The sequence below is a fragment of the Zonotrichia leucophrys genome, chromosome 5 (assembly GCF_028769735.1).
Source record: "Zonotrichia leucophrys gambelii isolate GWCS_2022_RI chromosome 5, RI_Zleu_2.0, whole genome shotgun sequence".
In the NCBI taxonomy this organism is placed as follows: domain Eukaryota; kingdom Metazoa; phylum Chordata; class Aves; order Passeriformes; family Passerellidae; genus Zonotrichia; species Zonotrichia leucophrys.
Genome location: NC_088175.1, coordinates 34,719,620 through 34,791,708, shown reverse-complemented (window position 1 = coordinate 34,791,708; position 72,089 = coordinate 34,719,620). Strand labels below are relative to the sequence as shown.

General features: G+C 38.8%; 1 long non-coding RNA gene across 1 annotated transcript; it reads left to right on the top strand.

The window, feature by feature from the left end:
* The first annotated feature begins 46,373 nt into the window (after nucleotides 1–46,373).
* On the top strand, nucleotides 46,374–58,165 carry LOC135449114 (uncharacterized). Its single transcript, XR_010440647.1, has 5 exons — nucleotides 46,374–46,447; nucleotides 46,575–46,630; nucleotides 47,975–48,075; nucleotides 57,593–57,704; nucleotides 57,928–58,165. It is a non-coding gene; the product is annotated as an uncharacterized LOC135449114 (long non-coding RNA).
* The last annotated feature ends 13,924 nt before the right edge of the window (nucleotides 58,166–72,089 follow it).

Sequence of the window (72,089 nt, the reverse complement as noted above, 5' to 3'; positions counted from 1 at the left end):
GGCTCTTGCCTGAACAGTAGGGATGGAGCAGCTGTAAGTTAACAGCCAGAAGCAATTTTCATTGATCTTTCCTGCTCTTTGCAGTATTCCACTGGAAGCATCCCCGGGGCACATTGCTAATTTTTTGCTCTTTACTTTGGGACCTTAGATTAATGGTGTTATATAATTGTCATTCCTTCATCATTATACAATAATGGTGTGATGAATTTTACAGTCAAACAGTCTTTAGTTCTAGTCATGGGATAAAATAAATCCTCCCATTTCAAAATGAAATTGTCTTTTCTTTCCCCAGACCAATCAAACAGGTTTGTTTCTGTGCCTTTGCAGCATGACCCTCTGAGTTAAAATCATTTGGGGAAAAATAGGGAACATAGCAACCCAATAACATGGCAAGCATTTTATTCACTGCTCCTTGAACAACAGAAGTCCCACACAGCCCAACCAGCAGGCAATACTCACTTAGGTCAGATCAGAAAGATCCAGCTTTGATACCTGTGTTACGCTTGTGTTACCACACAGGCTCTCCAGGCACTGCCTTGTTACATCTGAGAACTCAAACTGTTCTCAGGTTAGTATTAAGACTTTGGTATTACTGTCCCACACTGACCAGTGCTTACCCAAATAAGGTATGGATATAGGACCAGAGCTAAAACAGGCAGGGAACATTCCCTATCAGGAGCTGGATAATGCAACCTGGTTTTGGAGCGCAGGGGAACCTAGTCATGTGCAGCTGGACTGAGCCAAGGCACTCTTCTCCAGTTCAGAGCCAGAGTATGGGCCTAGAGTGTTCTGTAAAGATTCTCTAACTTGGCCTTTAGGTTGGTGGCTGTGAGGTGGGACTGACTGTCTGTGTGATATTCTTCTGTCCATGCTCATTTGGAAGAGGAGGACAGAGCTATGCAGGGTACAAGGGACTGGAGTGACTTCTTAGAAACTGTGGAGAAGACACCTCTAAAGAGGCAATTTCCAAACTTGGGCAAAATAAGGCTTCCTGACCTCATCCTAAAGTGTATGGTGCGGTGTGATGAGACAGCAACAATGCCTTTGCTTCCCACACCATGCTGCCATTAACTAGGCAGAACTTCCAGTTACTGTGAGTTTTGAAAGTAGAGCAATCAGAAACATAGATATCAGTAGGTAGTTTCAATGTACACAGCAAGAGATTCCCTATGTGTGTTGATGAGTTTTTGACTCTATTGTTGTTGCTTTCTATTTATATGCTTTTTATATTGTGATGAGACATTCTAGTGATTTGTACAAACATTTGAACTGCAGAAAACTCAGGAGAGCTCACTTCCATGTGCACAATAATTTCATCTGTCCTTGGGGCATACAGAGGCGAACCATCTTATCTTCTCATACTTGTCATGGGATTAAGGGCAGATGGCAAAGTGAAGGTAGTTGTCCAAAATACAGGCAGCTGTCTCAATCAATACACAGCAAATAACTGAGACTTGGGTCTGCTCTAAATAAAAGTTCACACCAAGAGCTTATGACTGAGAATTACCAAGTGGTAGGCTTTAGAGAAAGCCAAGAGAGGGGCACAACTACACCCAGAAAGTATAAGGTGTAGTTGGTGTCTTGGACCGAACTCCAGATGACTCCTAACAAATGGATCTATTTTGTAATTTTCCACACCTCTAACATGTTTGTGGAATGGTAGTGGCCAGCTGGTCTTAATTAAAACAGGAAGTAATGCATAAAAGAAGTTGTTCTCTTGTTTGTCACTGTCTTTTCCTTGCTCAGAATTATTGATCTTACACCTAAGCAAGATGTTTCCTGGTTCCCTTATTTAAAATTACAGTATTACAGGAAATAGATTGACTATTCTACAGAGGTAGCAGGATAATTTGTCAATTAGAAATAATCAGTTCTAGAATGACTTTTATGTCTATGCTATTTCTGAAACCTCTTTAATGAGATCTGAGTTCATCCATGTATCAGCTGAAGCAACAGATATTAGCTGTCCCATGTGTACACCTTGAAATGAGATGAAATTCAGTTTGTCTCAAAGTGCAAGCAGTGGGGAATCCTGAATTTTACACTCAAAACATTTCTGCGACGAGGGTTTATTTTTTATTGTTCTTAATCTTGTATTTGAAAATAAATCTGGTGGTACACTGCCAGGCTTGGATAGAAAAGCTCTCTGTTTATCTCCTGAACGGGAATTACTTGGCTTGACAGTTTGACAGTTTCAGCCCGTGCCACTACGCCTCAGTTTTGTTCAGAGGAGGTCACATCTCCTGAGGAGGATGAAGGACATGTTAAAGGCTGCTCAGTTCCTGGTGTCTGGGTTATATTATCCAGGTTTGGGAGGTCATGTCCTAGTGAAAGATCACTTAAGATGGCCAAAGAACAGAGACTCCTTACCCACTGTCATCGGTTCTAAATGGGCTTTATTCCTGCAAGTGATTAAGAACCTTCACTGTGGACAGCCTATTTTCTAAAATGTAGAAAATCAAGAGCTTTGATGTCTTGCTCTCCAAAAGCAAGACTGAATGGATATTTCTTTAAGTAGAAGTATTAAATATGCCACTTTTCTCTCATCATTTTTTTCCTGATTTAGGGACAGGACTGAGTAACAAAAAATACCTTTTCCTTGCATTTTAAAACCCAAAATATATTAAATATTAAATGCTCATATTTACTAAGAGTTTATATTTAATTTTTGCATGTTTTCTATGAGTTACCATTCATTATTAAATAAGTTTAAATTGTGCAGCAATTAAAATTAGGTAAAATTTAAATCAGGAATATAGGAATTGAAAGGCTTCCTTAGCACATAGGTATTTTCTTGGCTAGTTATTTTCTGGGCTAGGACTTTATTCCTGATCATTCTGTCACTAAAAAAATGTTTGCCATCTCTGTCTTGGAGCTGACTTGTCACGCTTAAAGTTCCCTGAACATCTCACTGTAAGTGAATTTGGCATGTTTATCTACGTGTTGCAGGAAATCCTAAACTGTAAAATAATGTAAATAGAAGGATTTTCCAAAGCAGCCTTCTGAGTGAATAGCCAAGTGAAAATAAGACATTTTAAAAATTCCAAAATATTTCCAACCAAATAATAGAAAGCCTAAAGGTAAATTATGAGTTTACATGTACTGCCACTGTTGTACTCTCACCAAAGGGTATTACTATGAAATTAAGACAAACACATGAAAGTTTTGAAACCTTCCTCATTACCCCTAAGCATGAAATATCAACAGAACACTAGGAATGTAGTAAGTCTTGTATGACATTTTTGAATTTGAATGCTGAACAGTTCTTCAGCTCTGTTTACTGGTTCCCTGGTGCCAAGGGGAAGAAAGCTAGCCTGCCAAGTTATGTTTCTTGATCTCTCTAACTCACTGTAAAGTCTCCACCAGGTTATTAATTTTTTTTCTTAGCCACCTGTGTAATGGAGATAGTCATTATCTACTCCTTATTTGATTTTCTGAGATTATGACATTTGTGGTAATGACTCTTCATAAACCATACCAAATTCATTGTGATGAGGTACTGTAAAAAGGGCAGTGTATATTAAAAATCTCATATATTTACCCTTGTATAAGCTGCCTAAAACTGCCTCAAAGAACTTCATGATGTTCTCACTTAGTTTAGCTTTTTTACTTTGGAAATGCATAATGTCTGGAGGGGAGTAACTACTGATTTCATTAGCATTACATCTACTAGAAACCTTTGGGAGAGAAGGGGGACTAAAGCCACAGTCTTGCACATTCCAGGCTATCTAGGAGCATAACTGTACTTCTGTAGACTGCTGTTCATACAGATAAGGCTTTAAAATATTTAACTTCTGAAATCAAAATTTTGTATCAGTCTCACACACTCAATCTTCTTTCAGTTTCTTTTCTCACCCCTCTCTGTTTCCTCCTTTAATGTGTGTTGAGTTTCTCTTGCTGTTTTTTCCCCTCCAGTAGCATGTGTTTTTTTTTCCACTTGGGACTTAAAACACTGCTTCAGGGTGACCTTATGGCCTTTCCTGGCAAAGGATCTGCAAGCCTGAGGAGTGTTCTGGGGAGGCATTCGTGTCACCAATGAAATTCTGATGAGATTATATAAGATAGTGTGTGAAAACTGCAATAAGGATGTCACAGCCCTGCAGTACAATGGAAACAAAAGAAAAGGGAGTCTGATAGATAGAAATACAATTCAACAGAACTGCAGCAGAACCTAAGAAATACTGATGGAGAGGAGCATGCTTAATTGGGAAAGAGAATTTGGAATAGCAGGTGCTTTTCCCTAACCTATAAGGGTAATGAAATTTGTTCCAGTCTCCTTTTTTTCAGCTCAGCTCCTATTGAACAAATCAGTGGTAGAATTGTCTTAAAATGTTCCACAGACATGAGATCCTGACTACAGTGAAAGATAGGTAGATTTCTAAAATATGATCATTCTCCTAATTGTGGAGAATGGCAGTAGTAGAAGGAAATTTCTTCTTTTCTTACCTCTAATCCAAGCAACATTTTTCCTTAGGCAAAAGAAGCATGTTTCTTCTTTTACAAGCTGGAGAACCTCCAGTGATTTTATTTACCCTCTCTCTGACCTTTTTGGTCATGGTTGGGCTGGGACTAAGAATTCAGAAACCATGGCCTGTTTTGTATCTTGTGTTGCAGCTATACTGATAAAGAATGATGTCCTTTTGTCTTCTCTTGGAATAAGAGATTGTGTACAAAAATTGCTGGGTTTAAATAGCCATATAAATATCAGAATGTGGCCTAGCAGTTTATCCGAACCCATTATTTTATGATACATAAGTTCTCAGAAGGATATCCTAGCAACCTTCTTTACAGTACAAAGGTTTTCTTTTATTCACCTTACACTCATAATTCTTGCATTTGTTAAAGGGGTGGATATATTTCTATGGACTCAGTTTACATACACCACCTTGTTGTATACTTCAACCATCAACAGAGTTTTCCAGCTATCTCAGATCCAAAAAGAAGGATTTTTTGGGTCCTTCATGATCTTTGTAGATTTATTATGGGGATTTTCATTTAGTAGTGTAAGGTTGATTCTTTTTTTCTGCTTCACATGCATCTGAAATTTTATCTAAAGTTAGAGCATCTATTATGCACAGTATGTTTTCAGTTTGAGCTTTTCAAGAACATATACATGAGCCACAGTGTTTTTCTGTTCTGTTGTATTCTACAAAGGAAATCCAGCTCCTTATCTGCAAATCATTACCTACAGTATCTTTTAGAAAAAGTACAAGGATGTGGAGAAAATTGAGTAATTTTGCACATAACATTAAATTTACTGATAGTTGAATCTCTTTTGCAAAAGATACAAGAACATTACTTAGTTGAATAGAATTTCTGAGCTTCCTTTGGTGTAACAGCTTATAATGTTATGTAAAGGGGATGGTAAAAGGAGATGAAACTGTACTTAAACCTGTAATAAAATTATTTTGTAGTGGTCATTTTTGTCCTTTTTAAAGGACCATAAATTCTACTATGATGAATAATTTAGGCTATTGTGTTAATTTTTATGTCCAGGATGCATGATTTATGTAATATTAAAAATTAGTACTGCATGGGAAGTTTGCACAAAGTCTGAGAATTAGCAGGAAATTGAGTTTTTAAAGAATGATAAAATATGATCAATTATGAAAAACATCCTTCTTATTCAGGGTCATAAGGAAGACACAGTAAACCATAGCCTGTAGCAGATCTGGGTACTGGTGTTTGAGAACTATTGAGTTTAGAGCTTTTACTTTGATTGATTACCTCACTCACTCACTCCCACCCCAATATTACTTTCCCTATGGCTTTCCTTCCCTCTCCCAATAATTTAGATTATTATCCATCAACCATAGAGGAGCTTTAGATGCATTTAGATTAAAACTGTTTCCAGATAGAGTGGAACTGTACTTGTAATTTTATTTTTCTTTGTAAACCCAGGCAGAAAAAGTTCTGCATCTGATCTTTAGGAAGTTATCACCATGATATAAAGATAGTAGTGACAGCAGCAGCCAGACAGTTACATCTTTCCTGGCAATGCAAATACACCTTTGGGAGATAATATATAAGGTCAGATCTTGTTTTAATTCATTCAAATGAGATGACTGAAGTGTAAAGTGAGAGAGGGCTGATCTTAGATTAATAGAAAGATGGATTGTGAGCATGAAGTAGAATAAGAAAATTATTATTTGGGATGAAAAGATTAGTGTCAAAGACTAATTTATACCAGCTCTTCATTTGTATAGATACTATTTTAAAAGCAGAAGATGATTAATATAAAGGGAAAGAACTGAAGTGATGAAGGGACTTTTCACAGCACAAAATAAACATTAACAGACAGTCTTTCTGAGAGAGAGGGGTCAGTGAAATAAGCATGGTAGGCAGTCAAAAAGAAATGACATACTGCCCCAGAAAAGTCTTCTAGGAAAAGAACATACTCAAAATAGCAATGTCTTCACATGACTCTGCTTTGCAGAAACCTTAACTATCAAGTGCCCTGGAGAACAGCCAGTGGGATTACCCTTTTTACAACATTGTTAAATGGTGCAGTACAAAAGCCCTGATGATGCCCTAAAATGAAGCTATTCCTGCTTTTGAAGCAGCAGCTTAAAGCAAAATGCACACATAAACACCCCACCCTTTAAATAAGTAGCCGATTTTTTAATCTCTTTTCTTTCTTCTTACGTAATCAGGGATAGATTTCATTAATATTGAGGGATGTTTCCATGTTTGAGGGATGCAAAACTCTCCTATTTCTAATCAGTTTCCCCTAAAATTCACTCCTCTTCATTGTTTTTTCCCTCTCTTCTTCTATTCTTATTCTTAACACAGTTATCTCATTCATTCTTTTAATTTCTAATGTCTGTCTTCCCTTTATATTGGTAACTTCCTATTCCTTTTATCTGCAGATGATTTCCTTATTTTTGCTGTCCTTCACCGAACCCTTTTAGATTCCGTCATCTTTCTTTGTCCATCTTGTGGCTTTCCAGTTTTTCATCCTCATTACTTCCTTCTCTCTAGCCTCTGGCTTGCTCATCACATCTTTTGTCAAAAATACTCCATATTTTTGATAGATCACCACTTACTTCTTTCTTAATCCTGTCCTGTCATTTTATTGCTGACTGAGATTGGCTTTCAGCTCATTTACCATCATCATGAAGTGATTTGCCCTAGGGCCTGAGCTCACAAAAAGTGCCATTCCAGGCAGAAAAAATGGCTGTGTTGAAATGGTCTCTTCTTGCTAGCAAAACTGCTTCCTTCCTCTATCAGTTTCCTGTGTTGATGTTAGCTGTAAGTACATGTTACTTTGCATTATACCTGCAGAGCCATCACCTGTGAGAGTAAGTAGAACCTTCTGCAGTAAACGGTGCTGGAACCACTGGGTCCAGGCTGGTCAGACAGACCTAAGGACTAATTCTGGTGTAATAGGATGATACATGTCTTTCTACTGGCCTATTTTGGCCAGTTTTGCCCTTTGCTGTTAGTAGTAATGCAGGGAATGAAAAAGGACTTTGATCTGACTCTGATTCACATTCGCTTTGGAAAAGAAGCAGGTTAAGAAAGAAAATCTGCTCAGCTGCACACTGGGTACATTTGGAGTCAAGGAAGCACAATAAACAGAGATGCCTACAGCAGCATTTTTTATACTGTCACTTTTCAGCACAGAACTGCAATTTAATTACTGCTACACCCTTTTGACCTAGGATGGCTCTTTCTGCAGTGCTGCTCTTGTGCCAGCTGGAGCTGGAAAGCACAGGCTGTCCTTTGGGCCATTGGAGAGCAGTTGTGATAGAGGGCCTGGGACCTGCAGAGTGCGTCTGTTTTTGAAAAGGGTACACTGGTAAGATACTGCTAGAATCATAGGAGCTCAAATTAATTCCTGTAGCTCTTCCACTGAACCCTCCAAACCATGAAGGAATGCACAGGGAGTTCATGATCAAGATGATTAGCAAAATGAACAGTTTCTGAGAGGGGCATCGTTTATGCAGGGAGACAGAGCTGTTGTGGGATGCATTTTCTGAATTCACCCAAAAGAGGTGAAAATACTTTAGTCTCTGAACCTCAAATAAATTCCTGCAATACCACATCCTGCTTGCAGGCCAGCTCTGGTGAAACCATGTCCTTCCTCATAGTCAGTAGGGCAAACAGAAAGCACGTGTGGGTGCTTTTTAATGAGGACTGCAGTTCCAGGCTCCAGACTCTATTTGAACAGGGCCCTATAGCCATAACACAGCAGATCTAAATCCTAACAATTCAGCCAGGTTTCTTACAGTTGCCACAGCTCTATAGTTATCTGCACATGCATACAACTGAGCATGGATGCATAATGTCTAAGGTTTCCAGCATCCTACACCTGGCCTGCAGAGATGCCTTTGAAAGTACAGGAGAAACTGAAAGATCAAACAGACTGAGCAAGAACCTGGCTGTGCTGTTGCAGATGTCTGCAGTGGCCAGTGCTGACATCAGACTTTAGCTTATCTCCTATATACATAATGTGTGAAATTTTCTGAACTTTTAGGTGGACAGAAAATAGCTCCCAGTTACATTATGCTGCAATTCACTTTCCTTCAGAAATGCACAGCACCAGGAAGGATGCATTAGCATGACACTGAAGTAGCTTCATCTCTCCACATATTCTGCTACACCATAAGAAGCAAAAAGGGTTGAATGAATAGCTCATAGGATTTAATAATTTTGAATTGAGTACCTGTCCTGCTTTAGATTAGGCCAAGTTGGATCTGCTGTGGTTTTGAAGGTTACCTTAGGATACCTGATATTCATCTACTTTGCTTGACAAGCATCTTCCTCAGCTGCAAACCTTCAGGTGTGAAATTACCTCCAAAATGGACTTCATAAATGTCTGTTGCTGGCTCATTTTAGAGTATACCGCAAGTTGCTTCAGGAACAGACAAATTTTACTCATAATTGTTAGGGCTCTTACACTGTGTGTTTATCTGCTCTTAGTTGTACTATGCATTCATTGTTTGTAGTTCATTAGCTGACAGCAAGGGTCTATATTTTTGGCAAGATTTGCACTTATTTTCATATTTAGATATTCCAGCTTGTTGTCTTTGCTTTTAACATCACAAGCTTACTTGTTATTGTTTTGTGCTTAGTATCAATTTTTTTTTATGAATGAGCTAAATAAATTACCTCCCTGTCTCTTATTTGATTTTTGTGGTCAGAAATAACCTTGGCTCAGGATGTTCCAAGGATTATTGATTACTGGAGCTGTGCCTCAGGCCATCAGCTCCTTCAAGCCAGTCATTAATACCCTATGTCAACAAATATTGGAAAAGTGGTGAATGCACCTGCTCTATTCTCTTAACACTTCCAAAAGTGTAAGGTGCAGGGAACAGTGTCTAACTAAATTACAGGATTTAGAGAGAGAGTTCTGGGTGAAAAGTCACCCTCTGGGGCCAGGTGAGGAAAAAAGTGGGTTAGACTTTCACCTGTAAGGTCAAGACAGTGTAAAGTGCAGAGTAGCAATCCTTAAAGACAACATTAAAAAGTGCTCAATTCCTTTTGTGTTCCCTAAACATTCCAACATCCCCTACCTCTTTGTCTGAGAGAGTGGCAGTATCTGTTGCCCACTACAGGACACAGTTTGAGTCTTTCTCCTGTATTCAGTTACACTCAGGCAAATTTGGGCTAAATTAGTGAATTGTGGAAAAAGCAGTTCGGTCAGTTGTGCAGACAGCACAAGCATGTGAAGTACACTTTCTTAGGAAGGCAGGCCGAACAAAAAATATTACAATGCACAATTGTCAGAGGTATTCATTCATCTATAATCCCATCAAAGCCAGCAATAAAACCAATGAAGTTCCTACTTTGTAAATAGCAGAAATCTGCAAATTAACAGCCCGGTGTTGTGAGTGAAGAAAGCAGCAGTGTCTGAAGGCACTTGTGGACATTCTGCAGAACTTTGGCATGGCTGTGCTGTGGGAGGAAAAGCAGCACTAGAGCCCTAGAGATCTTGCACTGTTGCACACACAGATGGTGATTTCACTGCTGGAATTCTCCAGATGCTAAAGCCCAAGCACCAGTAAAGGCTCCCTGGGTCAGAGGTTACAGGTCCCCACAAACTGCTGCTGAAGAGATAAGGGTGTGGACTAAGGAGAATGGAAGTGTGGCTGCAAGACCTCTCCAGGCTTGTTTCCCTGCAGGAGCTCTTGTCTGGATGGTGTGCTTCTAGTGTACAAGTTCTTTGAAAACGAGGATGGCATAAATTATTTAGGCATGGCAGCACTGCCCACAGCCATCCCATGACTTGCATACAAAATCTAAATTTGGGCTTATTCTCTGGGCAGAAGTTGTCTTTGAGGTACCCACAGCCACCAAGATAACTGACTTGGAAATGCAAGTTGGGTTTCAGGCAACCTTTAAAAAATTAATTAATTAGTTAATTAATTTATATTAGCATGGTAGTATGTACTGTGGAGTCTTCACTACTTCTTAAGAGTAAGATCTGAATGTAGTGAAATACACAGAGTCCTTGGCCCTCAATTTAGCCTCTAAATCAATTTAGCCACAGTCCAGCCTTTGTGGCATTTTTTTGGTCCAGTATTTTCTCTATCATATGTGTCAGGATCTAACACTAACTAGCTAAAACTCTATAAAAAGTAAAAACTTTCATATCAGTTTCTGCATTTGCACTGTGATCCAATACGAATTTATTACTATTAATATTGTTAATTGTTAATTACTATTAATATGTGCATTAAAATCTGCAGTGTGCACACGCTTCAGCAAACCCGAGGGTGAAGTTGCAGTATGGGTGCATGTGGCAGATACCTACTGAATAAACAATAGGTACAGCAAAATGGGTGGTCTGGGAGCATCAGTCATTTGTTCTTTGTGACACTGTTTTACCTGACTGGGGACACACAGAGGGTGTGTGAAACGTACAGACAACCTGCCACACGCAGCTTTGGGAAAACACATGCCATTCTCTTTGATCATCTGTGATGCCTTTTGACACGTGGAAATGAATTCTTGTTGCAGTAACCTCAGGGCAAGCTAGCAAATCCAAGGTCCTCCTCAGGGCTTTCCAGCTGTAGGCAGCTGTTGGTTCCTGGATCTCATGCCTGGCCATACCCAGGTGTATAAAGTTGGCAAGGCAAAGGAGTTGTCACACCCCCCTTGTACTTGTTTGTGCAATGACCAGCAAGAATTGCAGTCCCTGCTGGCTTTTGGGCAAATAGCTGCTACTCAGCTCAGATGTAAATAGAGATGAGAAAGCAAGAGCTGGCTATAGTTTCTATATTTTCTACCACAGACAAATTGAGAAGACAGAAAATGCAGAAATAACTGTATTGCACAGGCAGCTACAGTGCAAACAAGATTTAGGCTTTCTGGAAAAGGCAGATTTGCTGTAGATGAATGATCTATTCAGAACTCTTGCTTTTTCTTTGACTAAGCTATTGTTTGTTCATAGACCATGGATGACAATGATCTTTTGTCCTGTAACCAGAATGTCCTTGCACAGGACATTCATGTGTTCAGACAGTGTGTCTCAGGTACAGTGGATCTGATTCACTGGTGCCCTTTGGCTTCCACAAGATTTAGCCATTTAGGAGAAAACTGTAGCACAGGTTTGTAGCTCACTGTTTTGATGCACTGCATGTCGGCACAAACACAATTAACTGGTTTAGAGCTGGTCCTTTTCTATGAACTTCCTTCCTTCTCACTAATTAATGGAAATGCAAATGAGTGACTTATTTACAAGTAAGAGAGTCTGTTCTCACTCTGTGCTTCACAAGTGTCCCAGGGGTAATAAAATAAAAAGACCTGAGCAGAGCACATTCATTCCAAAAGCAGCTTGAAGGTGTATAGCGTAAGCGAAGATAACAGAAGCAGAAGAGGCAGCTGCCTTGAGTCATAAAAAAAATACAAACAGTATTCTTGCCCCAGGGATATTTTCACAGACTGAGGAAATCTGAACTATTTGTTTCTGCAGAATTCTATCATTGTAATCTTAACACTTGTTAGACAGGCACTGTGAATCTCTTTATTCCATCACTATAATGTGCAATCTTTTGGATGTAGTTGATGGTGATTTGCACAAAAAATTGCCTTTCTCCTGGACTGAAATACTTGGTTTTATATACTTGACAGGTGGGGGAGACTTGTGAATCGGTACATACAGGTAACCAACAACCAAACCACAGCTGAAAAGCAAAGAGCAGATTCATTTTATTCCCTCACTAAGAATACTGGGTGGCAGGGACACACATGAGGCTTAGTTCATCCTAGTGAGCACAGAGAAGCTCACTGCCTGCCTCAATACATCAAAGGGCTTCACACATGCGCAGTTTTTCACAAGGCTGTGCTTTTATGATCTCTCTCTCTCTCTCTCAGTAAGAGGCTCAAGAGTTTCTTTGATAGTTGGTAGTCTCTATACAGGAATTTTACTTCTCAAAGTAGGCAGAGGATGAGCAACACTAGGTATAATAAAGGGAATTTTCCCATACCAACAGTCTTATAATTCCCAGCTTCAAGGTCACTTTGAGCAAAAACTATTCCCTCCTCCCCAAATCTTCCAGTTTTAATCCTTTCCTCCTAACTGTATGCAAAGCCTTTATCTTGTCTTCCATGGGCATAAGAGCGATTAGATTCTCTGCAGAACAAAATCATATCTGCTTCTGTGTGTAATGATCATATTTGTTAAAACTGGCAGGAAAAACACCTTGCATACACACAAACCCTGCACCTAGAGTAATACAATGAAAGGCATTTCAACACCCCTATTTCAGCTTATTTTCTAAGTTTTGTATGACTACATTCTACTTGCTATCATTAACCACAGGGAGAAGTGTCCTGAGATGAAAAGTCTGTTTAAGCATTTGAGATTTGAATCTGTGATGGGGTGTTTATGTGCCATGTCAGTCCAAGAGTCAGTAGGCCTCCATGAGGGAAGCAAGACTGCCCAAGAAACCATATTGCTGGCATACACCTGAAAACTCCATTCTTCCACTGAGAGTGTAGTTACCTTGCATTCCGCAAGCACCTTATTTACCCTGGTTTCAAACATTAATTATGCTATTTGCAGCTCTGTAACCTTTCACTCAGGCTGCTGTAGCAGCATTTTTTTCCCAAAAGAGGCTCAGTTTCCCAAGGCCTCTGTGGGAATATATTTCCTTTATTGCTCTGTTCTCTTACTCGCATCCTCCTTTTCTCATGGCGTGGCACCTGCCAGCCCAGTGGTGCTGTTGCAGCAGGTTCTCTCTTGGGAAGGAGCTACCACTGGCATGAGAATCACTCCTGCTTCCCCCTTCTTGTTTTGCAGATTTCAATTCACATTCAAGAAAACATGCATGGTAAAGTAGGTAGCAGTCAATAAATATTATCATAGCAGGAATCTGAGGAAGGAATTGAATACAAGGAGTGGTGTTTCAATCTCAGTGAATTTTGAAGGAAATTGGTCTCTACTGATATGCATTTTCTGGTTTGCAGTTTAAGCCATTAGACTCCAATGGGTTTCAAACAGTTTTCATTCAAATTCATAAATTCAGCAAGAGTCAGCTTCAGATTTATGCAAAAACATGGCCCAGGTTCGCTAAAAATTTGCAAACAGAAGATAAGGAGTCTCTCTAACCACTTCAGGTAGTTTTCATCTTAAAATAACTTTAGGTCTGAGGAAACAAAGTCAGATATCTTCATGTAATTTGAAGCATATTGAAATAGTAAATGAGATTCATTTCAGTTTATTATCCTTTCTCTACTTGATAAACTGATCATCTGTGTGTCTTTAACTGTTTTATTGGATCCTTAACCAAACTTACTTCAAAGACTAAACAACTTATCATCTTAAAAACATCTGGAGTTGTTTCCTTCCCAGCTTAAAAGCAAAATTTCAAAACCTAACTTAGCTTTTACTGAAAGCAGTGATGAAGATTATGATTAGACAAGGTTTTGAGATTTGTGTCAGGGATATTGGAGTACAAGGAATGTGGGTTTAGTGGGAAAAAAAAAAGTGAAAACTATCATGAAGGTGAAAACTGTCATGATTCCAAATTTGCTTTGTGCTACACTGTGGGCACTAAGCAAAGATTTTTCAAACATTAGTTTAGTTTTTCTTTAATGAAGTTAATGAAACTTTACCTGTGGAATGGGATACAACCAATATCCATCCAACTTCTCAGGAAATGAGTCAGATTTTTGAAGTGAGATAGCACCATTATATAAATAGCCTGACTTTCAGCCATAAAATCCTGCTGTTTATTTCCTGAATTAAAAATCTGAAACTTCTTCTTGGAGCTAGTGAATTTCTCTGGGAAATACAATCAAATTGAAGTACAGGAAATGGACACAACCTGAACTGAACCATGTCAGTGCACAGTTGCCATTAAAATTGTGCACTGACAGAGTGAGACTTTATTTCCAGCCAGTCTTTATTCTAGTTTCATTGCCAGTGCCTGAATTTTAGCCATGAAGTGTTTCTCTGTGTGATGAAGAATTTTGCAATGAGTTTTAGTCTTTGGACAGATTTCTTATTAATCTACTCTGGATCACCTTTTTGTTTCTTATAATGATAAGTAAGTCTAAACTCCATAAGTCATTCTCCATAAATAAATTCACCATTCACTGTTTTCTGTCTTCAAATCACTCTTTTTAAGGAAAGTGAGGAATATGAATACTGTTGTATTTCCACAATCCTGACTTTTGTGTCAGTCCTGGGGTTTTCTTAATAGTGCCTTGCTTTATAATAGAATTAATAATTACCTGGAGGAGAAAATTATCTTAAAATATCCACTGAAGAATATTCTGAGTTCAATACATCACTGGTCACTTGTATTGGGTGTCTTGAGGCTTCATGTAGAACTCAATAAGACAATACCACATATACTGAAGTAATATAAGCAAAAAGGAGTACGACTCTTTTCACTGGACTCTTGGCACCTCTGAAAAGAGTCCACTTCATTTTTATAATTTTTAGCAAGTCCACTAGGTAGCTTTCAGAAAACAGGTAGCATTCCAATGAATTTTCAGAAATCAGTGTTTTTGCATTAACTACTAAATGGGAAAAATACAACATAAAATGCAAATGTTGAAAAATCCTTAAGTGTCAAACATATGCCAGTCACTATATTCTTCATCATCCTCTTCAGGGGTCCTTGTTTACATAAAAAAATTTACTAATTGTGTCAGCATCCTCTGTCCTCTAAGTGCATAATACCAGAACACTGCTTGTTCAATATAAAAAAAAAAATCTAATTAGAGGTTACACTTAAATTTTCATCCCTTCAAGTACCTGTTTTTATGAGATATTAATACAAGCTCATCAGTATCCATCAAAATTGGCATTAGCTGCAAGACTTTCCCATTCCAAATATATTGGCAAAAATCAAGAAATAAGTGGACCCTTTATTTTGAGATCTCTTTCTCTTCTAGCAACAGAAAGTGAATCCTGCTCTTCAGAAAAGAAAGGGAACTGGAAAACATTCCTCTAACTGTGTTTTCACATGTGCTGACCTTAGTCATGAAATCTGTCCAGAAAAGCTCTGAAGTCCAAGACACTTGTAGAGGATGCAGGGTAATTTGTAGCTATACTGACTGCCATACAGAAAACCTGATGGTAAACATTTTAACAGAAAAACTTCTTGTAAAAGAACACATTTATCAAAATTCACTATTGAAATCATTATATTAAAATTATAAAAATATAGTATTCTAAATTATCCAGATAAAATGTTCTAATTTTTTTTTCAAACTAGAATCATGTTGTGTAATTTTGCCAAAAAAAGTCCTCGATATCAGATTTTGGTGCTGATATGTAAAGGGTTATTTTCTCTCCTTGTTGTATAATTCAATACTCTTCCAATATGAAGGAATGGTCTGCCAGACTTTTGGCACAAAAATCAGATTTTTGGCACAAAATGTGTTTGTAGCCAGACTATAGTACAGAGTATTATTCAATATTTGTGTATGGAACAGCATGTTTTGAAGTTTGGAAACATGAAAGAAAGTTGATTCTATCGCCTTAGTATGGTTTTGTTTGAGTCAGCTCTCACTGGACTGTGACCCTCCTTTGGAAGCAGTGGTTTCCCATGGCACGTGTTTCTTCTGGAAACATGACAGGCAGAGAAAAAAAGTTTGGTGATAGTCTACAGGTCCCATATTTTATGAAACAATGACAGAAATATAAGCATAACCATAACCTAAATTCAGGAGGATTATACTTTAAGTCCTCTGGGACTTAGTAGCCAAAGGAATTTCTTTTCTGGGGGTCTATCCTGTAGTAAAACATAACCCAGCCCCCTCATAAAGAGACACTGGCCTCTGCCTCAGTGTCCTCCCTGCCCTTACCCTGAGGCCCTCAGATTTTCTACTTACCTAAAGTATTGATAGACAAGATCTGTGAAAAGTTTGTCCCTCTTCATGTGAAATAGAAATCTTGAGCTTTTCACACTGTATGTTCACTCAAAAAAATTGATTTAATCATAACCTGAATTAATCATAAGCAGAAATGGCATTTCCAGGACAGCCCAGGATGGATTGATTAGACCAGTTTCTAGTGATGTGAGAATTCTGAATTATGTAAGAAATAATTCTGAGAATTGTGCTGGATCTTTCTGTCTCTCAGACTCCAAATCCCAAACTCGAGTTGAAAGGCTTTTATTGAAGGTGTCGTTAAAACTCGTGCAGCATTGAAATGTTTATTTTAATTCATTAACATTTTCAGGCAAGAGTTTTGCAGTAAAGCCAACTTTCATACTTTCTATTATTGTCTTTCCTGGCAGCTACAAAAGATCTACATTTTTATTTCTGATTAACTTTAAAGATGACTAAAAGTTGGAATAAAATGTCATTATCTGATACATCCATAGTGATGGTAGAACAAGAGAAATGTTAAAAATGGAACAATGTGAAGCAAATACTTGATTAAATATACTCTGGCCAACAATTTCTGTGTTTCCAGTCACAACTGTATACTGGTTCCCATATAAATCAGAAACAGTTCCCTGGAAGGGCAGTATTGTTGATTATATATTTGGAGAAGGGTTTGACAATTTGGAAACCTCTCTTTCCTCAATTAATTCCTTCTCAATTTCTATGGTCTAAAGACTCCCTCCATGGAAGTCTCCTTCCTGGCCATACCTTGCCAAGGATTTTCACACCGTCCTGCTTGTCAGTGCTGCCCACAGTTACCTGATGAGTGTTCTCACTGCTGATTTTGTGTAGTCACATCAGATTGAGCCACAGTTCAATCTTACTTCAATTCCTGGCTCTAGCAGTGGCCAATTCCTGGTGTGTCAGACAGTCAGCTCCCACTGAAAATATTCCTGCTTAATTTGCAGTGTTGTGCATGGAAGAAAGACTGCTTGGGATGAATTTGGATCTTTTCAGCTTCTGTGGTAATCAGTTTATTATCAGTACATTGAACAGGAAATAAACTTTGCATGTTCATAGTGTGTCACTCTTGTCCATTCTCTTCCATGGATTTAATTCTTCTTCCATAATATGTAAATATATATGCAATATAATAAATTAGATAGAAAGCACTTTCTAGGATTTCCCAGGGTTTAACAAGTGCCCTCCCTTCCCTGCCTCTCCTGCACTGAGTTTTCTTTATAGTTATTCTGAACTGCCAGTGCTCTCTGAGACTTTCACATCTGTTTTGTGGAACACAAATTCTGGATTCATTTCTATTTAAGAAATAGAAATGTAACATTGTCTCAGTCAGGTATTTAAATACATTGTCCTAAGTGGAAAACAGTGCTACAGGCTGAAATTACACTGCAGTATAATTTGCTGTTCTTAGTTTTAAGTAGACTCCTTTTTACTTTTTATGAAAGACTCATTATGGGACAAGAAGCTAAAATGAAGTAATACTGTGTAAACCAATTATTCATTCAGACATGCTAACTAACAAGCCTGGAATTTTTCCAGAGCATAAAATTTGACATACCCCTAGGAAAAGGTCATATAAAATAAACAGTTTAGGCAGACAGGGGGAAAAGGCATCCAAAAAACAAATCCCAAATTCGAGAAAATTCAAAACAAAATATTTGAATTCTTCCAAAACTGTTTCTTTAATTTTTAAATTTTTTCATTTTGATTAAGAGGGAAACAAAGACTATTTGGTAGCTATATGCTATTGAAATCACTGCTGTTAAGTTCGTGTTTGCTCTATTCACCCACTACAGCAGGAAAGAATAAATCAACCAGAAAACTTGCATAAATCACAATGATGCCTTAGTTCACCTTAAGACACAGAAAATCTGAGTTCAAATGTCCTTTTTCTGATTTATAGTAGGAATGACAGCTATATCCATGAGATACTCTGATTTTCATTTTGTTCAATCTTTGTGATGAATTATGGCTTTTTTAATAAATTGGAGGAAATTGAAAACTGTTTGTCTTTTAGTAACATACCTTTAATTTGTTTCAAATGTCATATGGTGCTGTCCATCTCCAGATCTCCTACTGGCATATTTCCATTCCATTGTGGAAATTGACTGATTCACAGTTTACTGTTTAATTAGGATTTATTCAAACTTTGTGAAAATTTAAAGTAAAACCAAACTTACATTTTACTTCTGTAGGTGCTTCCCCGTCAGCCTGAGGTGTTGCCTTCTCTAAAATGAAATATAAAAATTGTCTTCCATTTTTCTGCTGCTACAATTCAGAGACTGCAGGTTCAAAGGCCTCTGGATGATGTTGTTGACAGTGCTGTCTAAACACGCTTGATGCTGCATCAAAAATTGTGGTTCTAATTTGGTTTTTTCCAATTAGAGAAGTGAGAATAGGAAGGGGACAGACACGCACACAACCACCACTGTGTCCCCACCCACATACACAAAGCAATGCAGGCATCAGTAACACACTCATTTTTAATCAGCCAGCCTGAGCCTGTGTAACCTGCCAGCCATCCATGGCACTGCGAGCTCGCCCTACAGCCTACTCAGGCAACCCATATCTCTTTCCAGTCACCCCCGCTGGCTCCTCATTCAGACATATCTAACCCTACTTCCAGCCTTGTGGGGCTGCCAAGGCTGAATAGCTAGCAACAAATCCTGGAAGATGCAAAATATATAATAATATAATAGAATTGTATCATAATCAATGTGTGCAGGGCAGCATAGGGTTTGGCACGGGCAAGTATGTGGTGAGAGAGTGTGAGATAGCCAGAATGACCATTTCCCAGTATTTCACGTGAACCTTTGCAAAATCGGAACTTGATTCTGCTCTTTCCTCTTGTTTCAAGGAATTTTTTAGCTCCCCACTTCTCACGTTGTTGCAGTGCATAGTGATCTGTGTTCTTCCCCCTCTCTCTCTCTCCAACCCACAATATTTGAAGCTTAGCCTTTAGACCTGTCCCTCTCTTTAATAATTCCATTACAAACTGCAGTTGTGACACAAGCTGTCAGATTAGCTCTCATACTGTGCTGCTGAACAAACAACAACATCATTAATTTCTCTGTGAGAAAATAGTGTAAGCAAAGAGATGAGAAAATAGTGGGCATAAAGCTATTTGCCAGCTTCATGTGGAATTCACACAATATAGAGGGATGGTGCTGACAGCACATAAGGGCAACACTTCATTTAATGCATCAGTGCCTCAAATGAACATGACCCACAGCTTTGCCCACACAAAGATGTTTAAGATTTTTTAAAGGGTTGACTTGCTCTGTCTAGTTCATTTTAGGCTATATTCCTCTGTGATTTTTTTTTAGCTATGTAGTTGTGCCTATGTGTTTCACATCTCCTATCAACTCATTTAAATGAGGGAGAGCTACAGGAAACCTCCAGTTTCCTAGTCTACTAATACAGGCTCACAGATAAACTGAGGACAGTGATGTTCAAATTGGCTTTCAATTCCTTGCAGATCCCATAAATAACAGGAAGGGGAAATTCCCCACAAGGGCCCGTAGTGACAGAACAAAGAGTAATGATTTTAAACTGAAGGTGGACAGCTTTAGATCAGATATTTTGAAGAAATTCTTTACTGAGGGTGGTGAGACATTGGAACAGGTTGCCCAGAGAGGTGATAGATGCCCCATCCCACAAGGCCAGGCTGGATGGGGCGTTGTGCAGCCTGCTTGAGTGGAAGGTGTCCCTGCCCACGGCAGGTGGGGTGGACTAAAAGATCTTTGAAGGTCCCTTCCAAACCAAACCGTTCTTTGATTCAGTAATCATAATCTTATGGTATGTTCTAATTTTGTTCTCTTTTTGTGTCCTGAATAGCTAGGTCTAGGCTTAGAAATTTTCACCTCCTTTTCATGCACCATTCTCTCATTCTGTAAAGGTCTTTTTCAAGCATCTGTCTTGCTGAATTTCACTGCATAGTTATATTTGAAAAAAATTCCATGAGAGCTTAAAGCTGCTGTTTAATTGGGAATATTAAACGGACAGTTGGAATTGAGATTGGAAAAGCTCTTTCTAGAAAGGATAAATCTCATTCCAGGTTCTAGTGACTCCTTTATATTTTAGAATATCTCCAATGAAAGGTGTTTGTAAACAAGGAATATGTAGGGCTGAGATTTCCATAAAATAAAGCAAGAGGAAATCTGGGACTGGTTTCAGTGTGCTCTTCTGTAACTGCATTGATTTTAGATACTCTGAATTACTAATTTACAAATTGCATAATTGTAGGGTGCATTTGCATCCTGACTGAAATCTTCCTTGTTGGACTTTCTCCCCAAAATAAAGCTCAGAACTACAAGACTAGAAGTTGGGGCTCCATAACAGACTGTATATCAGAAAAGACACCGTATTGTTTTTGGTGTTTTTTATTTTTAATTAGGGGTTTTCCCTCTCTTCATGCTAAGAGATCTGCAGATGGTTATATGCTGATTTTTTCTTTCCCTCTAAGGGAAACAATGACACTCTAGAGCACAGAATTTAATTCTGGGTTAGGATATTATTGCTGTTAATGGGCCTTTTTTACATATGCAAAGGACCATCCTACAGTTCATTTTGCTGACAGACTGAGCCTGCTGTCTGTGCTCTCCTGAGGCGTCTCCCTGGAGTGATGGCAGCTCTCCTGGGTGAGGCCTGCAGCGTTTGGCTGCACCAGGGACTGGCTCTCCAGAGCTGCCCTGCTCTGAAGGGAGGCACTGGCCAGCAAAACATCTGTCACTGGGGAGAGGAGTGGCCCCCAAGGTAAACAACCCATAGTGAGGTGTTTGGAGGAAGCATTCTGATTGTAGGGGGGTGATAATGGGGTGGACTGTAAGCACACTGCAGGACTCCATTTAATGTTCTCTTCATTTACCAAGCCATTAAACTGGAGCTGATTTTATTATCATAATTTTTTCCACTGGCATCTGAAGAAGTTTATGGCTTTCAATAAAGCCTTCACTCTACTCAGAACCCTGTTTGATTTTATTATAACATCTTCTAGTGAGATTTATGTTCTTGTTTTTCCTAAGATTCACATTTTAATTTAGCCATAAAAACAAGTGAGATTTGCTTGTTTGAGGGAATCTTATTTAGTTAATTATCAGACACCACGTGGCAAATCATTTAATTTGGTTTCTATTATACAACAACTGTTATTTATTTTCTTGACTTCACAATGGAGAGAAGTTAGACACAAACAACACTGCAGTAGGAATCCTCACATAAGGAAGGTACCTATTTCAGAAAGGGGATGCTCCCTTCCACAAAGCAAAGAGCCTCTCTCAAATTAGGAATTAATACAATCATCCCAAACCATTTTAAAGTTAAGTTTGTGTTCTTTCTGTTTTAAATTTAAATTTATTGTTTTTGCCAGTAAAATCTCATGTGATAGTCTCATGGCAATGTGGACATTAAAGCTTTGGTCATCCCTGAGATTTCCTTCCAAGACAGTGCTTGATTGCTTCCTAGGCTACAGGTTTCATTGCAACCTAGCTTTAAGGTTCCTATAACTATCTAAAATGTTGGCCTAAATCTATGATTAAAAAAAAAAGTATAAGTGTATGTGCTCCTCCTAATGGAACAGAAAATATTTTTGACGGGTCTTAGTAATTCTTATAATCTATAAATCCTAGATTAATTGAGTCCTAAAGCAGGAGCTCCATACCACCAAAAAAATAAAATAAAAAAAAAATTCTGTTCCTTTCTGTTGCAGCCAATGTCTGCCATTCTCCCTGAGAGTACTAACAAGTGATATAAATTTTAGAGTTGATAGAATCTGATCCTCCGTTATCCTTCTCACTTGATGGTCAGCAGTGACTCATTCTGTGAAATGACAGAGAATCTCCTAGTTATAAAAATGCATTGAGAATTTAGTATTCCCCAGGTTTAGAGTGCTTCATTTTTTCACTAGAAGTGTCACTGGATTATTTTTGTTTATTACTAAGGTTATATTGGAGGATGGTTCCTTAGGATGATACTCTCTTATGTTAACCAATGGAGGCTCTGGTAATAAGTCTGACTTCCAAGATAATCATGCATCAAAAAGCAGATGGGAGAAGGTCAGGCCTTTGCTCACCAGATAGAGCCTGAAACCTGCAGAATTTTCTCTCCACAAAGTTCAACGTTGATACCTGAAGGCTATCACCTTCCAATTGATCTTCTAATTAAAATTCAAAGACCTTGTTTAAATACTTGGTTCCTACATTTTTCCACTTATGAAAGAAGCATAACATTTTTGTGGGCATTTAGTTATCTTTTGCATTTTCAAATATTATTATTATTATTGTTGTTGTTGTTGTTATTGGCATTGGCATTCCAGTCTTTGTCAGCTCCATGTTATTTCCTGTATTATTGGCAAAAGAAAGTGTCCAAGCTAGAAAACGAGACTTCCTTGGTCTCAGTTCATTACAGCACCATTACAAATACTGTTAGTACAAATTTTGTTTAAAAAATCACAATTGAATTTAATTCAACTTTAAATATATGTTTATATACTTTTGAAAAATTGATTGAAATTAATTTCAAAATAAAAAACAATTTTAAAATAATTTTTAAATTGCCTGGAATTTCAATTATTTGACTTTAAAAAAAAATTTGTCTCCATTCCACTAATTTTAAACCACTTCACAAAGTTGACATTAATTAATTAAACATGTCCATTGACCCAAATCTCCTTTTGTTGGATATAAAAAATATTTGGTCTAAAAGTTTCACCTTGCCCTATGGCTGAACTTCAGTGACTGTCAGTATGAGTTTTATCTTCTTTAAAAAGTTGTGACAGTAATATTGTACCCTTGTGAGAAATTACTTAATTAGTGCCTTCCAATTACTGAGGTCACTGAATGGAAAATTCTGAAAGTGTAATATTATGCTGAATAGAAAGTGGAGGAGTAGACTTGATTTGATCATTGCTCCAGTTGGATCTATCATGCTCTGACCTGGGTCATGGTGTCCACAGGGACACCAAATGATCCCAAACAATAAATTGCAGAGCACACCAAATTGCAACAGCTGGTGACTGCCAAATGCCCTGATCAATGTGCTTTGGCAACTTGCTCTTTGGACTACTTAAGCAGCAAAATGCCCAACTATAAACCAAATAATTCCTAGAACATTGTCTTATTATGGTTTTCTCTGTCATCGCTATTAAATTTATAGTCCACATATTTCACCCTCCTCAAGATTTTTTAGAAGCAAGAAGATGTAGAAGAAAATTTCTGCCATGAAGATTAGATCAGAATCACAGCTGCAGCACTCAAGTGTTTGTTAAAGGGGTACCAAGCTCCCAAAGTGGCGCTTGCGGGTGATGATGTTCTGGTCCAGGTAGAGCTACAATCCATTATATAAATGGGCAACCTGAGTATACACAGTGAAGTGATTTACACGTTTCACTCAGGAAGTCAGAGGGAGAAGTCTTATTAAAACATGATACTCATGATTCTTAATACCCTGCTCATAATGTATTCTGCAGTACGCCTTGTTAGAAATAAGTGCCTAAAGCAGATGAGGGAAATGACAAATTAAAGAGGGCATGCACAGCGAAGTGGAGGACTTCTAAAGCAGTTATATCATCAGCATCTGCACAAAATTATTCATTTTAAAAATTTTGCTACTTTTGTCTTGATTTGTGTCTTCTTGTCATTAACTATAACAGCTTATTTAGAATTTAAAATTATGTTACTATCTAGAGGACTCAGTCATCTAGATGGTCTAGACATTAAAATTGTGTTTGGGGTTTTTAAAATTTAAATGACTGTGCCTAATCCAAAATATTTCAGGCTAAATTCTCAAAAGTAGTTAGTGTCTTGCTTCTGTTGAAATCAGAGTTTTATGCCTGCAGGCCAGATGGAGAAGAGCTGTAGGGCCCAGAGAAGAAAGCATAATAAAATAATAGGACAAACAAGTGTAGGGAAAGTTTTATTTCCTTTCTTTCTTGTTCTTAATTTTCCTTAAGACTTTAGCAAAGCTTATTCTGTGTCTTTGGTCTCCTGTAACTGTAGTGCTGACTTAGGCTCTCTATGTGTGATATTAAGCGCTGGTTTTCATTGCTTTTTGCTGACTTATGTGAACTGGCAAAATTTATAATAGTACCCCAGCTACTCAGGAAATTAACAGTCAATGAATATTTACTGGAAGTGAAATGTTGTCTAACAAAGAAATATAATGCCCTCTGGCTTCTGGCTGGTAGTATATCAAGAACCACTGGAGTCAGTTGATTCTGGTTTTGTCATGTGGCTGATTATTTGTCTTAAAACTCTGATTCATGACATGGGCTCAGCATATAGTGTATCTGCTTATTGATAGCAGTCCTTTGTTTTGCACATTTGTTACCTGGCATACAAGAAAAATTTAAATGTTCATAAAAATGCATTCTGAATCCCTTCCTCTTCAAGAGTTTTGAGAAGACCTAAAGGAAGATGAAAAATATTTCCAGGCATCCCTCAAAGTTTGTGATATGAAAGAGAAACTGGAGAAGAAGAAATCTACAATAAACATGAGGAAGAACTTCTTTACATTGAAGGTGGCAGAGAATTGGAACAGGCTGCCCAGGGAAGAGATGGAGTGTCCCTCTCTGGAGGCAATAATCACCCACCTGGACCAGTCTCTGTCTTACCTGCTTTAGATGGCCCTGCTTTGGCAGGGTGGTTGGACTGAATACCTCCAGAGATCCCTTCCAACTCTAAGGATTCTGTGATTCTGTGATATAGTAGGATTAGAAGACTTGCCAACTTGACAATACCAAAAATGTCATAGACTATTAGACAAGAAATTAAATATCCAAAAGTACCCAAATCCCATTTTAAAATGAGACTTGGACACTTAGATTCCAAAATACCATGAGAAACTAAAAGGCTTCAAGTTAGCAAGTAGAACTTAGGCTCCTGATTTACAAGAACAATTCAAAATATTTTTGAATTCTAGCCCTTTAATGGTTGTTTTGAGAATACAAAATCCAGATATGAGTGGCAGTTTGGAAAAGCGCAGCCTTTTTACATTAAATACATATTAGATGAGATGTTTGGTCTTAATTTCATACACTACTAATTTAGTTTATGCTATATGTTGAGCTGAATGATTAACAGATGAACTAATTAATGTTAATAGTACATGAATTGTTATTAAAAGTTAAGTCAAAGCAAGATTACTTGTAGAAGGGCTCTGTCTTTGCAAGCTGAGGGTTCTTGCAAGGTTGGTGTGAACTGTTTTTTCCAAAACAGGTGCAATAACAAGCTGTTAGTGACTTAATGTGTCCCACCACAACAGTGCACACCTGGGCATGAGATTCTTTCCAAATTTAATCATTTTGTGAGTTGGATATCCATTGAGTTAATCAGAAACTGGCCATTGGAGATCAAATTTGTCTGCAATGATTGTGTAACCCTATGGTGGGACATATTGAAGAAGAATGCTAGGAGTACATAGAAGTTTAAGTACATATTTTTACTTTCAATAAAATAGGCAGTTTAAGAAGGTTTTTGCTTTGGTGTGGAGTTTTGGGTGAAATTATTTTTTGTTGGGGTTTATTTTGATCTTTTTTTCTCAAGGTTTATTTCCCTTCCTCTTTCTCCTGTCTTTCTCCCACTCTTACACCCACACAGCATAATCATTCTCCATTTTCCAAACTTGCTTTGACACTGTCAAAATGGTCTAGTGAACTCTGCAATGACTGCAAGGGAAAAGTCTATTGTTTCAAGCTTTAATGAAAATTCCAATACCACCTATGCATAGAGGCCGCTATATAATCAGTATGAATTAGGCATGTAGAACAGTAATGTCCAGTTCATGACCCACCAGAAAAATTACTTTGGCCCACAGCTCAGGTTAGCTGTGCTAATCCTAGAGCTGCAGGGCCCTGGGAGACGGGCTGCTGCAGTCAGAAGGAGCTGAGTGCACTCCCCTGTGCAGGAGGTGTTGTCCTTGGTGGGGAGCGCAGGCAGCAGGAATCCTTCCCTGGCACCAGGATGGGCTGGCTGTGTAATCCACCTGGCGAGAATCACTGCACACTCTCTTTCCAGTGTTGGCCCTGCACAGTCGTGTTGGTCAGTGCTCCAGCCCAGTTCTCACTTCTGAGCTGCCCAATGGCAGACGAAAATATCAAACAAAGCCTTTTTGCCCTTTACTGTTATTGTGAATTAGTAGCCGCTCAGCTGCTCACTCAGCGAGCATGGGGGAGAGAATTGAAAGTGTAAGAGTAAGGAAATGCATGAGTTGAGACAAAACCAGTGTATCATTATTATTATTATTATTAGCATTAGCATTAGCAGCAGCAGCATCAACAACAACAACAATAATATTGTAAGTAAAGGTAAAAAAACAACCCCAGCAGAGATAATAAAAGCCAGGAAAGACAAGCAATGCAAATATAAACAATCACTCCCCACCACCCGATCAATGCCCAGCCAGCCCCCATGCAGCAGGGCTGTGTGAGAAGCACAAAAGGCCTTCAATCTGTGCAAGCACTGCTCAGCATCTATTTAAACATTCCTTTATAATAAACACTGTTTCCAGAACAAATCTAAACCATAGCCCTGTACTAGCCACTGTGAGGAAAAACAACTCTATTCCAGCCCAAACCAGCCCACTGGTGAGCTTGGTTTCTGAGTTTGGTAAGAATACTTACTTTTCTTCCCTTTCAGCCCATAAAGTGCTGACAGCCCTGAGCCAAAGTATTTACGACTCATTGTATTTACTCATATTTGCCCCAGAATAATTTTTAGATATTCAGAGAGTATGTTTTTGCATCAATAAAGGTTCTGAAAACACACCAGTTAATTCAGTAGAAGGAAAGCACTTGAGTCTGCTCAGGGCTTTCCTTTTGTTTATTATTTTTATGCAAATGATATATTTATTGAAAATGCCACATTATATTTGCAGGCAATCATCATTTTGGGCATAGAGATATGAATTTCTCTCTTTCTGACACAAATTCCAACATTCTTGTAAGAACAAACAATATTTATAGTATTTAAAGAGACAATTCCAATTATCACTGGCGTTTTGTCAAAAAGGGGGAAAGATGAATTAGGAATAAAGGAAGTGATATTTCAAATGATATAGCATGTCATTTACCTCTTGGCTTAGAGGTCCTATATGAATAATGGCAGAATGGAATAAATGTCCCAGTGCTTTGTTAGAGGTGATTCATCTCTTGATGAAGAATTTATATTGCCATTGTAAAACACTGCCAAAGACTGGACTTTTCCAAAGTAAGACTTCTACTCTTTTATAGAAGCTAGCTTTGACTGAAGTAATAGATTTTGTTCAGTCAAGTAAAAAAAGCTGATAATAATGTGTGTTATTACTTTTATACAGTGATAATGAAAAAATAAGAAAATACAAATAAGAAAACAGAAAGGTCTCAAAAGCAGTGTTAATAGGGTTATTTTTTTCTTCTTGCATGTTGTATTTATTTTCAACAGAAAGTAGCCAACATAGGAAATCCACTGGAATGATTCATTAGAAGAGTAACCATCCATGTGAAATAGCATTTAGAATCTTCAGTTTCTACAGCTATGCCTCCTTTAGGGGCAAATTTTAATTTTATATTTTATTGCCTTGTTTATTTGGCTGTTCACTGTCAACATGCTGTCACTGCTCAGAAACTGAGCTGGTTTAGCTGTGCCTGGCTGGAGATGTCACAGAGCACATTCAAATTCTCATGACTGCCATTGGGGCAAGCTTTGATCCACAGGCTGTCTTAGATCTGTTTAAAGCTAATGGATTTTAAGTGCCTTAGTTTCATAAAAAGCAACTACACTTCCTTTTAGAGGGAGACAAGTATAAATACTAACAGCTTTAGCAAGAGTCACTTGTGGCCAAAAGTGAAGCAACTTGGCCAGGTTATCTTCCTATCACAGAATAAGGAGGTTATTTGATATGCTGGGCCAGGAAAAGAGATAAAAGTAAGATGGCAAGGAGGAGAAGTAGGTGTGAGTCTAATTTGTAGCAGCAAAAGAGAAACAGAGCTTCTTAAAGCATGGAAATTGTCAGAAAGACAAGATTGGAAATTGATCCATGACTCTGTGATCAGGATGCTGATGTTCATTGAGTTGCAAGATTTTTCTCACCTAATTTCTTTGAAAATGAAAAAAAATATGGTATGAGAGAATCTTTGTTGCTTTGTCTATTCCTAGGAAGCTGGGACTTGACAATAGGAAGCTTTGCAAGGAGGAACAACATGTTGCAAAGCATCTGTAATGTGTAGACAGGAGCTGATGAGGTGTCTATCCATTTGCTGGTGCCTGGGCTGTATCTGAAAGCAGCACCACTCACTGCTTCCTTGAGCCTCCAGCTCCCCCTGTAACAGAAATGAAGTTTTATTCCAGGCCCTTAAGCAGGGCAAGGGTGATGGTACACTACAAAAGCACGCTCTGTCTGCACCCTTCTCTGTCTATGGGCATGGTAGAATAAGCTCCTTATTTCACCCTCAAAAACAGGGTGTCTTGCAGCACTTCCACCCATTTCCTAAAACTTGGAATCATGAAGCACAGACTCATAAATAAATGGGGTTTGGATACTCTTGTTCAATGCCATCATCTGCAGCCACATGTTTTTTGAGTGGCTGGAATTTGTTCTTGAGTGGCTGGAATCTGGAATTGGACACAAAACATAATTTTGAGTTGAGGTAAGGTGGACAAAGGGACCACTTTTATAGCAAGGGCATGGACAATCATTAGCCAGGAGCAGATGCTGGTCTGAGAAGTGTCCCTTCGTGTCTGTTTGGTGTTTAAAACTGTCAGTCTGGAAGATGAAGTCTGTCTTCTTTTGTTTTGGGTACTTTTAATCTTTGGGTACTGGTGACTGATAAAATAAGTTAGGATTTCTTGTACAGGTTTAACAAAGCAAAGTTCTGACTGCACCTTTGTTATTCAGAAACTCACACAGCCAGCATACATATGCACAACTGCTCCAAGGAAAAAATAAATCTAAATACTTCACTTATCCAATTAAATCATATGAAAACTTTGTAGTTTTTTGAGGATGAAAATGTGAGCAATAACTTTATGGTTAAGGCTGTACTGAGATTTCCACAAGATTAAAATAATTCTGTTCAATATTTTCAGAAAATTGACTAAAAATTAATTAGATCTTGAAATAGGCACAATGATTCTCCAGTAGACATTTGAACTATATGGGTAGTATTTTAAATGAAAAATTTCTATAACTAAAACTATTTTAAGTCTTGTAATAGTATGTGCCCCAAAGTGGCTTAACTGGTTCCCCCCTCCCTGGCCCAGTCTCATATAGTAAATTTTTAAATCAAAAACTGTGGTTTATTCCTTCATCCATGTAACTCAACACTTGTATACTTCAAGAAATGTCTATATAAATACCATATGGGTCAAAAATGTCATATTACTGCTTCTTTTTTTGTTTTCTTCTAAATTCATGAGGACACTATAGGGCTTTTAATCCCTAATTCAATGCAGTTTTCCTCTTGTAAGTATCCTTGGAGAATTCTAAGGATACAATGAATTGCATGGTGATGTTGCAGAAGATTTTCTTGAAAGGAGCTGTTTTTCCAGTAACATTTAATTATTTAGCAAAATATGTCCTCTGTGTAATGCCCTTTATGTAATCTTAATAAAGTCACCATGATCAGTGTTGCACGTGCACCTTGTCTGAAAAGCTAATGTTTTCAGCTACTCTAAAGGCATACCAAAAGCTAAGGAAGCTCATAAGGAAAAGGTTAAAAGAATTAAGTATGCATAAAATAAGTACAAACTGAGGAAGCAGAAGTAGGAAATCTGCCTGAAAATACTGAAAGGACAATATTAAAGAAATAAAAAGTATTGCTTGTGAATATAGGAAAGAAAGTATCTATGAAACAAAGAAAGGGGAAAAGCTAGAATTATTTGCTAAACAGAAAGACTAATTACAGTGTTATCAACCTCTTAGGGGAAGCATTAGAAATCTCTTCACTCAAGCTGTTCAAATTTAGGCTTTGGCAAAGCATCAGGGGATATTCTGCAAAGAACAATGCTTCTCTGGTGAGGTGAACAGGCTGGAGAGAAGCTGATAAAGCAACAGTATTAGCATGGTGCACAGCTATGTGAGAAAGGCACACTAAATGCTGAAATCAAAAGTAAGCAGTTCTGTTTGAAAAGGGCACAGGCAATTACTGGTGCTGGAGTTTAAAAGTCTTGGTGACATTCTACATAGTTAGAGAAACTGGAAACTTCTAAAGCTTTCCTCTGTTACCTGTAGAATAGCCTTTCTTTGTTCATTATGGCTAAACAATTTTAACAGTCGAATCATCTTTCTTAATGGCTACAGAATGTGAAGCACTATGGAGAACAATACTCCACACCCTAAGAAATTCATTTAATACGATTATAAATGCCACCTATGCAAAATGCAAGTACTCTGGTTAGTAGAATGTGGTAAGAGCTGCCTCATATTCTGAAAAATAATCTGAGGACCATGGATGGATTTAACAATGTAAGAAAAATTCAGTAGTGCTGTAGTTGGTTTTCTTGAGTCTCTTATTGTGGCTTTGTGAGCACACTGGCTCAACCAATTTTTTTTCCTGTGTTCTGTGCCTATGCCCCTCCCTCTGCTGTTATTTATCCACTTCTAGATTCTATAGTCATTTCAGGATGCCACTTTGCATCAAAAATGGAAAATGAAAGCTGTTCTGGGCTATTTACTACCCATGGCTTTTTTATTATTTCTTAAATTTTTTGTCAGATGAAACTTGTCAATTTTAGTCTATACAATATTTATCTCTTTTAGTTGTAGTTTTCCAGTTTCAAAGCCCAAAAGGTTTATAATTGGTAGGATTATAATCTTGTAACACCTGACATAATCTAGTGTTTGTATTAGTAGAACAGAAAGCACATAAATAAACCCAAAAGTATTTAATAACTCTGTAATTTCACTCTGTTTCTGTTGAGAAGAAAAATACTTATTTGCTGCATGGCTACAGTATTTCAGGATCAATTCCTTGGCATAAAGGATATGATCATCTTTAAGTATTCATTGGAAAGCTAGAAATGAAAGGTTTTGTGCAGGCATTTCAGGAAAAGTACAAAATGAAATGAGTGAACCTGGCTAAGATGAAATTACCTGTATTCTAAATATTTTAAACACCAACTCACTCTTGTAGTCAAACCTGACCAAAACAAATTTCCAAGTTTTGTGGGAATGCTAGTGGTATTACAAATGCAAAGGCAAGCATTTCCAATCCCTTATACTAAGAGGAAGGTAGGTTATCCTAAATGTAAGTCTGCTCAGATGCAAAGGATTTACAAAAGAAAAGCCTAAAGATTATCTTTTATTATAACAGCATGTAATTGAGCAATGGAGAATGTGAAAGGGCTATTTTATGAGAAAATGAAACTCTTTTGGAAACAGTCTAGGTAAAATACAATGTAAAAAAGTGTGCTCCAAAAGAAACGTCTCATACTGGGAATGAAATGGGCATTGGTGAAGTTGTAACTGTTGCTTCCTTTTATTGCTCTGATAACGTTTCTCTTGGTAAGCTCCCGTTCCATAGGAGTATATTTTACTCCACTGGAGTTATTGGAAAATGAAAAAATAAGCAAGAAATAATAAATGTCAGTGAGTATCCCAGCCAGGGTCCAGGCCTGTGTCCCTGCTGTTGGATTCTCCTGACCTGTCAGGATGGGAAGGGTGCATCCATGTTACGCACCAGCACGAGCACACCATAGTAGCAGTGCCGTCAGTAACCCTTTGCACCCCAATAACACACACCTCACACAGGGGCATTAACTACTCCAGTGGTTAATGTCCAGACCTCTGTAAGGTCCCAGACATGCTCTTGTTCTCCTGCACAATGCCTAACTAGCCTTGCTTGATGTGACTACAGCTGCTGCTAGTGACACAGGTGACAGATCACACCATAGAACAGCACTTCATGAAATAACACATCCTGTAGGTTGGTTTACTACAGGATTGCCTTTAGGAGCATAGATATACCTCCCAAACAAACTGTACTCCCTGGAGAGGCAGGTCTGTTCCCAAAGGGATGCTGCCCTTTGCTTCCTCAGCAAATATTGGCCAGCCGTGATTGGGAAGTTTGATTTCCCAAGTGCCAGATATGCTAAGCAGGAAATATCTCCTACCCAAGATAAAAGTTCCCAATTCAGGGAATATTTACCTCTTCTGAGAGTAAATCCTAGATGGAAACTAATTTACAGATGTATGAATTATCAGGGAATGAAAACTGTTACACCTCACCATGAATCATCTAAAAGTACCCTAACTCTCAACTCTTTGATAAGAGAACAAAAAATGCTAAGATAGAATTTTAGTTGCTCTGAAATCAGTTTGTTCCATAGAACTAAGCCACTACTTTTCATCAGTCTCATGCCTCATGACCTCCATTTCACTCAGCTCTCTGAAGCCAGACACTGTGCCCAGTTAGGTGCAGTCAGAGAATTCACTTCTGATCTTAGCAAACCTCTTCTATTAGCATCATTTTATCTCTAGAAACCTGCTAGTTTTAAACTCAAGCTTTTTATAGCATTGGATAAAACTAAAATACTACCATTTTCCTAAATACTAACCTTCCTAGTGAAGCAAGTAGGATTTAAACTTAAATCACATACACACACGTTACACAGCCTGAATTGGTAACATCTGATGAACATGCATATGATAAATTTCTCTGCAGATCAGTATTGATGCTTGTCTCCTGTAGTCAATGGGGGTTAAACCAGCCCTGGAGAATACTGTGGGATTAGGGTATTAGGAGTTCTGCAGACATGACTCTAATGCCAAAAAACAGTGGAGGCACTATGAAGCACAGTGCAATCATGGGTCACACTGAACACACTGACTTGAGAATCATAGGATTTGATTATTCACTGCTCTGCAGCTTAGACAGTCACTTCTAACTAAGTGGAAAAATCAATGTGTGTGCCATAATTCTAATTTGACAGCCTTTTATGCCCTCTTTCCATGAATTTTTGCAGAGCTGGAAGTGAGTCCATAGGTATTGTGTCACCAGAGAATACAGACAATGAATCCCAAATTAAATACCTAGAAAATGGTGGTAGTAAAAAGTACACAAATTGCACCAAATTAGAAAAGCACACAAAACCAAAACCAAATAAAAGTAAAAAAAACAAACAAACAAAAAACAACTAAAAAACCCCCAAAATACAACCCACCCCCCAACAAAGAGTATCAAAAAACAGAACAACAAACCTCAAAACTAAGAGATAACTGGACTGCAAGATCTGCAGCAAAAAACATCTAGTGATACTTCTGTAAAATACATGTGGATCTTAGAATACTAGAGAAAGGGACATACGTTAGAGATCAAACATTTTCAACAACTGTTGTTAACCAGGGGCTTTCCTTAACTGTTTATGATTTCAAAGGTTATCATGTTACTCAGTAAACGATAACATATCCCTGGATGATCAGCATTTTTAGCAAAGGAATACATGGTAGCCAAAGTTGAAACTTCATTCTAAAATGGCAGAACAATCTTGATGTTCAGGTATTCTGTGCCTTTGAGAGGAGTTTGCCATTGAAACACCAAAAGTTTTTCTTTGGCTTTCCTGAGGTATAAAGAACAGTTTCAGCAATAAGTTACTGTTCGATTCCTCAGCAGACCTGTCTGAGGCAAGTGAGCTGTCACAGAGCCATCTTTTGATGCATGCATAAATCAGCTTGGAAAGAGATAAAACACAGGAACCACAAGGCCACATAGGTGACGTGTCCTTACGTTCCAGGCAGCTGAAGAAGGAGGGTTTCAGTAGAGAATGTTAGACAAGCTTTATGCATGACTGAGGTTCTATTTCCATCACCTTATTTACTAAAGTTTAATTTATGAGAGTCATCTAGAAGAATGATCAATGAATGAAGGAATGGCTGCAAAATATCCACAGAAGAAAGATTAAGACCTTTCTGCACACTGAATTTTTTTTTCTGTTTTTTTTAAATGGAGTTTTTACCTGTGACCTGAAAAATTGATGGGTCAGGTTCATTCCTACTGTGCATAGAGGTGTTGGATTTGGCCTCATATGGCATAGAATAAGCAAAGAACCATAATCCTGACATGAACATTCTTCTCTTTCATTCTTTGTGTGTTCCCAACCTTACTGTAATCATTAAAGCAATTTACAATAGGTTGGAAATGAGGAAAGTATTTAAGAATGGCAAAATTTATGTGTAAATATATAATGGAAATGTACATACACAGAGGTTTCTTTACCCATTTATTTATTCAGAAAGATGCTCAATTAAATGCAGCCAGTCTCATTTAATGCCTTTCTGCTAGGAATGAAAGCATTTGGCTATTGGCCAATTCTAGTCAGTATTTTTGCCAGGCTCCAGTGTATTACATCCCATCTCATCTCCTCTTCTCTTCCTAAAGAACCCCAGGATCTCCCCATGGTAGTGGGGTTGCAGATATTGACAGAGTTAATGCCAGATCAAATACTCACAGACAAGCAGATTTCCTCCCAAAGTTGAAGAGATTATTTGGAACCATGCAATTAAAATACAGAGGGGGGAAGGAGTGGTGACAAGGCTGGTTTGATTGCTGTCCAAATTCATCTATTCTCATGCTGTTTTTCACTTCCCCTGCCCTCATTTGGGCTGTCTCCCCCTGGGCCCTGTCCTCCCTTTTTCTGTAGCATACAGAGAAGAGCAGTGAGTTGGCACACTGGAGGTTATGCACAAAAACTCTAAGTTAGGTTTTTCTTATGAAACTGAACCTAAGGGTGTTCCCATGCATGCACATGCAGTGGGTACTAAATTTTGTCTACCAAAAAGGCAGGATTCAGGGCTACAGCACAAATATTATTCATGTCCCCTATGGCCACTTTCTAGATTTGAAAACTATGAGTCTCACTGTCAGATCATGTCCATTTTTGTCCTTGAATAGGGATATGAGGTTAAACATGTGCTGACAACAAAGGAGAACAGCACTTTGGAGGACTCCACTGATTGCTTGCTCAAAGGGGAAATTGCAATTATGGATGGTCAAACTCGTAGATCTGCTTATTTATACTTTGCAGACAGGTTTCACCCATGTACATTTGGAGCCCTTTGGCTCCAAAACAAGGCTATGGAAAACTGGCCCAAGGTGATTTAAATCAGTAAGTATGCTGGAGACAGCACTGATAACCAGCCACTTAAATGGAAATTTCACATGAGGAAGAGAGGAGCTGTGGAAGAAATTAATGACCTATTTTGACTCCAGTGCCTATATTACAAATTTACAAGAGACAGCTAAGGGTCAAGTGTGTATGTTCATCTCTTTCAGTGCTATAGATGAGCACAACTCACAATTCTGTGCATGTGAATCTACTGGGCTGAGCATTTATATATCTATATGCTGAAATGTGGTTGTTTATACTTTGTATTGCATGCTAAGGCAGAAGTTAAGTGAAATAAACAAGCCACAGAGAAGTCACACATAAGGATTTAGTTGGTTCTGTTACTGAACAAGAACTACCTGCAGGCATGTTGCAGATGCCAGAAGTTAAATGCATATTTCTTTATTCTCAGCAATAAAATAATCATATGGCAGCACCCTTGGATCCTGGCCCCAGGGCTCAGCAATAGCAGCAGAGTGAATGCAGGGCTCCAATTTAACCACAGCTGACCATTGTCAAATCCTGGAATACCTTTTTTCAATGGAAGGATTCCTGGTGTGTGCTTGCTGAGTCAGCACATCTGCATTCCCCTCTGTGGCTCCCCATTACTCTCTGAGCAGCATGGACAGAGATGGGAGAGGTGTTTGAGGCTGTTTTTCAGGAAAAACTCTACTAGTTACTTCACAGAGCAGCATTGTATAAATTTGTCTGTATTTTCCTTAGTGAGAGGTTCTACTGTATTAATTGTTAATTTGCTTATGTGGACAAAAAACCTTTACTTTCAGTTTTCTGGCCAGCATCACACCAAATCCAAGCAGTGTTTTCCTCAGCAGCTGTAGTAGAGGTTTAACAACTCAGCAGAGTCCTCACAGATCCCTTTGGAGTTTGCTGGTAACCCCCAGGCAGTACTGATGGAAAAGCTAAGCAGTGGGCAAAGCTAGGGAAAGAAGTAACTAGAAAAATTGACATGTGTTCATTCCTGCTTCGGAAATGCCTTAGTAGTCATTTGTGGAATCCAAAATGCCCTGCAGAAATAAGATGAAAGTTCCTTTTTATCTTCCTGGGTTTTGTTTTGTTTTTGTTTGGGGTTTTTTATTATTATTTATTCTTTAAAACAATGATTAAACAGACAAGATAAAAGCAAAGGATGAGGGACATTTTTAGGCCAGTTGTTTCAGAGGAGTCAGTTGATGAATCAGAACAAATCCCCTTTAGAGCAAGGTGCTGTGGGTGTGTGGACAAGAGGCGATTCCTTTCTCCACTATCAAAACAGTTATTTACAAATTCATGGCCAACATGTGGAGGAGTTAGCTCTGTGCTCCCTGTACCTTCCTCCTATCTTACCTTCCAATCCTTATAATTGCTTTCTAGAAATATCCTTGGAGAGAGGTCACATTTTATGAGAGAAAAAAGAGAGATGAGAGGGAGAAAAGATGTTTGTACTGTGTCTGAGCCTCTTGACTTTTCAAGCCTTTCCTGCAGATGCATTTCATTCTACAGGCACTTTTTTTACAGTCTACAGTTGTCCTTTAACATGATTTTATCAGTCCCATTCAAAAGATGCTCATCATCTTGGACTCCAAGAATAATGCTATTCTCTCTCTCCTTCTCTCTCTGCTTTTCCATAAACATCAGTTTCTTGATGTTGTTGACATCTTTTTTCAAGACACATGGAACCCCTTGTAATCAAAACACAACAAGACCTCTCAGGCTTTGGTATTGATCTCAGCCAAAGGACAGATGTAAATTGAGCATGCTGCCTTTCTTAGCTGAGCCATCTCTATCCCTACAACCAAGAGAATCACAATAGCTGTTTGGGTAACACAGACTTATGGCTTGGGTCATTGGAAATTTGAAATCAGTGTATTTTATATAAATCTGCTAAAGACTGCAGTGGAAAGCATTGACAGCAATCTCACACATTGCTGCAATAGGCAAGTATAGGGAAATAGAAGGTGAGATAAACTAATCATCCCTCTCACTCCTCCAAACCTGCTGTATTTGGGCTTGCAGGGTTCACCATCAGTAATTTTTTAAAACACTTTGAGTACCCTCACGCTCCAGGGGCCTAAATCTCCAGTTTAACTTCTGTGAGTGTTTCAAAAGTTGAGCTTGAGTAGTAAAACTAAATTCTCCAAAGGAAAACTAAACCTATTCTTGCCCTTAGCTCAGCATCTTCATTACTCAAGATGTCTAAAGCTATGCTATGAGAAGAAGTGGAGTGTCCTCAGACCTCAAAAGGGGTGAAAACTGGAGCAATTTCTCTCTGAAGCCATGCTACAACTTCTGCTGAGGCAGATGCTGGAATAGTCATGATGCATAAAGTTGCTTGACTCCTCATTGCTAAAATCAAATAACACTGGTATTCTCCAACAGCTCATCCTGTGAAGACAATAGGGGATAAAATCCAGTTTGGAGCATGAGAAAAGGATATTTTTTGGCATTTCCTGAATTCTTTTAAGAAGGTTACTGCTGCTTTGACAGAAAGGAAAATATTGCATAGCTGCTCCTCGCCAGCATGATTCTCTCTGGATTTCAAAGGCAAGATTTCTTTGTTTATTAAGAATTTGTTTTGATTGGCATACAGGAGTCTCAGAGCATCCAAGGTCTCTGCTAGCTGTGAAAAACCTAGAGAAGCCAAGTGAATCAGACCATAACCTTAAGCAACCGTGGGACAGCCTTTGAATGAACAGAGATAGCTCTCTTTTTTACTTTTTTTTTTTTTTTTGTGTGTGTGTGCCTGATTCATTGGAATAACTTTCCAAGCATTGCAATAATAATCTGTGTGAGTTGGGATTTTTGGCATCTGATAGCTACATGTTATAAAAGGGCCCAGAGGTATTACGCAAAGAGCAAGAATGATAGAATGTTCTCCTTGGAAGGTTTGTTTGTGTGTGCTAGAAGGTAAACAACCCTTGATTTAGATTCCAGATGGGTTGTTTTATTTTCTGTTATTTCCCCTTGTTTTTCAAAAATTCCAGAAGCATCATTGTCTGCCTATCTTGCAGATATTTATGTGACCCTTGCGACTTTGCAGCTAATACACAGACTGCTCAGATTCATCACCAAAGGAGAGCAAGAAAAATGTAGTACAGCTGTGCAGCATAGAGGGTAGTATGTATTAATCAGGAGCAAGGCAAGCCTGGATTCAAATTCCTGAGCTAGGGGTGAGGTTTTGATTTGGATTTTTAAGTGAATAACTCTTTGATATGAAAACCAGAAACTCTTCTGTGAGCAGGATGCTGAAAGACATTCTTGCTCAGATATTTAATGCAGATTTATCAAAAATCATTTACGTAATTTTATCTTATGCAAATAAATTGTGGCTTTTATGTTTACTGTTATAGGAAAATTATTGTATTTAAATGTTCCTGCTCCAAGTACTCTATTTTAATACAAGATTTAGTGTGCTATGACTTGAAAGCAATAGTTATGCATGAAATGGTGAGTGAAAGTTGAACATGCCACTTTAATTTTGACGCCTGTGGCTTCTTGAGTGCCTCAGCACTCAACATCAATATTGTCATCATGTGATATTTAAATAGTTACACGAAGGAATTGGGCTATGAACTCACAGAGAAAACTAAAGGACTTTACAGTGGAACTAAGCAACACTTAATATTCCCAGGCTTACTGATCAGAGTGGACTTTTCCATGTGTTCAGAACCATGGCTTTCCATTTAATTCTGAAGAGATTATTTTGGGCGCAGCCTCAAGAGGGACTCATTAAGTTTTGATGCTGCAGATCCTGATGTGTCAAGACATCAATATTATTTTCCATATTTATCCCAGTTTCCTGGCAGTGCTCTCCAAATCACATAAACGATCCAGCCGGATCCTAATGGACTGTGACTCTGGCAGAGCTGCAAGATTTAGAGATATGCTAGAATATTTTAGTAAAGTAGGACAAATTTTACTAGAGGAAGGCACTATTATTACATATAGCCTTACCAAAAAGAGAGCAATCATGTCAGCCACTTTCCCTCTATATCACACCCTTCTTATCCTGTCTATTTGTTAGTTTATTGTCATGCTCCTTGAAAGACAAGGTTCTTGGAAAAAAAATTAAATTTATGGATGTGTTTGAGCAGCACTTGACAACAACTGTGCTATGGAAAAACAGAAGTAAGAATAACAGTTATAAAATTTTAAAATTCACTCTAAAACATGTTAATCCACTAAGATGTATCAAATTTAAGTCAGTATTTTTTGGGAACAAAATGACGAATACAAGCCTCATTCAATTTTGGTGCAATATTTTATGTTTTCCTCAGCTTGTCAGGACACAGAGATATGGGTGACAGCTGAATGGAACTGTTTTTGTAAAAGAAAACCTGAAGTCAAATGTCATTGTCATTCTACATAAATATTCAGCATGTGTGCAGTTCCTCCCAGGCAACTTTTCTTTCCCTTTCAGGGCACTGGCCTGAGTTAAATTTCTCAACAGAAAAGTAAAAAGCAAAAGTAAAACCAAAAAAAAACCAAAAAAAAAAAAGGTAAAAATTATATAAATTGTTCCAAAATGTATATTCACACACTTTCCCAGCTGAAGGCTTCAGAATATTCACTGAAGAATTATTCACTGAGGTTAAATTCACACTACTTTTGCTGTCACAAGACAAGCTTTGTCTGAAATGTTAATGATGCTGTTTTACTGTAGGAACTTTTACTGCATTTTAAGGGAAAAAAAAAACAGACATAAAGGAGCAGAAGGAACACTAGGAATACCCCAACAGTGAAACCGCAGCCCACCACGTGTAAGGCTGGCTCCCTGTTGGCAGCTGTCACAAATAATCTGGACTTGCTGGAATCCAGCTTCTCATCTCCAAGCACGCAAGTGATGAAGATGGCGTGGCACAGAAACCTCATCTGCACCAGGGTTAACCCCATCTCCTCTTCTCCACACACATGTGCCTGAGCTGCCTTCCCACTGAGCAGGGGAACCTCAACTGCACTCTGCATATTGCTGTTTGAAAACCAACATTTTTCTATTAATTTTAACTAGCAATTATATCCTTTTTTTTTTTTTTTTTGCCTCCATATTCCTCCTCTTCCAAGAAGCAGTTACTAAAGTCAGAGCTTCAATGTGATGACAGTCCAGGGATAAAAACCTGGGTGGTTCCTATAGAAACTTGCAGGGCATACTCACAGTTCCTCTCCTGTAGGGACACACATCTTTGGTGTCCTTTGTGGCCTTTGTCCCCACTCTCTGTTGTCTTCTGGACCTCTGGACTTCTCACAGACGCAGTCCTAACTTCTGGGTATCCCAACTTCCAGGACAAAGTGCTGCTATTGTTGTGCATAGAAATGCTTTGGGCACGTCATCCATGTTGAGTGCTGGTTTTGTGCTAAGGGACCATCACAGGTGAGAAGAGAAACTTAAGTCAATGAGAAGAGGATGTGAGATCATTTCTCTGCCACTTTTCTTTTTCTATTCCTAAAGCCACTTGCCATCACAAGCCAAGTCTTCAGCTTTGGCATTTAAATTAATCCTGCTGAGTTTAACCCTTTAAAGAATACTAGTGATTAACAATTATTCATCTCCACACTTTAAGCTGCATCCTTATGCATTCCACACACTTTTAACTAGCTGGGGCTGCAGCAATTTCTGTGTCTCTTTTACAGAGTGCATTTGCAGTTTGTGTGTCCACCATAAGATGGCATTGTCAGTTCCCACATTTGTTCCGCCGTCCAGTGTGGTCAGGAGCCAAACCTGCAGCCGTATCTCTCATGGAAAAGCCGGTAGTGTGGCAGCATTTATCCCACCAAAAGCACGTGTAGCTGCTGGGATCACTAGAGGACAATGCCGTGAAACTATGGAAAGAGACAGAATTTTTAAACCTTCTCCAAGAAAGTGCCAGGAACAAAGGTACCTTCCTTAGCGATACATGTAGAGATCAAAAGAAAAAGATCTCTGTTCCCAGAGAGACTGATGCTCTGAAAATTATAATAGAAGCAATTTTACTTAGGAGTACTTCAGGATATGAAAGAAAACCCAGACTGAGAATTGGACATTTTAAAAAGGACTGGCAAGGTATTTTGATCAAAATAATGACCCTGATCCTCAATTAGAGCTGGAAATTAGTTTGGGCAGCTAAGACCTGGGTGCTGATTTTGGCAGTAGCCTGTTCTGAATTTATCTCCAAAAACAGAGTAGAACAATCATGTCTGCCCTGACAAAAATCTTCATATGTTCCTCTTCTTGCATCATTCACAAGCATTGTTTGAATGTCTGTAAAATATTGAAGATTGTTTATTGTTTTCTTTTTTCCTCTTTCTTATTTTTCATTACTGCACCTTAATTCTGAATTTCATTAGTTATATGGGGTTTCTTGCAGCATCACCTTTCATTTTTCAGCAGGGGCATTTATTCTAGTGTGCTTTATGGCAATAACACAGGGCAGCTTATTGATCCCAGTGGGAACATTCACATGATTCAAACAGTTCATTTGCTTACATGTTCAGCTGAATTGATGTTTCTCAGCATTAAGTTCATCTTGAAAATTTGCATAAATCTGAGCTCACAGTCCTGGATTCATTAGTTTGACCAAAAAGCTGAGAGTGTTTTCTCAGCTTTTTTTTGTCCTATCTCATTCAATTAACTCTAAATTCACCTGGCAATGTTTCTGAGAGAAATGGGTCTACACTGTAGTGTGGACATGTAACATAGGATATGTGCCAGTATCTACATTCCTGGAAACCTACAGAATTGATATTTATTTCTCAGCATCAAAAATTAAGAAAGTTAAGAAAAAAAATATGTTTATGTTGGTACATTCTGACTCATGGTCCCTTTAATTTAGAAGTGCTTTTTAAAAATTATTTTGTCTTGGCTGGTGAGCCATTGATGGAGATGTGAAACCAGAAGAGACACACACATATGCATGCAGTTATTCTCCTTATAAAAACCAGCCTTATAAGGGTAAGATTGGAATCCATCACAAGTAAGGGGGTGAAAATTTTGGTAAGGAAGTGGAAACAAATAGAAGAGAGTCTCTTAGCAAGATACTACCCCAACAGAGAAAATTTCTCTTCAGTTAACTATTGCATCAACCCTGCACATTCATCATCTGCTCTCCTCCTCCCCAAAGCCACTTCTTGCCTTCTCCATAGAGGGTCCTCCCACTCACTTTTACAAACGTTAATTAATTGCCATATATGAAGTTACATGGATGAAGAAGGGAACTTCTTAAAATGGTTGCAAGACACTAAAATATTTGCCACTCATGAAACCTACCACTATAGTTTAAAATAAAGTATCATTACTTTAAAAAAAGACTTTAAAAAAGAAAAATGCATGGAAGTGTTGAATCTGTGAAGTGTAAACAAATGCATTATTTTTTTCTTCAATTTTATTGTTGATTTTGGCAATCAACTACACTTGTATCTTGATAAAACAATAAAAAGTCTCAATATATTTCACAAGGCTACTTCAAGTCATCAGATAGTATATGTTTTAAGCTTACCTTTATTTGTATATATTACAAGTCTACCTTCAGGTAATGCAGTGCTAACTAATAGCACATTCCTTTGATAAGTCTTCGGGGTTACCAGAGTGAGCTCTGAGATGTAATTTCAGTGTTTTAACCAAGCATTTTAGGTCTGAAAGGAATTTGTTAAAATACCTGAGTACAGTAAATCAAGTTTCATCTTTTTGGTTACATTTCCTTCTGGTACATCATCTCTGAAGACTGTAGTGCAGATTCCTCATTCTGGATGCCTCCATCTGTAAGTCGAATCCTACAGATGATAGGTGCACACTAAAAGCATTAATCCGCCACTGCTTTTTTCTAGTTTGGATGGATAAATCTAGGAACATATCAGTTAAGGCACTTTTACTGCTTAATGATATTTTTATGTTCATTAGACATTACTGCAGATTCTGAAATAGAACTACCAGCTAATTCCAGCCTTGTTAGTCCATTTTATTTTTAAAGATACAGATAAATTTTCAACCCCAAGATTTTTTCATCTCTGATATCAGAATAGACCAGCTGTGTATGATTTTTTTCTTGATTTTCTGAAGAAATGGTACCACTTTGGGTAAATAAGTTATTTATTCTGTATCTGAACTACTTTATCCACAAAATGGGACATTTTATGCCATAGAGAAGTGCTTAGAAGATGCAACACTTAAACATTTTTATGATTTATGTGGCAGCATAAGAATCAAGAGGTAGGCAGACTGTTGGTTTTTTTGCTTTTTATTTTAACAGACTGGAAGGGGAGTTCATGAGTACAACTGACTGACAAATCTTCAGCAGCACTTTGTTGGAATCTTTATTGGATATAAAATGTTTCAAGTAGAACATTTTGGGTGATGTCTGTAGTGTGGAAATACACCTTGATTCCCATCCGGCTGCTGAGATCCTGTTGCCCACAAGCTGTAGGCACTGCAACTCCAAGTACAGATATGCCATGTGAAGACTAAAAGTGCTACAAGAACCTTCCAGGGCCTGCAGATCCAGAACATGAAAACCAGTTGGAGCCTAGTATTTACAGGACTCCCAATTTATGGGGAACCAGCAAAAATCCAGAGTGCAGAGTCAAAAATATATGGGAATCTTCAGAAGTTGAGAGATAACAGAACAAAATTCCTGTGCTGGTGTTTAAATGCCTTGCTGCTTGGCTGATGTCAGAGGACACGGCACTCAGAGTCAAGTTCTTCACTTTGTGTTTAACATCATCATCATCATCATATTTCATCAGCTGTTCTGTTAAGGCTGTCCTTGTCCTGCTTTCAGTGAGCACCCAAAGCAGGGTTAATGACAGCACATGCAGAGGAGTTATCAATGTGACCCCTGTTCTTACCTTGTACTGAACTAGAAAGGTTTTGGCTCAAGCTAGGAGCAAGACACAGAAATGTGACGCTTCATGGTTAATTTCTAAGATAGTTTCCAGTTCTTGTATAGTTTAAGATATCTAATCTTAAGTTTGACTCCTGCTGTTCTAGAAAAAATACGTAACTTCAAGCCTATCTTTACCTCAAACACCCAGGATGTAACTTTTGTATGCTAGCACGGTGTGGCTACAAATGCAATGTGTACCCCTCCACCTCACTGACACTGAGAACTGCTGAATCTTGGGTACAAACTGCAGGTGTGTCAGCCTCAGAGCTCACCCATGGGACACAGTGAATGTTGTAGTGTGATCATCTCAAGCACCAAGCACTGATAAATGGATGTAACTGAGTTTTACCTGAGGTGTTCCTGCCTTTTGCTAAAGGTTTGGACTAGATGACCTTTTAAAGGTCCCTCCCAACCCAAACCATTTAGGGATTCTGGGATTTTTCATCTAGCTGTTGCTATCTAACCCAAATACATGATAATTTAAAAATATGTAAAGTCCTCACTGAGCAGTTGTGATGACCTGATTATTCAAGGTCTTTTGAGCAGAAGTTTTTTCCAAGTCAGTGGCAGAAGTCTACAATTCCAGAGGAAGGTGAAGGTACAGCTGAAATTGAAGAGAAATTTGGCTCAGGAAGGATCTGTCTGAAAGCCCTTTTGAAGTGTGATTGTGACTTTCCTGGCAGATATTTTGGCACCTTCCCAGACCCTTCCCTGAGGAAAGTCAAGTACAGGCAACAGTAGGAACAGTGTTTAAGTAATCAGTGTTTGTGCTTAGAACTGTCCATTTTCAAATCAGCTCAGAAGAAAGTATAAAGTGTGAGGAATAGGTGAGGTTTTAAAAAGATCAGGAAAATAGCCTCTTGTGTTTCATAAATGGCTTTCTTTGCACAGTGCTTTAATGTGACAGATATGGGATTTATCCTCTCCTATTTTTGGACTTGTTTAATGGTCAGTTTGTACGTCTCAGATGGCTGGTTAAGAAATTAGGCTGAAACATTGGATGGCCATATTATCAGCCAGCAAACTCCATTTGTGAATGTTAATTTGATTTATAAATGACACTGTATCCTGGATTCTGTCTGGACATTTCTCCCTGCTGAGTGGCGTGGTGCTAGCTTGAGATGCAGAGTCTGCTTCCCTGTCCTTGGCTAGCAAGTCAGCTGCAGCCTGTGTGGAGTAGTTAGGATTTTAGGTCGGCTGCAACCAACCAAAGGCATCAAGTGGCTTGTGCTAGGGGTAGGAGAAAAGGTAACTAAATGGGCTGAAACTTTACATAACAGTAACTTTAATAATAGGCATTAATGGGGAATGAGGAGGCTTGCACAGGAAAATGAGGGAGGACCTGCAGGAATGAGCAGACTGACCGAAAGGGGCAGAGATCTGAAAGACACTTCCGTTTAACTGTGTCTTTCCACAACTAATTATATTGTGTGTGGTGTTCAAATGTGAAGCATGATTATTTTAGAAGCCCCACTGAGGGTATTGTCCAAGACCTTCTTTAGCTGTTGCATCATTTTTAACCAGTGAGAAGCTAAGCCCCCAAGTCCAGAATTTTGAGAATTGTGCATTTTCTTCTGAAAAAGCTCTGGAAGAATTACACTGTTAAGTGGACATGAGTTGTCAGACTGTAGAGGGCTAATTTTCAGGAAAGAGCAAAAGTGAGAATATCTGTATCCCAAAAAGCCTGATAGAAGAGCTGAGTTTGTGAAATACCTTTGGAATCCCAATAGCTGTTTCAATTTAAGGGCATGGACTATCCAGAGAATGAAGATGCTTGCTGAAGTCTGGTGAGCATCTTAGTGGAGTGTCCACCAGGGCCATAGAGAAAATGCTTCTGGGTTTTGTTGGTGCAATGCTGTTTTCTAATTTTGCTCTCCATGGAGCAAAGACTTTATTCCCCTCCTCAATAATAAAATATCCTGTCTCCATGAGTGCACATTATGTATATTTAATGTCCCATCATTAAATGCCCTTGCAAAAAGTCCCTCTCCATCTTTCAGCAGAGGAGAAACTCTTCACTGTGGGGCTGGTGAGACACTGGAGCAGGTTGCTCAGAGCAGGGGTGCTGCCCCATGTGCTGTGCATTTCCCAGTCTGAACAGCCATTTCCACTTGCTGGGAAGGAGAGGCTGATAGGAATCTGCTGCTGTGGGGCTGGTGCAAACTGACTTGCAGGAATCACAAAAGGAGAACATAGGAATTCACAAGTGTGGTAGGCATTTTTTTTCTGTGTTTGGGTTTATTTTTTTTTTTTTCCTGCTCTTGACCAGCCCTACTTATACTTACTTTGATAACTAATGTTATCAAAATTTATGCACTTATTCTTTTTTTTCCCCTAGTCTACCTTCCTGTTGGTAAGTAAAAAGGTAAAATAGAAGAAAAGTCAAAGCAAAAGGTAAGTTTGTAACAAACACTTCAAAAATATTCACTGTTTTGTCCTATGGGTATTTTTGGTGTGAATTTTTAATTTTTTTTTTTATTATTTTAAAGTATTTTTATTTCTGTTTTGCTAAGTTCCCTGAACTTATAGCTGACAGAAAAACCTGCCAATTTGAAGAAGGTCTCTTTAGACTGGCATTTGTATGTGGAAGGTGAAGACCTCGTGTTTGTGAAGTTAACTGTCTATTACAATATAGGCAGAAGAACTCTTTATATTACATACTGCTTATAAATGTGTAAAATTTGATATTGTTTTGATGAAAGGCCCACTGGAGGGAAGAAATTGAGCTTATACCTTGTTTCTGTCTCTGCTTGATTGTTTGGGAAGGCTTTCTCTAAATCCCTGACATTGATAACAGATATTTGAGAAGTTCCCCCAAGCCAGACCAAGCCTGGGCTCACAAGCACAATTCCATTATTTCATCTGGATTTTATTACTGCAAGCAGCTTACCCAGCTGCATAGCAGGAATGTTTAACCAGGAACAAGACAAACTTCCATAAGCTGCTTAATTCAGACTTGGGACTGTTCCCTCAAATCAATTGATATTGAAATAATTACTTCTCAGAACCTGTAGAGGGAAAGGATGTAAAAAAGAAAATTAAAATCTAATTACATGGAGGTAGGAAGCAGTGTCTGAGCAGACAAATCTTAAGCTTTAGCAAATTTTCAAAGGTTACATTATTCTTTTTGTCCCTAGAAGTCTTTTTACTTTTCTATCCTCCTCTTGCACTTTTATCACTGTTTTTTAAGCAACAAGGAAAGCTTTTTTAAAAAAAAGAAAAAAAAGTTATTTCTAGATGAAATTAGGGTAAAATTATTTATATATAACTTTTTCTTTTATTAAAATTATAAAGAAAATGTCATCCAACAGAATTGACTGAGCTACCCTGACAGTGCCAATGTCCTGAACAGAAGACTATAATGCTGTTTTCCCAAGAGCAAGGGAAAATTTATTTGTAGTGTTTGCAGCTAAATTTCAGCTTAGGCAAATGTTCTGCTTCCTCCAATTCCCTCTTTATAAACTGTGTAGTTGTTCTCCTCTTCACTATTAAACTGCAGGTTGCATTATAAATTCATTGTGGCGGATGAGGTAATTCATGTATAGCATGAGCTAAACTCCCTTCTTCTTTTCAATAACTTTATACTAATTTAACTGCCCACCTCAATGAATTTAAATGATGGAGAGCAAAGTTCATGATACTTTAGTGAGGCTGAAAGAAGAAAAATGGCCATGTTGAAAGTATATATATGTAATATAAAAGTAAAAATACTAAAAGAGTTTTGCTTTATCTTGGCAGGGGGAGTTAAAGTAAAGCTGATGCATTTTTAAGGGAAGTATGGAAACCTGTTTGTTTCAGCACAAGTCTAGATTGAAAGCAGCGATCTTGAAGTGCACAGGGTAAGAAATGGGGGTTGAACTTTCCCTAGGGAAAATATTACAGGGCAGAGGGAGAGAAAGGGTTTATACTGAGGTCAGGATGTTCAAAAGCAGTTTTCTGAAGTGAAGCAGCTAATCATTAAGGCAACAAAAATGAAGAGTGGCCACATACAAATACCTGAAGAAGAGTTAAAATGGGGCAAGCATGTACAAGGCTTAACACACAAGTGTGCATGCTCTCTAAAACTCCTGCTCTATTCAGTACAGGGGATTTGCCAGTTCTGCTGTAGTTTGTCTGTCTGGTAATGCCAAATGTACCTATTCCCTAAACATTTGTCTCTTTTTTCCTTGAACCCATATAAACATTTTTTTATTCACAACTTTCTCCAGCAAGATATTACAGGTATATGCTACCCTGTGCCTTCCTTGCTACTTTGAACATGGTTCCCTGTAGTTTCATTTACTGAACTTCCTTGAAAAGACTATCTATCCCTGTCCAGCCTTTCCATGTCTTCTATGATTTTGCACGCTTGTTATATTCTGCCTAAATCCCCGCCACTGCCTGAAATATTTTGCCTACCAATTGCATACTTCATAGGGAAGCTACTCATTTTATCTACTGTTTTGATATTTTTTTAATCCCTGTTCCCCCTTCTGAAGGTTTTTGGTTTTCTAATAACAGATGATTTTCAAGCCAAGGGTTTCAGCCCTACACACATCTTTCTTCTATATTTATGTTCAGTAAGATGAATTGTCAATGTAAACAGTGGCATAGTGACCTGTTCTCTTTATCCTTCTTTTGCTAATTCCAAACATTTCTTTATTTTTTTCACTGCTATTGAGTGTTATTTTGTGGAACCAGCTGCTGGGACCTCCAATTTTTCTATGCTAACGGCCATGTATAAGACTAGGAGTAATTTTCTTTGCTTTATGCTTATTTCTACTGTGTTTCACCTGCCAGGGAAATGGTTTTGTGAGGTCCTTCAGGTTTCACAGTCCTTTCTCATCCTCACTCCTTCGAATGCTCGCTCTTTCTATTGCTGGCACACTTCCTTGCCTTACCACCTAGCACTGCTTTCAAGGTTAAGATGCAATAAAATGAATAGCACAAACTCAAGAGTTTCCACTAATTACTTTCCTCCACTGCAATACTGACCAATTATCCATATCCTATCTCCTCCACCTTCCATCTTTTAGCCACTTGCTTCCTCATTCCTAAACATTGCCCACTTATTTAATTGTTTTAAAACCCTATGGTAAGAGAGATTATAGAAAAAAAACTAACAAAACAACAATTCAAACCTTTTGGTTATATAGCCGTTTTTCTGTTCATGATTTCTTCCAATACTTCAATAATTTGATGAAATACAAGGCTTCCCTCTGCAGAGCCTGCGTTGGTATCCATATCTGATACACAGATCTAAGAAAGTTGTATCTTTGTAGTTGCCCACTAATTATTCCTAGTGCAAATTGCTTTCTGTTTCTCACTTGATTTTCATCCTTTGTCCTATGACTTGCGCAAGGTAAAGAATTTTTGCATTTGCATAAGAAACACTATTCTGAGCAGTGTGTTCTCTGCATTCTTTCAGCTTTCTCTAACTCATTAGTTTTAAAGTTCACTCATGGTTTTTGTTTAAAGTGTTGCACCTTTGTCCCCTGCAGTTCAGATGAAGTCCATTCCACTTGTGCAGGCTTTTTTCAGATGTGTACCTAGGTATTTTTACAAATTGAAGAAAATAGACTTTTGGAGTTTCATGCCTCAGATAAATTTGTACTGGCTTCACACTGCAGCTATATCAAATAGACATCTTGAAGGAAAAGACACATTTTAATCACAAAAGGTTGACTTCTGTTTTAACACTAGGATGAGATAAGTTGTCACAGTTAAAAACATTTGAAAGCGGGTTTTGTATTTAATCCTGTGCTGAAGAGATGTCATATGGCAAAAATACCCTCAATTCTGTGTTAATTTGTTTGAGGAAATATTGGACTTTTTTCTTCTCAAAAACAGCGCTATAATGGACCAGCAAATTTATCCAGCTTCTGCTTGTGAATATTCCAAATATTAATGAATATATTGAGCTGATGATGGAGTTAGTGATGCATTGTAAAAATGTTAAAATTTCATATAGTCCTGCTTCCTTCTTATAGCTATAATGAAGAGGGTTGTATTGTGGATAATTTAGATAATCTGCACGGGAACTAAAGCAATGACTGTGAAGGAGAATGTGGCATGTCATCCCCCTAGGCCATGGAGCACTCCATTTGCTGGAATAGCTTCTAACTGCTATTTAGTGGGCAGCTAGTGGAAAATAAAATTGCTTCAGGCAAGCGCGAATCTTATTCTGTATTATTAATGTTTGCAGTCTGTGTGAGGAATAGGGTAAACCAACTCCATTTCTAATAAGGGGAGAAAACTGGAGGCTAAAGGAAAGGGAGGGAAAGATCAATATCTTCTTTTAGCAACATTTCTTTGAAGGATTGTTTATGTTGTGCTGAGTTTTTGCTGAGGGTGGAGAGAGATAGGAATAGTAGGTTAGACACCTGTATCTTCTTCTGGAGACAGAGATTTCTGTTATCTAATGGTCATCCATAAGTGACTTGTTGATTAAGTTGGTAATCTCTAGTTTGCAAGAGCTCAGAGATTTCTGGAAAACTGAAAGTTAGAAAGGAGCATTATGTGAGAGAAACATTTCACACCCTGAAAGCTGGATGAGTTTAGCGTGCAGGATGAGCACACCATAGTGTGCTGAAATCCTCCGAGAAAATGAGAATGTAGATTCTGGGTGCTAACAAGTGATGAGATTTCCACTAAGAAAATCTGAAAAAATTCAAATTCTCTGAGTTTGTGTTTTGTTTGTTTAATTGGTTTTCGTTTGTTCAGTTTTTTGTTTTGGTTGGGTTTGAGTAAATAAGCTAAAGTTAAGCCAGCTTTATGCTACTGAGATAATGAAACATTACTAATCTATATAAATTGGGTCCAGAGGAACTTGTTCATCTGGGAATCTGTGTGTCCATTTATACCAAAAACTATTGAGGTCTAGGAGGACTGTGGGAGTAGCCCATCAGAAAACCTTTTCTTCCAAGTTTTCCACATCCTAACCCTAGAAGAGGCTTTCATCTTTATAAAGTAGATTTCCCAAAATGGTGTCATCTGTGAACTGGCTGCCCTCAGGATACAGAGAGGAATGCTTCAGAGATGATACAATGTTTTCAGCAGGATGGTATGATCTCACCTCAGGCAAGATTTACTTTTCCTCCCCACTCAAATTTTCTGTCAACTCTTTTCTCAGTGTGCCACCTGCTCTCCTGTGGACTGGATGTTAGACATAGCAAGTGCATGTGGTATATCTCTTCTGGGAAATATCTTCCAAACTGCCCTTGGCTTTCTTTCCTGATACCTCCTAGTTCTTGATCAGACTGAGCAGGGGTGTGCATGACTTCACCAAGAGAAGATAGCGGTGTGTTCCAGAACACGTGGGCTAAAACACACGTGACATCAACGAGAGTGAGTGACTGGTTGGTACTCCAGTCTGACATTCAGATAAACTCTAATACCCATATTCAGTACTTACATTTGTTTCCTGAAGAAAGAATTCATGCTGTAATTACTGTGCTGGGATGGATGGTGGTGTCTCTTTGCTTGCATGCCAAAAAAAACACACATCTGGCAAGCCAGATGCAAAGATTTTACATAATCAGCCTAAGTCTTTTGAGATCTTGTTGATTGTTGTGTTTGGAGAGAATCCATAACTACCAAGTGCAGAGTTTACTTCTAAACTCTATAAAATAAATTTTTATTTTAAAAATAAAAGTAGGTTGAGTGGACATGTGCAAATTTTGAAATTCCTATTAGCAGATGGGAGGCAGAAAACATGAAATGAAGGCTAGTAGTAAACCAAAGCCTTCAATCTGCATTGGGATTGCTGAGAAGCACCAAGCAGCAAACTGCAACTTCTTCTAACATTCTGAGTTGTTTAAATTTTGTGTCTGAGAATGTAGATGGGGAAGATGAGAAGAACTCTTGATAGCTTTATATGTAGAGAAAAATAGCTACCTGTCAAGTGAGATAACAACTATGTGATATGATAAGTGATTTTCTTTAATTTTTAACTGGATCAGTTTTGAAGCATCATAGGTAACAGCTATCAAACAAATGTCCGACTATGATGCAAACAATAATTTGTGTGATTTTTTTCCCTTCAAACCCTTCCCAGAACAGAAGTAAGGCTGTACTGCCAAATTATTCATTTGCCACCTCATTTTCCATTTGTGTAATTTCCTTTGGTGCATTGGCAATGGTACATTGTGCTATCCTACAATACCTCATCTGTTGTGTAACTTTAAAAGTAGTTAATGTTGGAGTAGGAAGGGCTAGCGTGACAGTAATAATGCAATTCATCCTTGAGTTTCAGTATTCCTTTCCACCATCAGTATTTGTTGTGGAGGTGATTTTTTTACATCTCATTATGAGGCTTTGATTATTCTGTTTGGAGAGGGCAGTTTCTGAACTTACTCAGGATAGTTTATTTCTTAAAGCCTGCACTGATGGTTTTTTTCCCTTCCATTAAGATATATGGCTTAACTTTTAGGGTATACTATTTGGGGGTTTTTGGGATTCTTTTTTGAGAACAGAAATGTAGTAGAATTATGCAGCATAACTCTGATCTTAGCCTTCAGGGGGGGCCCAGAACCAAGATTTTTCTCCTATCCATCTCCTAAACACCAAGCCATGGTGTGCTGTGTGAGCAGTCAAATGAAGAGCAGCTGAGAATCCCTTGGACTCTAAAGAAAAACAGCAGACATAGCTAATACTGATTCAATAAGAAATTAATCCCTCTCTGCTTATAGATTTACCTCATCCTTTTTCTTCAGGGAAAAGTTGATCCCTGATGTTCTTGAAGCCCCTGTGTCTCTAAGAGCAGATTGCTGTGAACATGAGGACTCGGTGCTGACGGACACAGCGGCTGTGTGTAAACTGACTGTCCCATGTCTCTAATTTGCTAAAAGGACGGGAAGGAGCTTTGCTGCTCCTTGGCAAATGAAAAAGCTCTTTCAAAGAGGAATACTGAACTTCCTGTTGGGTCTCCAAGCCTCTTGAGGTGAAGGCTGTATGGCCTGCAGCACAGCTGAAATCATGACTAAAAGTCAAGCTGCCAAGGCAGAAATCTTGTTCAGCTGATACTGATGGAAGAGAGTTTGTGGGTCCTATCCTTTTAGCCACAAATATACATGTGGCCTTTCTGACTAGAGAGAATTCTCTCTGTCCCCAGCAGCAGCCTCTGGAACCCACAAAAGACATTAACTACAGTGCTGTGGAAAATGGGAAATAAACAGCCTGGCTATTTGACTTAGCTTTCATTTTATAGGTTAACTTACAAAGAATTGTTTTCTGTTTTTTTTTTTTTAATTGAAAGCTGAGGCTTTAAAGCTTTAAATTTCTAAATCATAAATTCAGTGTTAGAAGGGCAAAGAACACCTTTACTCAGCTGAGGTTTTTATTAGCCATTCTCTCTTTTCACAGAATCACAAAACAGTTGAGATTGGAACAAATCTCTTGGGACTGCCTAGTCCAACCTCCCTCCCTCAGGAGGGGTCGGCTGGAGCAGGATGTTCAGGGCAGTGTGCAGTAAGATTATGAACATCTCTGAGGATGGAAACTTTACAGGCAATGTTTTAGTGTCTGACCACCTTTGCAGCAAAAAAAATTGTTCTGTGTTCATGTGGAATTCCATGGGCATCATTTGCCCCCATAAACAGTGAATGCTTAAATGTTAAAAAAAAAAAGTAACCACTAAACAATACTTAACATTATGGATTAAGAGAAGAATATTTAAGCTTCTATGTAATCACTGTGTCAGTAATGTTTAATAAGACATGACTCCTTGTAATGTCCGATTTTTTTTCTGAAATAATTGGTTAAAAGAAAAATTGTAACAAAAATAAGTTAAAATATGGTGTTTCTTCTCCCTTGCTTCTGCTCTCTTTCATTCTTCAAGCTAATAAGGAAAAAAATATTTGTAGGAGAACTTTGATTTCATCAACATATTCCTCTTATGATTGATAGTAAAAACACCAGGTGAGACCTTCAGCACTCACTATTTGCAAGCCAAGAGCAAGATCTATGTTTATCTAGACCCGATCCACTCATTGAGGAGATGTGTGAGATGTGCACTTGCTGCATCCTTTTAGAAGCAGGGGTGAAAATGCCCTGCTTTTTAGGTGCTCTGTGAAAATGCATTTGAGCACTGGCATGTTAGAAATGAAAGAGTGGATCTGGGGGAAGGGCAGGGGGGCAATATGCAATTCTAAAACTTGTGATTGTACATTCCAGAACTGAGCTTGTATTGGGCATTCATAAGCTCAGATAGACAGCACTTCTCAGGATATCACAAAAGGAGTCATGTAAGACAGGACATTTTTCATCAGTCAGAATTTAAAACCTCTCCCAGAGAGGCTGGTAAAACTGGCAGTCAGCCTACAAAGTCTTTGTTATCTCAGAAGTGCAAATCCTCCTTGCATTCCTTGTGGGATACCACAAAATTAAAATCACCCTAACTTCCCTTGATTCTAGCCTACTTTGAGACTTATCTTGAGAACAGGAGGGTTCTTAGGCCAGTATAGACCCATTACACCTGCCAGTCACAGTGAAGATTCAGGGGGTGTGTACTGATGGACAAAATTCAAGTACAGAGAAGTGAGGGCTACAGCCTGTATGTTTTTGTGAAGCGCTGTTTGGACACTTTCCTGTCTGACCATTCTGGAGCACTCTGGCAGTCATGCTCCCACCACCAGACACTTTCACTGCCGGTGTCTTCACAACAGGCAGCTCCAGGGACCCAACAGGACTCTGGGTTTACTCCCAGCACACCCCACACCCTCACAGTCAGAAAAGGTTTCCTCAGGGCTCAGCCCTGGGTTTTTCATAGCAGGGTCTCAGACTCAGTCTAGATTTCTTGAAGTTGTTTTACCGTGGTGCAGCCACGGAATAACAGCTGGAGCTGATGCCTCTATAGAGGGACCATGAACAAGAGAAACCCTGGGCTTTTGTACCCTCACAGTCTGAGGTCTTCCCACTGAATCATCAGCTCCTGAGTACCTCCAAGTGTCCATCCCTGGCTGGGCCATTGGTCCCCACTCTAGTGCAAAGGGTTAGTATCTTGGCTCAGAAACATGGTATGTAAAGTTTGAGTGTATTTTTTCTTTTTGTTGCTTAAATGATACCTAAGAACAACTGTCACAAAGTACAATTGTCCCTTCTTGTTAGGACCACCAACTCTTTTATTCTGTCTGCAGTATGAGATGTGAAGTGTCCTTGTTAGAGAGAGCAGTACCATCATTATGAGATGACCATACAGCAAAATTATGCAAGAGCACTACCAAACAGATGGTGTCCTGGTACAGTGCAGCACTCCTATTTGAGTTTCTTAAGCTCTTACATACAGAATATTATCCCTGCATCAACAAAAACATTAGAAAAAAATTCTTTAAAATGTTATCCTCCAGAAGAGCCTTGCTGAGAGCAGGTAATAGCCAAGAGACTTTGGCTAGATGATCTGTTACTTTTAGGCAGCATGCAGTCACTAATCCACTGGGCTTTATGGGTCTATTTAAATTAGATATATGCAGGCAGTGCATTATTTATAACCAAAAGCATGAATAATTCAATGTGCCCACTCTCAGCAGGTATCCAGCTTGTGCCAGAAGCCTGCACTAGATCCTTGCTTTCAGAATAATGAAGAGACTATTAGATAAGTCTCTTTTGCCTGTATGCTCCAGTTTGCTCTGTCTACTCTTCCTTTTGTATTTCTAGTTTGGCTCTTTTGTCGGTGAAGAAGAATAGATGATGTATTCTCTACATTATTCCCTTCATCTGGAGATGACATACTATGTCTAAAACAAATTATGTAAATCCGTTTAGGATGAATGCATTAATTTCATTTCTCTTTCATTGTGATGGAGACAGTGGCATGTTCAAGACAGGGAATTAAAGGCAGCATGGCTCAGGGAAAGCACAATGCTCCTGGCCTAACAAATCTGGTCTGCTACCCTCCAGTGCACAGCTTGGGCTCAGCTGTGTCCTGAGAATAGTTGTGGCCACTCAGCCTTGTTGGACAGTGTCTGTTGTATCATCCTCATGCTCAAATGCAGAGGCTGGAAAAGAGTTCATACTACCTGCTCTCCAGCCCTCCTGGCTTTTTGTAACAAGTGGTCTGAGTTAGGGCCTTCTAGTAGGAGGGTTGCTGCTGCTTGTTCCTCTCTGAAATCTAGACACCAAGTCCAGAGCAAGCAATATAGTAAACTAAATTTGTCTGTCCATTCTGAGTCTGAACTTCTCTGAAAGAGCTTACAGTGCTATTGCTAGTTTCCGCCCAAGCCCAAGAGCAACCAGGTATTGCAGTCAGGTTTCAAAACACTGAGCAAACAACCTGAACAATTTGGGGAAGAAATAAAAATTCTTCAGAACATGTGATGTTCTGGGTTGTAACACACAAAAGTCAATGCAGCAGAGATCTCCAAGTTCCCTACAGTTGAAAACAGAATGCAAGTGCTTTACCTATAAGCTTTGTTTTAAATCCTTAGTGGTCTGTTACTGAATCAGTGAAGAATTGTTGAGGTATTTTTCTAGGAAATAAAATACATTAGTTCAAGCTCTCTCTGTCTGTGTGACTACAGATGAGCCATAATTTTCTGTACCTCAGGTCCTCATTTATATATCTGCATAATAATAGCTCCCTACTCATTGCAGTAATATGAAGGGAAAAATGCACCAAAGATAGTGAGCACTTGAGAGTCGTGGTTTGGAAGGCAAGTAGAGTTAGCTAAATATTATAATTACAGTTCTTCTCCTACAACAGCCCAAAAGAGATTGCTTCTGTAGTCACTAAAACACAGCAGTTAGAGAGCTTGAACTAACTCTAGTTTGTACAGGAGTATAGCAGCATTACACAAATTTATGTAAAAACCATGTTTAAAACATTCTGCAAAGTTGCTGCTTAGAATTCGTAGCCTAGATGATTATAACAACTCTATGTGGAAAATTGCAAGTCTTCAAATCTTGAGGTACATCATAGGGTCTTCAATAATATAAACTTTAGTGGAGTGTTTAAATGGATAATGTTCTTGGGTGTCATTGCTTCAGAAATAAGAAACAGAGAAAACATGCTGTGATCAGATATGATATCATCATTTGTACCTGGCTGAATTTTGACTTCCACACTTCCTGCCAAGATCTTTTATAAAAGTACTGATCTTAGCCAGCATGGCTTAACAGAAAAGAATCTAACCAAATCACATAGAGAGTAGAATATCCAAAAGTAGAAAAAAAGATACTCTGGCAATATATTGGTATCCTTAACTGGGACTAAGCAGTAGAATCTGTTTCAAATACTGTGTAGAAAATCCATACTAGTGTGAATTATTTTTGATTTATTTTTCTTGGTTTAGCATCTTAATGACTGGTTATAATTCCCCACTGAATGTGCAGTGATTCAATGACAGAATCATTTCACAAAATTGCATTGTTTTGTTCCAATAGGAAAAACGGTTCTGTGCTCCAAAGGAGAAACTTAGCTTATTGTAGAAAAAGACACTCAGAAGATACAAGCCTCACAGAATGCAGGATGATCTGGAAAAAATTCTTAATGAAGGTATTTGACTAGGAAAGGGAAATTCTTCCCAACTCTAATAAATTATCAAAGAGCTATGTCCACTTCATACTGTGTGGTTTGAAGCTGTGGTGGCACACATGCATAAAAGGTTTATGGTAGGGATAAGAAATAAAGGGTGCAGAAAATAACTTTGATTGGTCGTCAGTGACCTCAGTGGTTCTACTAATGGTTCTGTTGTAAGTTTCCCCCTTTGTCCTACCAGGTGAACCAATAAGGGAGAGAAATTCTAACCCAATGATGGCTTGCATATCAAATTTATGAATCTCAGAAGCAGAACCTGAAAGTCTTCAGGGGAGGAGAGCTCGAGCTTTCATTAAACCTTGTTACAAGTTCAAGACGGACAGTTGCAGCTGAAACATTGGTGTGAGATTCTTTGCCTCATAGATCTGTGATCATAGAAGAGCTCTGCAAGTCAAATTTCAGGTAACTAAAAAATTTATTTTCATCTGCTGCATGATTTCTTTTAAGGTACTCCTGGAAAACATAAAATATAAGTTATATACAACTGATGAAGGAATTGGAACCTAAAAGCTGTTTTACTTGCAGCTACTCCCTACAAACTTTGCTGTCTGCATCACAGCCAGTGCTTGTCATTACCTATTTGGAGGGGAGAGAGTGCTTTCCTTAAGCTGTATTAGCAAGATATTTACTGCTCAAACTCCTACTTCTTACAGGTACTTGGACCCCAGTGGCCCACTGTGATGGATTTTTATATCAATGTTGCCACCATAAGTAAAGAATAAAGTGTTGTAAAAAAGTGAGAAGGGAAGAGATAGGAAATCAAATGTATGTATGCATTAGTTTGGTTTAGACTAGGTTCATTTAGCATTCTCTGATCACTACAGAATCAAAACAGTTTAAAAAAATGGGGTATTTATTCTCATAAAATCCTGTCTGTAGAAGTGAGATAGTGCTCCTCTGTTTATCTTGGGAAACAAGGTACAGCAAGATTAATGCAGAGTTCATTGGATGTAAGGAGCCTGGTTTTAGGACGTGTTTTCAGGGCAGGCTTCTCAGATTAGGAACTATTTAGAAGGCATTGCAGGGAGAGAGTTGTATGAGACCCAGTAAAAATCAAGCATCAACTTCTGCAACTTTTGCCATTGGTCAGGTTACAATTGGGAGTAAGCAAGTAGAAAGTTATGTATTCCTAAACTTAAATGAAAGAGAAACAGTATCTAGATGAATAAGAACTTGAAATTAGTAAATATTTTATAACAGAAACACTACCAATTTGATAAACACTGAGGAGGGACAAACAAAATAAAACTCTCCGAAAGGCTGGTATCAGTTGTGAGTAGCAACTTAATAGTTCATCCAAGAAACTGTTGTGTACCTCTCAAGAGCAGAGAGGGCACAGACCTTTCCTGCCTGTGCCCTTCAGTGACCCTTGGCTGGCCACAGGGCTTGCAAGGGCTTTGCTGATCTCATTGTATGAGCTACTTGCACCTAAAACCAAACAAGAGATGTAATCTCTCCAGTGCTGCAGGGTATGGGTATCACCAATTCCCTTGAGGGCTCAGAAAACAGGGCAAGGTAGAGGAAGGATTTCTGCTCATTTAGTGCACTGATGATCTGTAGTCTGCAGGAGCACATCTCAGATTCTGCAATTTGACTTTGAAAATCTATTACTGGATTGAAGGCAGCAACTCTGTGGTTTGAAGCCAGAGCAGGGCCACATGCCCACTTGCTTGACTACAGCTCTGTGAATGTTCCAGTGATGGTAATTCTGTTCAGCTGCTAGCAGAGTGGAATCTCCAAGAGATCATTTGTTGACAGATGCTGCAGAGATAGAGGCCTTGAATTCCTTCTTTAGCCTTAAATATCCTCCATCAGGACCTCCAAAGATATGCAGAAGGTCTGCGATTACACCATCTCTGGCATATCTTCCTCTTTGATAAATTTAGGGCTTCATTTCTCAGGGCTATCAATTTGGCAACTTCTTACCCAGTGCTAAATTTGCTGAAGGTTGAAGGAAGGTTCTAACCATAATATTTAGATTTATGAACTCTTTCTTGTAAGACATGTTCTCTTTGAATATCATTGACTAGGAAATAAGCTAAATGAAGACATAATCCTGCAGCATGTCCTCTTTCTGAAAGAGTGCACAGGCTGGAATTGCTCTTACCTTGGGCAATGACTTGGAGTTTCAGCCTGAACATTCTTTCATATGTTCTTTCTCAGTTTCAACACCCACCACCCCCTCCCCAATATATATTCACTCCTTTCCTTCCTTCCAGCTTTTCACCTAACTACCTACTTTTCAATCCTTATGACATTTTAAGGCTGAACAAGTTTCCCTTGAACTAGTGATTGCCTCAGAGCCTCTTTTACTCTTGCTGCAGTTCACCCTCTGTCTGATCCTTCTGGATCCTTCCTGGAGCCTTCCACATAGCACAGTGATTCAGCAAACTCTGTGTGTCAGATTTCTTTGCTGACAAGCAGAACTGGTTTGAATAGGATAGGATGAGAAAGCCAGAGATTGCAGATATTACTGTATCACATATTCTTGTATCAAACTGAGACTTGTTTGAAGTTTTTGAATTAAAAAATCTAAAGCAAAGTATCAGCTGAAGCAAAATAGTCTATTTAAACTTTAACTGCTTCAGTTTTAAAACAATCACTGTAAACAAAAGAGAATTCTTCATTTTCAAAAATGTAAAAATGTTTAGATTACTTTGAAATGCTTTCAAGTTGCAAATTTAAAAAAAAACATTGAAGTGCAGCCATCCTCACACAAAAAGAAAAAAAAAAAGAAAAAAAAAAAACACCAAACCAAAAAACAACAACAAAACAACAACAGACCCCCAAAGAACCTCTGAAAGTCGGTGAATTTCCATGAAGCATTTAATGGAAGCACTTTCTGACCAGCATTATGAAACTTTGGGTCTCCTCACTTTCTCCTGTGATGCTAATCATGGACCAGTATAATCATATAGCTTCAGTTATGCCTGGTTAATTCCATTCTACAACAAACTCTTTGGATGAACCACACTGGGTGCATTGATGCAGCTCCTGAGAGGCCAAGCAGAACTGCCTGTGCTGGTCCAGAAAGAATAGCAGAGCTGTGCTAGCCCTGAGTTGAGCTGAGCTGAGCTGAGTTCTGCCTGCTGAGCTCAGTGCACAGCATCTGGGTAGAGTGCCAAGAAACAGAGGGAGTTTGCTCCTGATACCCCGGCTGGATTATTTAAAACCAGGTGATGTGCAGATACTGAATACTCAGTTGTTAAATGTCAATGAATGTTTTCTTTGTTTAGTGGAACACAGCTGAATCACAGCTTTGTACAGTCACAGGTATGAGGAAAGTCTGAACTGAAATCAAGTACAGCTCTGGCTTCCCATGTTTCAACAGGCATTCTGCTTAGCACACTTTGAATTTCTTGTTAAATGTCAGACAGAATAAACAGTTCTATTTCCCTGCTCTGCCTGGTATTATGTAGGCTCACAGTACAGTGAAAACCACGCTCAACAGACTGAGACAAACATAATTTTAAATAAAGAATTACTGTCTCGTGCTTTGAGAGAAGGGCTGGGGAACCTCCACCTCAGAGGCAGCAGGGACCAAGCGGAATAGAACAGAATTATTGTTATTTAGCGAATACCAAAGACTAATTCTGCACTTGGTACGCAACAAAAATCATGCAGTGGTACCTGTCAGCACTGGGTCCTTGGAGGGTTGGAGTGCAGCAGGAGGACAGGGGCCATTTTCAGTAGGGTTTTCAGTGTCAGAAAGAACTGCAGTAGACTGCAGTGAAATTCATTTTTGCTGGGAGTTGAATTCTGACTGGACTACTAAAATGTAGCATTATTTTCCTGTGTTTATCCAAGACACATTGATGCTTTTTAAATTGCCTTCTTGTCTGCTGGCAGCACCTATTGAGAGCTGAAAAGGCTGAAATGGCTAAAGAGGGAGCTGATGAATAAAAATGGTTCAGTTGTCCACTGCTCAGTGGATCAGCAGCCTCCTTGCTCATGTGTCACCAAATAACCAAAAGTGAGGAAGGCAAGATACTGAAGACACTCCTGGGGTCTCAGTGTGGCACAGCAGGGACTATGCAGTGAGAAGGCACAGAGACATTACTCAAAGCTAGCACTAATGTCTGTTCCTTTGCAGCAAGAGTGCTCCACTATTCCAGTCACCTTATCTGACTGATGTTCGTCACTTTAGGGATTTTTTCTGTTGTAGTGCTCTTTTTTGTTACACTATTGTCATGGTTTGAGCCTGGCACAGAGCCAGTGCCCCCATGAAAATGCCTCACCCTGGTGTCTGCTGTGAGATGTGACCAGGAATAAGCAAAACAGGCTCTAACTTAAACATAAAGACCACTTTATTACTTAAACTACAGGGAAATAGGGAGAGACTATAAGGAAAAAGAAGAAAAAGAATTGAAAACCTTACAAAAAAACCATTTTCCTCCTCCCCACCACCTGACTTTCCCAATCCAATACATTCTCTCAAAACAACTGCCCAGCCTTGGCCCCACACGTTAGTATACTCAAACTGCAGTTCATGAAGAGGAAAGGAGTCCTTCTTGTTCCATAGGCTTTTCCTGGAAACACACTGAAATCCCGGATGCTTCCTTGTCACTTTGGCACCGCCCGGGGGGAAAAAAAAGTCCTTTTGCCGCTTGTGACATGTTCCTTCCATGCTCAGTGCTCTCACCACCGAGACATGGCCAGAGCTGCTTTTAGGGTGGTCTTTCAAGGATGCCTTGTCTCACTCCAAAAAGGCACAGTCTCTGCTTTTGGGACAACTGTCCCCCCCATATTTTTCCAACCCCCTGGGGCCGGGGGGTCCTCACAAATGAACCCTCCTGGTTTTGAGGCACTGCCTCCCCCTAAATGCAGTCTGTGTCACAGGAACAACTGAGTCCATGGCTACAAGAAAAAGTCCAGCCAAAAGGCCACTCCAAATCATCTCTCCCCATCCAATCATCTCCACAATCTCCGGGCCAAGTCATCTCATCTCTCATCTCCCTTCTTATTCAGCTTCGAGGAGGATTAGCATTTTTGTAAGGCCCCAATCATGAAAGGAAAGGGTTAAAAGTTTCAGTCTCTGTCTATCTTAGAACGATGATACTCCCACACCTGCTGCCGCTGCGGCCGGGCAGTCTCCCTCCTTCTCCTCCCGGCTGGCTGCTCTCCTGGGGGGGGGGGGGGGGCGCTGGCTGCCCGAGGGCTCGATGTCTCTTGGGGCTCCTCCACCCTTCCATCCTTGGAGCCCCCCGAAGCCCCCTCAACCCCATCTCTGTCCAGGCCCCGGGCCTACCACGTGGCTGGCCCCTCCCCCGCCCAGCAGCAGCGGGCCGGGCGGGGGAGAGAGATCTGAACTCCTCGCCCGACGATGTCCAAAAGAGGAAGTGCCAGGGCAGTGCCCTGCTTTTAACCCCTGTGTATTCTCGGAGGTGTGTCCAAACCCCACTGGCTACACCAGGTGTCAGTATGAAACCCAAAACCTTCATTGGTTTGACCACAGCTTCCCAGAATTCCCACTTCTTCCTGGTCAAACCATGACAACTATGATGCCAAATACCTCCTGTCTGGGCACAACAAGCTGTAGGGCAAAACCTCTGTGTTCTGGTGTTTTGTGTTTCTCTTCATGAAGTAAGGTGGGAAGAATGGGGTACTGGAAAAATAACCTTAAAGGGAATTGGAAGATGATGTTAAAAAAACATATTTTCCTTCTATTCCTTCCTTCCATTCCTCCTGTGTTCTGTCCTACTAGTGGCAGCACACTGTCATAAACCCAAAGCAGATTAAACTGAGGTTTTCCTATCTGTATGCAAAGTTTCATTGCTTTAAATAGGGATTTTGTCACAGGGAGGCTGATTCTTGCCCATTTGTCCCTCAAAGTAACCTGAATACCTGCAGCTCATTGATATCTGCTTTTGCTCTCACATCGAAGTGAATTATGGATTAGGCCTGATACCAGAAGAGTTTGTGTTCCCTGGGACACCCACAGGATGAAGTAGCAGATGCTCAGCATCTTGTAGGTCAGGAAGTGTTAGACACTGACACTGGCTTGAAATGGCCAGACTGGATTTTTAGCCCACAAACACATCTCTTTCTCTGTTACCACTGTTCTACCTGGACTAAGATATGTACCAAAGTACCTGGCAGGACATGAAGGCAAGTAGGGATGGAAATGAGGAAAATGGCCAAATTTCCTTTTTTTGTTTCCTGCTCTTTGTTGATTTCCCTGGCTTTGTTCATGATTCCAGGCCTGTGCAAGAAGACACAGATCCCTATGTAAAAACTGATGTAACAAACACGATTTCATTTTACAGTTTCTTTCAGTTACTTTAACCCATGGCTCAAAAAAAGTCAAAGAGATTTCTTTTTACTATGACTTGGCAAATTTTTGCATGTACATTTTATGTACTTCTGCTGCACATTGTTTAGTTGAGTGGTACCCTTGTCCTTAGGCTCAAGCCCTGGGAACAGTGGTGATGGAAATGCCAGTACTGCCTCAATATGTCACTTCACATTGGTCTCCTGAGACAAGAAGGCCACTTATTTCCAGAAAGGCACAATAATTTGTGTCAGCTCGTTAAGCCGGCATACTGCTGATTCAGGCACTGAACTCTAACAAAGCACTTTGTCCCAGCTCTGTAATGGCCTGTCCCTTGTATTGCCTTGGGGATAACTGAGATAAGTTCCTGGAGGGAAAGGTCAAAGAACTCAGGAAAGATTGTTATTGTCAATCCGAATTAAAACTGATGCTGGAAATATAATATTTGAATAGTGCATTGAATGACTGGAAGGGAAAAATCTTGTGGAGAGTATGTGTAAGCGTTAAACTCCAGACAGAATAGAGCTGCTGCCTGTATATAAGACTCTGAAAAGGAAGGAAGAATTTAATAGATTAGGAGTGGAACTTGGTCATGGCCTTATTAATTCATTTCCAAGACTGAGGGAAGAAATCTTTATCAAAAATACCATAGGGAGAAAATGCTAAGTGACCAATGCAAGACAGGCCAAATAATTTTGAAGGAGACAGCAGGTAGTACAAGAGATTATTCAAGGAGGTCAAACAGAACAAGTTTTTGAAGGATTTTTCTTTGGTTTTGGGCAATGGGTGATATTAAGCTGTTCCTGACAGAACTATTTAGGACAGATATTTGGGAGGGCGGATCCCAGATTACACTTCTTTATGGAACTAAGACTGGGTGCAGTGTTCTCTTTGCACTTTGTATCTGCTTGGGTTGATTTAATCTGGATCTGTTCAGAATCCTGCTAGGGGACTGTCAGAAGTGAGAGAGCAAGCTCATTCCTTCTGAGCTGAAACAGCAGCTCAAGAAATGTGGATAAGGCTGCTCAATTTTGCAGAGGTGTCATTTTGTTGGGGGGACAGGTGCAGGGAGGGTATGGGGAAATCTGCTTTACAGTGAAATTCCTTTTGGTCTCTTGATATTAAGTGAGCTAACTTTTTCAAATGAAATCTGCAGCACCAGTTTATGTACTTAATTGGATGAAGGAGTTTAATACAGCTGTAATTTTTATAACCTCTGTCCCATGCATGCTTCACCTGCCTCTTCACCTGCCTTTTCTTTGTGCTTTAAATAGGTACAAATATTGCTAGATAACCCGAAAATGCTCTCACCATTCAGTCTTCCTATTAATTGGCAAATGAGAAAACTCTTTCATTTTCTGTGTGCTGTATTTTGCTGACTGCTTGCTTTGATTTGGTAGTTTAAAAAGAGCTGCATAAAACCCTATTTTCATTTGCCTAGTATATAATTATTGAGTCACACTTCTATTCTCCTATATCAAACAAAAAGCTGAGGGAGTTAAAAAACATTTGGTTTTGGGGAACTGGTTCTAATTTCAGGCTCTTTGGAGGATACTAAATCTTTTTTGCAGAATCTTGCAAAAAGTGTAGCTGAAACTGAATAACCCGTTCAGGCAAAGAAGTAGACCTATTGCTCAAATTTTCAAAACAAATCAAGACTGATTTTATTTTTGAAGTATATGGTCCCCTGCTTCCACTTTCTGTGACAACAACCATCACTATGATTTCACTTACACCTGAAAAATGCCAAGCCTGATTCTTCCGGGACCAGAAAAATACAAAATATCATCAGAAAATGTGAGCTTGATAAAATTTTCCAACTTCTTGACAGAGATACACATAAAGTTTGGGAAATCTGTACCAATATATCCTCAAAACTATGCATTTGAGATTTTATGCTTAATTGTTCTAAAAACACACATGAAAGTTAGTGGCGGTTATCTCCCTCTGTCTTGAAATATTGATAAATCTTGTGTTTGTCATATGAAAGTTTGGATATATTCCTAAACTGGATTTTTATCTTGGTCTCCACAACCAGAAAGAATTGCTTTCAGTAGACCTTGATTGCCACAGCAGCTTCATTAAATCTTCTTCAGATTATTTCTGACAGCAATATTGGATACTGGAAGGGCTTCCAAGTGCTGTAAATTTTCTTAGAGTGAATGCAGCTGCAATCCCTGAAGAAATACAATGCTGTTTAAACCTCTTTTTGATTCTTACCCCAGTCTCTTTCTACTTCTCAACATAAGAATCAACTCAGATGTTTCCCACACATTTTATATTTAAAAGCTATTAGGGACATTTCTTGTACAGTGTTTAATTTGGATGCCATTTTATACAGCAACTTCTGGCTTGGCAAAGGGAGGATGCCATTGTGAACTTGCAGAAAGAATCAAGTCAGTGATAGGGGTATCTGCTAATATGCTTTCTAGTCATTTGCATTGCTTAGCTGCATTAAGTAGGTTCATTTAAGAGATATGTTCAACACTTTGTTTCTGAATGAACCAAATTCATATCTCTTCTGCTCTTCATTTTACTCTGTTCTTTATTTTTAGTAGTGTACATCTATATGAGCCCTCAAGTAACATTCAATTGTTGCAGCAGTTTATGGAGAGCTTCTAATATGTTTGTACTAGCTTTTAGTCTCCGAGTTCAGGCATTTGGTCTTAATGAGCAAATTCTGAAAATGGATGTATGCCTGGTGAATACTGACTGCCCTTAGCAAAGTGATAAAGGAGGCCTTTCTGGTTCCAGCACCAGCTCCCACAAAAACAAGCCTGGTTTCACTAACACCTCTTGAGGAAGGGAGCACTCCACAAAAGCTGTAGGAAGTGGTGCTAATGCATGCCTAATGCCATAATCCAAAAAATGCCATACAAGACAGTGTTGTGTGCACTACAGAAGTATATATTAACCATGGTTTTCTCCCCAGTAATTGCAATGACTGGAGAAACCAGGAAAAGACTACAAATGAAGAGGGTTTTATGATAGGTTCTCTGATTCTCAAACTGTTCTGGCATATATTCATTTAAATATATGCATATGTGTAGTTATAGATTTTTTTTTTCTTTCTCCCTCCCATTTTCATTTGAGGTGACTGATTTGTAAACTTTCCTTATAGACATAAAATAGTATCCTTTAAACTCTATTATGTTTATTTCATGCTGTGAGATAATTGTCAGGTGATCTCAAGTAGCACATTTTGATCTGTCTATAAATCAATGTACATTAGCATGTTCTTAAGGCTGAGCAGGATTTTGCTGGAAGCATCTGCTCCTTACTCCACAGAACTGTAATCACAGTTTAAAGTAAGAGAGTCTAATAGATGTAATGCTGCAGAAGACTACAAGGACTTTTCACTGGGGCCGTTCTCTGAATGTCACTCTAGCTGGGGTTGAATTATTTAGTAGTGAGATTAAAACCATTCATAAAGCCATGCAGTAGGAAACGTCTCCTGTTCAGACACTGGATATAACCTAACTTTATTCAGGTTGGAATAGATAGCATGATGCAGATAAGCAGCATTATTCTGTTGAAAGGCAGTAAGCATCAGACAAAATTTCTGTTCTGTCTCATTTTGAAAAAATTGTGTTTAAGGAAGATGATTACGGAAGCCTGCCAGTGACAGGCAATATGTGCAGCTCAGTTCTGTCACGTATGGGTTTGTTAAAGTGGTTAAGGTATCAACAGTCTGGTTTTAGCCACAAAATTAGACTACAAATCCAGATCACAGGACAAGCCAATGTGTCCTCTATCTAAAAGTGTGTTTGAATATGGCTGAATATTCCAGAAAGGGCTGGAATTGTTATTAGCAGGAACATATGCCACTAATGCTGGTAGCATGTAAAATCTACTTTCTAAATCGTGTGTGCCTATGTAAAATAAAATATGTTCATGTCCCTCTGCCACATTCTTCATTTTTCTAGAGTGAAATCAGACAGATGAATACATTTAATTAAGGCATCAGAGAAAGGACTAGTTGGCTTTGCTAGTACAAATTAGTTTGAAAGCGAAGAACTTTTATTATTCTCTTGCTTTTTAGGATAGATTGATTTTATAATTTCCTTGAGACATAGAACTAACACTGTTTTTAAGAGGGGAGGGGGATAGAAGGTGTGTAATAGCTGCATATCCAAGAGGTAACAAAAATGATCTGTTAGAGTAATGAGAAAAGATATTATAAAAGTGGGTGTATTTGTGGAGGCTGAGGAAAAATATGCACCATATCTGAGCAGAATTGCTGAGTTTCTTTCTCCATGGGCTAAATAAGATCTAGTTATTTAGAGTTCCTCAGGGTTGCTCATATATTTGTGAAGCTATGAGTATTTTGTATGAAACTCCTTTTTGTGTGAAACATTGCTCTTCACATGCCCTCAGCTTTGTCAGATTTGAGATGAGAAAGACACAGTGTAATTGAAATTCAAATAAATTGGATGTGTGCCTCTGACTTTAAGCCTCATTCTCAAAACATTGCTCAGAAGTGGAGGAATTAGAGTGAGATTTTTTTTCCCCCCTGATTTTTTCTACAGATTAGTATTGTTCAAATATTGGTGGAATCACACAGTCCCCAGAGATTTTAAAAGAATCAAACAAAGCTTTGGGTTTATCCTCCATCTACATTCTAAGATTAAACTGGATTTTAAACATACTGAGAGACATCCAAAATCTCCTGGGTTCTCAGCTGATGCTTGTAGCAGTGCAGCCTCTGTGACAGGAGGTGGGGAGGTACAGCATGGGAGCCCAGAAAATGTGCTCTGTAGTCTGAGATGGCACAAATGAGCATTTGCTGCAGAGGGGCTGTGCTGCCTTACAGCCACTGAAGATTTTGTGCATTAAAAATCTTTTCTTTAAGACGAATGTTCTCCATCAGATGTCAGGTCCTGTTTTTCTTCAGGTCAAATAAGAACTACAAAACTAACCCATTCCCTCATCTTTTGGCTGCTGAGCTTGTCTAGCAGTCTTGAATAACAAAAGCAAGAAAACTAGAGCCAGATGAAAAAGCTACAAATCAAGATTCTACTCTGCAATGTGGAAAACAACATCTAGATTTTGATTGTTTTATTTATTTATGTATTTATGCAAATTATGAGAAACATTTGGGTTGCACAGCTTTATCATTAGAATAATGCTACTTAGTCATGCAGGCATGTCATTTTTCTGTGGCTGTGGGAGCTCCATTTTTTAATGTAAGCCTATTAAGAGCTCAGGGTAACTTTTCAGGGCATCATATAGGAAGGCAGAATACTCATTGGATTCAAGAACTAGAAAATTCCCCAGGAACCTCTCTAATCATGTTTTCTTGAACCACTCTTTCCAGACCCAGACATCTAACCTCGAGGTTCAAGGAAATAGCCTGCCAACTTTATAGCCCTTTCATCAAATTAAAAAGAGAGATGAACACCAGTGCCACACCTAGACTTTAAGTTTTTGGTGAGAGGAAAAATAAAATTTTTTCTCTCCTTGATTTGATACAAAGTTAGATGCATTACCCAGGAGACAGTACCCTGCCCCAGAATATCTTATAGTCACTGGCTAAGTCTGTCTCTAGCTTGATTTGACAAGATGCAACAAGTCAAGAATATTTCACTCTTGTACAGCTGATCCAAGACTTGTTTTGAAGTCCCTATTTCAGGATTTCATGGCAAGGAAAAGAACTTCTACAGAAGCTGTTGAGGTCCCAGCTGAATACCCTGAAACTTAGTACTTAGAGTACACTGGTGAACCAGCCTCACATCTTTGCTTGAGGCTGGGCAGGGTTGTCCTTGTGTCTCCTGTGTAGAGAAGGAAAACACTCTATTTCAGTACTAAGTCTAAGGTGGGGCACTTTATTTCTCAGCTGCCTGTGAGAGGAAGATGTGCTCTGAGAATGCCAAAACTTGCAGAGAAGTGTGACACATTGCACACTCCTGCCAGGACTTGGCAGCAAGATGGGATCAATTTGTGGCATGCTGTGTGGCCACTATCAGAAAGACAGAAAATGAGGGACACAGGGATATACAGGGCCAGTGAAAAAGAAAACTGCTGTGGTACCTAACATAAGAGCTTTGCCATTTGCAGCCATAGTCCTGTATACCTTTCCTCTGTTCTCTTCTTTCTAAGCATATCTAAAAGGGGAATTTTGTGTTGGGTTTTAAATTACAAGATCTCCTCTGTACTGTAAACTCTTGCTAGCATGGTGTTTTGCTATCTAAAGCTGGCCATATGGTATGTAACTCAGATTTGTGTTAGCAACAAAGCCCTTATACTTCTGCTTCCTATTTGAAATAAAAGAGTAGACCAAAAGTTCCTATTGCTTGTCCATCACTTGAAGTATGGTAGGAGTTCCAGGGCTATAAAGCAGGCTGGTTTTGGGATAAAACCAACCTGGTTATGAAGGCTGTACTTTAATTTGAAATTTTTGTGGCTATAACAAGCTGACAGATACTTCAATATTACACTTAGGCTGAGTTAATTTAATTGAATAAAAAGAAGCTTATTTCTAAATGGTTGTTTATATGATTGTCCAGTATGTACTAAATAAAAAGTTTGGAAATGCAGCTTGGCTCTCTCCTGAGTTTCCCCATAAAGAAATTACCTCAACTGTTGTGTTAAAGTGCTCAGCAAAAACCAATGTCCTGTTTCTGGACAGCTCCAAAACAAATACTGTAATAAATAAAATTAATTGTAAAGATGGAGAATTAATGAAAGCTAGACTTTTTACAAGGGCCCATAGTGACAGGACAAGGAAGAATGGCCATCAACTGAAAGAAGGCAGGTTTAGATTGGATATTAGAAAGAATTTCTTCACTGTAAGGGTGGTGAGATACTGGAACAGGTTGCTTAAAAACCTTGTGGATGCCCCAGCCCTGGAACTCTTGAAGGTTCAATGGTCTAGAGAGAGGTGTTGGTTTGGAACTGGGTGATCTTTAAGGTCCCATCCAACCCAAGCCATTCTATGATTCTATGAAAATAAAAGAGAAAACAAGATGTCTGGGCCCCTGACTCCTAATCAGAAATTCATACTCCTTTCCCAGTTACATCAGTGTTTCAGGTTTTGTGGGCATACTTGGCAAGATATCCATCTTTTAAGTGGAAAGCAAAATCTAGTCACTATACACTTTCATTTTGGCTTCCCTGATAATTTCTCTGCAAGTATTCTTAATGAGAACTGCTGTGGCATGAGCAAAATTACTCACTTATGACAGAAGTGTGTATTGTGCTATAGGAGCAGGAATACAGTTGTGTGTATGCAACCTGATTTGAGATTTCATCTAGTTATGATTCAGTTGTGGCACTTAATTACTGCATCCTCGGGTCTTCTGTAATAGATGTGTTTTCTTAACCTCCAACCTCCAAGTCTCCCAGCTGCTAGACCAAGAATTCTTTTATAATTGAAAAGCTATTTGGGAATACTCCAATCTTTTTTTGAAGTGAAAACCACAGCACAGCATACTAAGAAAGCAATTTATTCGAAGTCAGAGGGGCAGGTCGCTCTGTTTCAGATTGTCAGTGTGTTTTCAGTAGGTTTGGGTCTTTTTGATTAGGACTGGGGCAGGAGGGGAGTTGATTGGACTTTGTTGAATAGACTCCAGGTTGTGAGCTATTTCCTCTGAAATACTCTTCACACAGCAGTTGATTTGCAGCATGTAAGGTACATGATAACTTCTCATACAGAATCCATATAATCTAAACATCAAGATAAATCAAAAAGTGCTGTGCATTGTGATCCACTCTATTTTGTCTCTTCTAAAAGTCAAGAAAACACTGAAAAACAGTTTGCATGCCCTTGGGATATGAATTCACTACTCTTGTCTAAAAGCGTTATCAAACCTGTAGCTTTGGGAAAGACACTCTAGCATATAAACAGGTTTTATCTTCCTTTCACTTCTTAGACTTCTGAGCAAGAATCTATAAAATTAAATACTGTTATTCAAGTTAAAATTGAATAGCTTTCCTTTTCTTAAACAATGAAATCCATGTAAGTACAATACGAATGGTTCCAAAATTAATTATAAAGAAACCCAATCCTTACCGGGGGAAATTCCAAATTTCATTTATAAAATAAATTGTGTCAAATGCATTAGAGCTACAAT